Source organism: Microtus pennsylvanicus, chromosome 20 (genome assembly GCF_037038515.1).
Source record: "Microtus pennsylvanicus isolate mMicPen1 chromosome 20, mMicPen1.hap1, whole genome shotgun sequence".
NCBI classification, from domain to species: domain Eukaryota; kingdom Metazoa; phylum Chordata; class Mammalia; order Rodentia; family Cricetidae; genus Microtus; species Microtus pennsylvanicus.
Genome location: NC_134598.1, coordinates 2,868,512 through 2,940,600, shown reverse-complemented (window position 1 = coordinate 2,940,600; position 72,089 = coordinate 2,868,512). Strand labels below are relative to the sequence as shown.

The 72,089-nt window shown below is 44.5% G+C and overlaps 1 protein-coding gene across 3 annotated transcripts; it reads right to left on the bottom strand.

Moving 5' to 3' along the window:
• Positions 1 to 11,763: 11,763 nt before the first annotated feature.
• On the bottom strand, positions 11,764 to 25,328 carry Dyrk2 (dual specificity tyrosine phosphorylation regulated kinase 2). Of its 3 annotated transcripts, none has more exons than XM_075954759.1 (3): positions 24,852 to 25,324; positions 24,277 to 24,425; positions 11,764 to 17,452 (listed from the first exon to the last, which is right to left on the bottom strand). In XM_075954759.1, exons 1-3 carry the CDS (start codon positions 24,898 to 24,900, stop codon positions 15,845 to 15,847), a joined length of 1,806 nt encoding a protein of 601 aa, XP_075810874.1. In that variant the 5' UTR covers positions 24,901 to 25,324; the 3' UTR covers positions 11,764 to 15,844. The 3 variants fall into 3 exon arrangements, with proteins under 3 accessions (XP_075810874.1, XP_075810876.1, XP_075810875.1); XM_075954761.1 differs by lacking the exon at positions 24,852 to 25,324 and adding an exon at positions 21,282 to 21,367 and having other exon boundaries at positions 24,277 to 24,396; XM_075954760.1 differs by lacking the exon at positions 24,277 to 24,425 and having other exon boundaries at positions 24,852 to 25,328.
• Positions 25,329 to 72,089: the final 46,761 nt, after the last annotated feature.

Below are 72,089 nucleotides of genomic sequence, written 5' to 3'. Positions count from 1 at the left end.
AACGGTGAGAAAAGAGACAGGGCAGTGCTGGGATCTAGCCTGACTGGTGGTTCAGTTTCGCACGTTTGCTGGGCCTTTGTGTTCGCCTATCTGTAAAGGACAGAGGGTGGCCTTGAAAGAGTACTCCGAGCATAAACAACAACTGGAACTGAAGCTCCCTTAGCAGAGAGGTTAGCAGGACGACAGCCCTTGGGGAGTTCTGTTTCCCACCCTTCTGCTTTTTCGCCACCGTTTTGAATGACGTGAACTTGACAACTCACAGGTAGACTGACCATAGTCCACACACTATGCAAAGCATTTGGATAACAATCCTACAATGTTTCTAATTAATCCTGTGATGTTTTCTAATTATGTAAATAGTTTTTATTCATAAAGATTCTTCCTGTAGGATCTAAAACAGAGTGCTCTATTATCTGAAGTGTGTGTAAATGATACATCAAGAGGTCCTGATCAAAAGACCACACTTGTGTTGCAACCTATACATTTGAAACAGAGTTAATGTTGTGTCCTTAGCAATTAAAACTACTCTTGCACCCTCCTTGCAAACCTCTCACATAGGCCAAGAAAACACAGTTCATGGACAGCAAGCATTTAATGAGTTTTGAATGTCACAAGAATTTGCTCTTTCCTGTCAACATTTTGCAAATATTCATCACCATCAGAGGCTCCTCCTTTAGGTCACATGCTTCGCTTTCTAGGACCACATGCAAGAGTCTTTCTCATGACAACAAAACCATGCTGCGGGGCTGGGTGCTTTGTTCTAGCTGGTTGGTTATGAATGGGCGGCTAAGGAATGCGGGGTACTGCTACCCAGGCTAGAAGTTTTCATGTCTTTCCAAGTAATTTTTATTCCCCACGAGCTACATTTCTCTGAGTTTTCCCTCTGCTTTGAGAAGTTAGGAAATTGCCAATGACTTGCTCAGTTCCTCAGTCACTGAGTATTTACAAACACAGCGATGAGAAAGCCCAGAATCTGGAGTGGAGCCTGGGTGCCAGCTCCTTCTCTTCTGCTTGCGAGTTCCACAGCCTTGAGTGAGTGACTGACATCCTCTGTCGATAGCCTGCATGTAGGTCTTCCCCTGCCTGCCGCTCCCCATATCAGAGTTTCCACACCCTGTGATGAGATCAGCACTGAGCATCTCTGGTAGAAAAGAGGATTTAGACACTACCAGGCTTCCCTTGGTCATCACCCACCCCCTACCATCACCCGTTTTCACTGTCTTTCCCTCTCTTGTTTTCCCAAAGAACTCCCTCCCTTTTTTTCCTGTGTGAAGACACAAGGAGAAGGTGGGCTGCATGAGAACAAGAATGAAGTGTTCACTGGGAACGCAGCCAGTCAACTCCAAACCTCTGACAAAAACATCCCACCCATTCTGTCCCTGGCAAAAGCTCTAGCCAGTGAGGAAATCTATGGGTCAGCTTTCTTGTCTGTAAAACAGTGGTAAGGGTAGTGGGAGCAACGGGAGGCCCCTGGCAGCGGAGCCCATCACCGAATTAGTATTTCTAATTGCTAGGAACCAGTGCTGTTCATTCTTATCCCTAAGAGGCAGTGGAGGAACAAAGGCTCTCAACAAATATTTAGTAGATGAATAATGCAGAGCCATAATAGAAAGAGGCCATAAATATGGATTTTGGAACCCAGGTGGTTTCTATGAATGACTGATGTCAGAGGCCAAAAATTTAAACATTCGTATGATTAAGCCCCAACAACATATTCATTTGCCCAAAGGCAGAAATCAAAAGAAATAATGAACTCATCTGCCTACCGTCAAAGAAGTGTTCAGTAAAAAGAAGCCAAGGAGTTCTTCGCCCAAGTATTCCTTTTGCAGCCTGGCTGCAGTTGCAACTCCTTTTATTTTCTAAATAAGCTTATAGACCTTGTTTAATTATTATCCAAGCTCACGAACCGCCAGGGAAATCACATTCGGAAATATACATATCTACATTTAAATGACTCCAAACCGTAAGACAATCATAATGCAGCTTATCCAAATTTGTGCTCAAAGTCGAATTCATGTGATGTAGAAACGGTGGGGGCAGGGGAAAGGCATCTGGGTTGGTTCCTTCTTTGATTGGACACTTGTAGATAGCACGTGTAGAGCAAAGGCACTGGGGATGCTGCCCTTAAAGATGCGGCAGAGTCAGGAACATCTAACTCCTGGGGAAAGTAGGAACAGTATACAACAAACAAACAAAACTTAAGAACGTAATCGTAATACTGACATCTGATTGGAAGCACACGGACATCATTTGCTATGTGTGTTTGTTTGTCTGTTTGCATGTGACAAGAGATCGCTCTGTAGCCCAGGCAGGTCTCGAACTCATAGCAATCTCCTTGCTTTAGCTGCTTGAATGCTTGGATACGACCGTGCATCCCTTGAGAACATCATTTTCTAGAAACCCAGTTTTAAGTGCAGATGTTTTAAGTTTGTTTAAAAGTGTGATCCATGAAAGAGGCCTTTAAAAATACCTGCAAGAAATTGGCCTGGATCAAAAGTAGCAGAGAGGGTTGACAACCGGAAGAGGGCCTGGTGCTGATGCCAATGCTAGGAAGCCTGAGTTCTAAGAAAGCTGACCGGTATAAAGAAAAGCCTTCCCTGAGAGGACCACAGATAGTACTGCCTTCCACAGTGAAGGCAGGTGGGGTTTTGTGCCTTTCTTTAGAAGCAGACTTTGAGAAGAGAGGCTGAGAAGTCCAGGGAGAAGGGCCAGGCCAAGTCACCAAAACACGTAAGTGAACCTGGACTTGGCGGCAGATGCTTGTAGTCCTGGCGCTTGGGAGGCGGAGGCAGGAGGGCTGTTTGGAGTGTCAGGTACTGTTTGTACAGCCAGTAGCTTCAGGCAGCCCGAGGTACAGAATGAGCTCCTGTCACAAAGAGCAGAGGGAGCTGCCGTCAGGTGTGCGGAGTTTGGGGACACAGCTCCCATTCTCTCACCTTAGATCAAGTGAGCCCCCTCCTTCAGTGAACGCTTCTGTACACGATGTATGCATGTACAAGCGACACACACACACATGCTCAGTATACTACTACACAATGCACCAACACTCTGATTTGTCTCTCAGATGTTGCGGCTGCTGTTGGAGACTCGGTGTTTACAAACTTGATAATTCTTTTGTGGGAGGTTTCTGTTATCTTGATTCTTATTCTATTCAAATGGACAGATAAGTCAATACTCAGTATAAAGCTCCATTTTGACAATGAAAGTAAAATAAAATGAAACAGCCACCTTCCGTGCTCCTTGGCTCCGTTTCCCATGTGTGGTCTTGGGCAGCAGCCCACGTGGATGACAGACAGTGTTCAGACCTGGCACCTCAATGCTCTCCGCATTAGCTGTTGCCTTTGTCTTTCGTAGGGAGCAAATGAATTCCCACTGCACGCATATGCCCTAGATGTCCCTTTCAAGTGCTAATACAGATATGATGGCCTAAAATCTATTTTCTATCGATGGGTCAAATTACCCCAACTTTCGAACCTTTGAAAACAACACACATGTATTATCTGATAGTTGTATAGGTTAGAGGTTTGACACGGCTTTCCCCCGGGGTTTGACGGTTAATCCCCCGTGACTGGACTGAGAGACGCCTGCAAAACGAGCGCAGCACACTTCCAAGTGTGTTTGTGGGGACGAACCATTGAGAAGGCTCTCCCTGATAGGCTCGGCGTGGTCTGATAGGCTAGGGAAAATAGAAGCGGGGGAAGGGAAACGCTCCTAAACTGGGTGTGTCCTCTGATGCTGCCAGCTCCTGGGGCACCCATCACATTCCACACTCATCCGCCTTTGATGTGAACTTATACCAACGGCTCTGTGTGAAGCTTCTAGGCTCTCTGCTCATCTGGGTCTTAGTCATTACTTCCTGATGTTTGGAGGCTGCCATTTTCTTAGGCTGAGTAGCTCTTGGCTCTTCTGCTCTGCAGCCTCACCCAGCCACCATAGACTATGTAGCCGCCGACCCTGCAAGTCAACTTAAGGACTGCCTAATCAGATACGCATTCTGTTGGGTCTGTTCCTCTAGATGTGTTCCATGTACGCAACCAGACTGGGACTAAGGAGTCAGTAGGCGTGCATCCCTTCTATCACCTTCTACTTTTATGGACCCTTAGGCCCACCTGTCTGGAAAATCCAGAATTTCCCCATTCCATCTGATTTCCAGCCCTTGTCCCATGTGCCACTACAATCCTCCGTTGTGGGTTTTAGTTTCAGCTTTGGCCGCCATAATAGAATGCCATTGGTTGTTCAAACAGAGAAGTTGCTTCATCATGGTTCTGCAGCTGGTTTTTGTGGAGTTTTCCTCCTCCATTTGCAGAGAGCAGCCACTGCAGTATCCTCATGGGGACTTCCTGAGTGTCTAGTGAAGACACCACTCAAAGCCTGTTAGCATGTCACCCCTTTCAACAGAGGGCCTGTCTCCAAATATGGCCATGAGGACGTCAACACAGGAAGTTGATGAGATATGGCTCAGTCTGTACAACGCATAACTTAATAATATCCACGGGTTCTGGAGGCTAAGAAGGACTTAATAATAGGGTGTCTTTAGTAGAACCCCAGGAATAATAATGCCACTGGGGTCAAATGAGGAAACGATGCTGAGACTGACCTTGGTGAGGTGACTGGGAAGAGGAAAGATGTTGTCTAGGACAGCTGCTCTCTGTCTCCCTCCAAGTGGTGGTAATGGAAGCTTGAACCACTTCCGAGAAGAGAGCAAACCCTCTCTGGCTTATGCACAGGGGACGATCAATAGCAGCACTTACTCAGAGTACATGGTGGAAGTGGCCACAGTGCCAAGCCCTCCAGACCACAGTCTGTGAGAGTTGCACTTCTGGAGTGAGTCACGGATGCCCAGGGATTAATCTGAGTGCTAATAAATGGTGTATGCTGAGTAGATTCAAGGCAGTATGAAGGGGATAAGAAACAAGCCCAGGGTGCTGTCTGAGACAGAAGAATACGCCCAGGGAAATTCTAGAGAGGGGGTGACTTCAAGAGCAAGGGAAGCTCTTGTCTTTATTTTTACTTCTGATCATTGGTGAAGATCATGGGGTTAATCGGCTCATTATTCGCCAGTTGCAATGGGTCACAAGGGATGTGACCACGTTGGTTTAAAGGCCTTACTGTTTTCAAGAGGAAATAAATAACTCAGGGAGTGGGAGATGCAGATGCCCAGGCTGAAAAAGGAGCGAGCAAGAATCTGAAACATGAGAACAACTCAGCTGCAACCTCCGTCCCCTGTGCTCCCTGAGCGGCTTCCCCATTGCTAAGTGATCGTCTGCTGCTACTTTGGTGCCTTCTACTCATTTTTTCTTTGAAATAATGCAATGTTTTTTAAATATAATTAAAATGTGAATGGTTATTGTGGAAAAGATACAAGAAAATTAAAATGAAAAACAGATACTGTATTAGTTACTTCCACTGCTCTGGTCAAATGCCTATCGACGAGTATTTGAGGGAGGAAGGATTTACTTTGGGTCACAGTTTAATGGTGCAGTCCCTCATGGCAGGGAGGACACGGGGTCGGGACCTTGAAATGGCGGACCACACGAAAGGAGCAGAAATGACGGCTACACTCAGCTTGCCTATTCATATTTAGCCCTTGGAATGGTGCCAGCCACAGTTTAAAGGGTCTTCCCATAAGATTCACCCAATCTAGAAACTCCTCTACAGACATGCTCAGAGATGTGTTTCCACTGTGACATTAATCCCCAGGGAGTTGACGATCTAGGTTAACTATCAGGACTACTCTTTACAGTGATAAACTTCTTTCAGATCTTTGTACTGATGGCAATTCTCTGCCGCTACCTTTTGGCAAGTGGAACAGTCAGTCTTGTGTCTTATTTTAGGTGGAAAGCGTGTTGTTATTTTGAGTGATTTTTTTAATTTGTTTGATGTTAATTACATAAAACTATAACTGAAGTGTAATTTATTAAGCAATCCTCCTCCACTGATGCACACTGGTGTCTTCCAGGCTTGTGTAACTCGATGTGATTATTCTTGTAGACAAATGTGTCAGCGTCTTGGATCTCCTCTGATGACATGTTCTAGAGGTCAACTGGCAGGCAAGTGCAACTGTAAGGTTTTAAAGCTCTAGGGAAAACTGTCAAGGTGCCTTCCAGAAGGTTCTGTTCATTAGACCTCTTGCAGCATCTAAGGAGTGCATTGTGCCATGCGGTATTTTGGAAACATTGATCATGGCTGTTTTTATTGGTTATTGATTAAAAACAAACCCTTTGCTTTAATTTACATTGCTTTGATTTTACAACAGAACTTTTTGATTGATTTGTTTCTCAGGCATCTTTTAAGTTGCTTTTGTCTACTTTTTAACTTCTTACTGCTTTTCTTATTGACTCAAAATGTCCTTTCTAGCTTTAATGACATCTGCGGAACTTGAAGTTTTACAGGCTTCTCAAATTCTTAAGGTAAGATCTTCTTAAGGCCTTCTAGGGTCTTGTGTGCTGACTTGATCTCTCCTCCACCTTCCCTCACTTCAAAAGGAAAACCCGTGATCTAGAAACAGTTTTATTTCTATCTAACAAGTTCCTCCTCAAAGCCAGGAATAAAGGGCCCTCTGTCTTCATGAAGTGTCAGAACTCACGCTCAAGGTTCCGTGTGAGGTTTCACAAGAAGCCAGAATGGCTGCTTGCACAGCTAATGACATGTTAATCATTCCAATGGCTTTCTGGTATAAACACAGCAAACTCTGGGGCCTCACCATGGTCTGGGGCGCCTCATTCAGTCTGACCTTGCTTGCCCACCCCCTTTTCCATATTGTACTGTCTGGGCACAAGAAGTATATCAGGTCCTAGAGACGACTACTAGAGAGCCCCCTCCAGTCCGAGCATTCATATCCTGCAAAACCTCGTCTCCTAGACGTCTACCTTCAAGACTAGAACGTTATCTCCAGATAACACTTGTGTTCTGTGCCAGAGTGTGCCCAGGAGGAGTGATGGAAGGAAGTGACGGAGGATGATATGGCCTCTCCCATCTCACTTCTACTGACTGTGCAGTGAATTCTTCCTGGGTGGAAGATGTCAGTGTTGGCTTTGGTGGTACTCCATTGCCCAGCGTCATGCCTTCCAGACAGATAGCAGTCTGGAAGTGCCTGGGACACTGCACATTTGAGGAAGTATCAATGCTCACCTTTTCAAGAGCTTTGCTTCACCCCCTTACTGTCTATGTTAGGCCCCAAATATCAATGTAGCTTCATAGATGTTGCATGATGAATAGACAACTTCTATGAGAACAATTCTCTTTCTCTCAAATAGTCCTTAGCTCTGTACCCACCTGAATTCCATTGAGACATGGCTAGAAACCCCCTTTTGTGAAGCATTTTGCCCAGCAGCAACACAAATGGCCTTCCAAAAAGGCCCCATCAAATCCTCAAGGCCAGAAACCTACTTATTTCTTTTGTTATTATTGTTTTGGTAAACCAAACACACCATGTAAAACTATCGTGTTCCATCCTTAAAGTTTCTTTATCAAACCTTATTTGAGGTTTCTCTTTTCCATGGTTAGTTACTTGATGTCAATTACAGGCTGGGAATATTAAATGGAAAATTTCAGAAATAATTAATACATTTCAGGCTGTACATCCCTCTGAGTAGTAGGAGACCTCATACTGTCTCACCTAGGACATGCTACATCTGTTATGCCCAAGGCATACATGCTCCACACATCAAATGTACTGCACATGTAGCCCCCTTGGTTGTCAAATTAGTTCTCACAGACTCACAAAGCTGGTGTTCAAGTAACCTTTATTTTTTGTAATCATGGCCTCAAATGACAAAAGGGCAGATCCTGATCATTTTATCATTGCATACCGTTCTAATTCAGCATTGACTATTAGTTATCTCTTTCCAAACCTAATTTATAAATTAAACTTTATTGCAGGTCCGTAAAGCAATCTGTATGTACAGGTTGCAGTATTACCAACAGCTTCAGATATCCAGGGAGCAGAGATTCTGAACGGAAGGGACGGCTATTAAATGCCCCCCCCTAGAATACTTAACTTCTGTGCAAGAGAGGAGGAGTGCAAGAGGTGACCTAACCAGGGGGATTATGTTTGCTTGTTGGAGCCTTTACATCTTCGCCCTCCGCCTGTGTGTGTGTGTGTGTGTGTGTGTGTGTGTGTGTGTGTGTGTCTGTTAAAGAATCTCTTAAATCCAAAAGTTCCTCAATTTTTTTTTCAATGTATCAGTAAGTGGAATTTTACTCCAAGGCTTCAAGTCTTTAGCAAACTATAGTTCACCCGCACTTCACAGTTTAACCAAACACATTAATCTCCAATTCTCTCTGAACAAATACAGTATTCCATTTCCCTTTGATTCAATGAAGCAAACCCGAAACAGCGACAGCTACTGTCCACACACCAATACCTGCTATTTCTATTTTCATAGTCCTCATGCCCACCGTCTCTTCAAATATCCCGACCCCTGGCATTCCTTATCAGTCCTTTCAAGGCCTTTACTTCCTCCACTCTTCCCTCTTTCCGTCTCCACAGCCCAGGAGAGCCAATTTGCTTGAGGCCATCTTTTATTTTTTTCTCTCTTTTAAAAAAAAAAAATCCCTTGGTCACTTCCTTGTGCCCAAGATAAAGGATGCTTGCCCTGGTCTGACACAAGCACTCCAGCTTCTCTTCACAAGTTTCTCGTTCTCTGGGCTCCCTCCACAGGGACTCTGTTCCTCCAGCTGTTCCTCCAGCTGTTCCTCCATCTAATAACCCTGTTCTTGCTTCCCCTGAGAGAAGCCACACTCATGACCTACACAACACAACACAACCATTCTGCCATCGGACACACTCACTGCCACACAGGTTCTCTTCTCCTTTCAATAAATTTGTAGTTCTTAGCCGGGTGGTGGTAATGTCCCCCACTCCGGAAGCAGAGTTAGGCGGATCTCTGTGAATTCGAGGCCAGTCTGGTCTACAGAGCAAGTACCAGGACGGGCTCCAAAGCTACAGAGAAACCCTATCTCGAGAAACAAACAAACAAACCAACAAACAAACAGTAACTCTTTGTTCGTGCTATTATTTATATCAGGCTTGCCTTGGCAACGGTCTAAGACAGGGCCCGTGTCTATTTTGTTCGATACTTTACATTTCTAGTGCCTGTGACCCAGCTTCACATGTAGACACTTAGGAAGTGCTTGGCAAATGAATGCAGTCTGCAACAGATGTTAAAACAATTCTATGGAGTCAATGTCTTTCTTTTTAGATATAAGCATACTCGGGCCAATAGTCTGATGATTTTAATTCTAGGGAAAGGAGAAAATAAGTAGGGCCCTGCCTTTCAGAGAAAAGAATGACAAGTTAGTCCCAATTTATTCATATGCTTCTTTACTACATGCAGATTAATCGGACTGTAATCAGACACATACTGTTCCCCCTAAACAACTAAGAACTCAGAATGTTTATTAAATGATCTTTTCACGAGCCTCGGTTTTATAAAGAATACTTCATTTTAACCAAGAAAGAAATGGACTCGATATTTAAAACTTCTAAATGTAGGCAGTAAATACCTGTTATAGAACGCAAGGAAAGACACAATTTTTTAGTTTGTAAAAATTGATTTATTTCCAATTTGGTATTTTAAAATTGTATCTGAGATGTCTATGTTTATATATTTCCCTGGAAAGCATTCTAGATTTGCTTAAATATGGAGGCAAAGGGTCAAGAACCTGAGTAAATCTGAATTTAAGAGATTTATCTGCTGCTACAGTCAGTGAAATTTTTTAATTCCCTGAGAATTGATGTCAAAAATATTTTCATACACTCAAATTTAAGAGAAAACCATTTTTAAGAACACAGGAAATAAAGAACAGAGCTACAATTCCTTCCCACAAGGCCACGTGCCACTCTTCCGCAAACTATGAGTGTGTGTGGTTGAATTTACATGTGCGCCTAAAGAGACTAAAATGTTCTAGTCTTTTTTTTTTTTTTTGTGGTTTCTCAATTGAAAAGATATTCTTGGAAACTGATAGCACGTAAAAATCACTTTCTTCTTTCTAAGGTTCTTCGCATTAAACGATTTCTGTTTTTACACAGTCTCTTTGGCATCAGCCACTTCATTCAGAATTGGGGATAATTATAGCTCAAAGGAATGTATAAGGATGAAGGATGCCCATTTGACACTGGGATCTGAGAGAGCATTTTCTCTCCTTTGGAGGGAACAATGCCCCTATGCTCTGCCAAACCAAATGCAATTACAATACATCTCTTCATGTCCTTATTATAGTCAGTTAACACTCTAGAGAGTCACCATTCACTCTTGAAGTACTTCCTACACTTCCTTGAGATGCAAGAAAACGGCAATTCCTGTCTCCCTCACAGTTCCTAAAGAGATCACAACCAATAAGTTAAGTCAAAGTGAAACCACATAAACTAACCACTTTGCATGAAGATACAATTTTCTCATATACACCCGACACAGTAGTCAAATTTTCTTTTGGGAGGGACTTATCTACCACCAGGGAGAAGTGTTTATTTGCATAAAGTCTGAAGAAAAAGCAGTCTAATTAAATCTTAAAACAAACAAGCAAAATGAAATAAAGCCATAAAAACCCATGCTTTGGGGTCCCTTCTAAAGCCCTTTTCAAAACATAAAGGTAATCAAAGTCTCCCACTTCTTGAAAAGACCCAAACTTATGCTAAAGGGAGTTTTCTCGAGGGCTGTTTGGAAAGTAGTGTTGAAGGCCTTCATTTCTGAATACTTCTTTTTATAGTTACTGATTCCAAAAGGGAAGAAATTTTAGGGACTCATACAGAATATTGCATTAATCAACTTAAGAATTTAGAAAGATTTGATGACACCGATCTTTCCCGGGTCAGACACGGGCACCATGGAGCTGCCTCAGCTTTCATAGACATCCGGCTCATCGCTTAGACATTTACGTTCTGTTTTGCTCTTGGAGGGTCAGTTATTCTTCTGTTTGCTGTGTGTGCACTGGATGGGAACTCTGCACAAATATGAAAACCTCCTCACTGTGTATGAAGACAAAAGCTGGGCTTAGGAATCTCATGTGCCCTTCTTTCAGCAACTCCCACTTACTATGGGTAAGATATAGGAAACCTCCTTCAGCAGGAGGGGCGTAAACAGAATGTGAGATAACCCTTGCCATGAGGGAAACTTCTGCATATGATGTCCCAGCGATAACATTACAGCAATGTCTAACATAGTGTTTGCTGCCTTCGGTAAGTAAGCTCTGATCTTGACTTGTCTAGAGTTAGTTGCTGTAGAAGAGCCTTGTTTCCTGACCCAGTCATGGCAGGAGCCACCAACACTCCAAAATGTAAAAATCCAAAGAGAATACCACAGATAAAAACAGCAAAAGCATGCACACCGGAAGGCCCGGGGTAGACCCAAGAGCATCTTGGGATAACAGACCAGAAGTGTACACTGGACAAAATGATGACTTCTGGGGAAGAGCTGACAGCAAGCTCGAAGGAGAAAAAGACTTGAGGCTCTGGCAAGTATAGAATGTGACAGATACCACATAAAGAAAAACAAACACAAAATTACGGCAGATAAGCAGAATGTCTTGAGAGCTCAGATTTAGTAGAAGTTTTTTCCCTAAAACCTCATTTAAAAAAAAACTCAGAATTTGCATATTTATAAAGAAGAAATAAGTCACGGTTGGCGAACGAAGGAGCAGAATGGACCGTTTCACCATCTCGAGCCACTGACAGTCCAAGGTCTCTCCAGGTTTAACAAACCAGGGGCGACCATACCAGAAATAGATGAGAAGTTAAATTAGTTAGAAAAGGGGAGAAAAAAGTTAAGGTAGGACATTAAAATTTTATTCTGAAATTATCTCTGGCCACAACAATAAAATTTAACAAATTTCACTAAACAGTCTTACCCCGTCATCAGCTGTACAATACATACAGTATCATAGAACTGGCCACTAGGATTCCAACCCACTAGAACACTTTCATGTCAAGTGGCGACAGCAGCATCTCACAGAAGTTTGTACATACATATATACACAGTCCACATTCAACCATTTTCACATATGTTCAGTACACACAGTTGCAGCATGATGACAGTCACGTGTCTAAGGTGTTGCTCGATAAAAACCCAAGCCACGGCCTAGACATAACTGTACCAGTTGAGCTGGGTATAATTACAATGGATTATATGTGTCCATATCAGAGATGCACAGCCCCTAAAAACAGAGTCCACAAATACTTTTGCTTCTAAACGCTACCACAGCATTGTGTTGGGCAATATTAAAACCTTCACCAGCCAAATCAGTTGGTTTGTATTTTAAAAATCTTCTGCTTACCAGAAATAGTCTTGATGAAAAAAATTACAAAAATGAATGTTCTCTTTAAAATAATTCATGCTTTTTAAGATTCCAATATGGCCCAATGCTACCGATGCCTAAAGTGTTTTTAACATTCTGATGGGGCCACTTGACATGACTCCACACCACCCAGTAAGTTTAAAAGTGGCTTAAGTGCCTTGCACCCAAATTGTAAAAATCCCTGGCCATCCTCACTAGAGCCAGGCACATAAAAAAAGGAATGCACTTTGGTTCATACCAAATGCCCTGGGATTAATCACACTATAAAATAAAAGGTTTGAGGTAAATTTTTACAAATACAGTTGATTTTTGTCTAGTGTTAGCATAACAAAAAAATATCATTTAAAAAATCAGTCTGATGTTCAGATACAACAAAGACCATCTTTAACCCTTTAAACACAGGGATTCCTGATGTAACTAACCGATGGTTATCTTGCTCAGCGCCCAAGGACGATTCACGCCTTATGGTTTCTATTAAGGCCTATAAATCTAGATATTTAAGACAGATGTTATCTTTGCAGAGGTGGCTTCCATCATTACTACCTCTAGTTCAAAGAGTTAAAGAGGCCAAAAGATGCATGCCCTACAACATGGCATTCAGAACAAAAGGCACATCGTTAACACTAAGGGCACAATTTCTCCTGTAAGATGTTAATCTACACTGCCTTGCATCACTCAGTGTTCCACTGTTGTGCTAAGAACTCTGGTTGTGCAAGAGACGGAGCCAAATGAGACTGCAACCGAAGACAAGACGACACTGTGCTATTCCTAAACCTGAAAACAGCTCAGACCTCCCTAGACAATGGTAACCTGTGAGCCCAAGGACCGCTTCCAAGCCAACTCCTAGAAGCCTATCAGAGCCCTTTATTTAGGTTTTAAGATCCCCAAGAGGCAACAGTTTCGTTTTAGACACAATAATTAAATAGGATTTTCTCAAAGCAGCTGTATCAGTAAATGTTGAAACATGGTGGCTTTCGTGAATAAAAGAAATTTCATGTGGTTGGGGGAAGAAAAAAGAGAGAAAAGAAGAAAGGAAGGAAGGAAGGAAGGAAGGAAGGAAGGAAGGAAGGAAGGAAGGAAGGAAGGAAAAGCCCCATAGCACATCATAGTTTGGCTTCAAAGTTTCCGGTTGCATTTGTGGATAAAGCTCATCACAAATGTTCTGCTGGCATCAGAAGAACCAGTTTTGTGTGGTGGGGGAAACAGACAAGCAATTTTAATCCACGTCTAAACTGCTGCGAGTATAGCTGTGTTATCGGGGAGTTGGTAGCAGCAGGCTCAGGCTCAAACTAGGTGGGAGTGGGAGCAAAGCAGGAGCCTTGGGAAGGGAGAGCAGCTTTTGTAGATTTTAAATTGATTTTAGTCACCTGAAGACACTGATCATCACTAAGAGACTCATTGTTTTCCAAAAGTCCCCAGACCAAATCCTGTATTTCTCATGCCTTTCAGCCAATGTTTTAAAAATAAATACACAAAATTTTAAGTCCTATAAGCCACTGATTGGGGGTCCTGTCACATGAGCATCATCTAAAATGTAACTTACTGACGTAGTATTGCACTTCACAGATTACACAGAAATGTGTAGAATATGCTAAAGAATCCAACTAGGGAAACAAGCTATCATTGCTAAGTACAGAAGGGACAAATTAATCTATCAATGGCATCCTTAAATAGTAAAGCAAACAGCGATATCGCTAACTTATTAATAGCTAATCTTATTACTGATTTTTGGCAAATACTTGAAATAATTCCTGAGCATAGTTTTCCACCATCAACTGGCAAAGCCTCAAGATAAGAAAAACGTTTTATTCAAAATGACTTTCTGTTTGTTTGTGGGGTTTTTTTTTTTTGGTTTTTTGTTTTGTTTTGTTTTTTGTTTTTGCTTTTGATTTTTTTTTAAATAAGAGAAAACATAGAATTAAAAAAACAAACAAACAAAAAACAAAACTTAACCGGAAACTTTCTTGGCCTCACTGGGGACCATGCTTTAAGTACTTGTAAATCGATTTACAGGCAATACAATAATATCTGTGCATATAAAAGATTATTTATCCTAATTTTTACTATCCAAAACCTACTGTCCAAACAGGCAGAAATCTTTCTCTATTAAATTGCACATACTAAAAAAATTCTTTTCACGTGCCTTGAAATTGATATATATCACTGTTCATCATTTAGTGATAAAATACTGAAATTTTCACTGTGAAAATAATTATTATTCAGAGAAGAAAATATTCTTTTACCTCACTCTCAGTTACTCTTCCAGGTAAAGTGTCATCCCCGCAAAAACACTCAGTGCAATCCAAAAAGAAAGTAAGTAAACAGAGGGATGCAGTTTCCATGGCTCTTCTAACAAATCAAAGAATAAGTCAAACCATTTAACTCAAGATTGAATTTCTCCTCCCTTCAATGTGTTGTTAAAACTGGCCCAACTGAATGGCCACAGTGACTTCTCTTTGCCAAGAGGATTTTCAACCCTTTTGCTTTCTAAGGAGAGTTGACTGATGTTTTCCCAGGCTGAGGGAACCTCAGCGACGCCTACAAGTGTGAACTCAGTCCAGCCGGCTAAACCTTCTTTGGAACTATGGAAATCCCCCTTAGGTAGCTAGGCCGATGTTCTTTTGGAAACTGAGGCATGAAACTCGGGACATAATAGCAGCTGAAATGGCTCTCTGCGTTAACAGTCCGGGATAGACAGCTGGAGGGAAAGGATGCACTAAATGCAAGCGACAGATGTGTGAAAAAAGAGGACGGAGACAAGAGAAAGGGAAACAGGGAACAGTGGGGAAATGTCCTAAAATTAGGTGAAAAACCAATTCCAAAACCAGGCGGCTTCCTGATTATGACAGCTTGCCATCTTCCCAGAGCCTTGGGAGGAATTCGCACATCTCAATTTCTACTTAGCTACTAAACATTGCCTGGTGGCTGCAGAACGTCAGAATGTTAAGTGGGCAGTTGAAACCTGGGCAATCTAGCTTGTAATTGTCTGAATACACCATAAGAAAAAAAGACAATCTCTAAAGTGCAGCTTTTCCTAGAGATTTTCACACTGACCCTTCTTCCACTTCCGCTCTGACCCAGGTTAATTTACAGAATTTGGAAGCAGGGTGTGCAGCTCCTGTGTGAACCCGGAGCACGAAGAGAGAAGGAGGGTCCCTGGGGGCCACCTCCCTGGGGAGCATAGAGGACGAACCATGAAAACATCGTGAATGTGTTTGACCAATCTGTAAATGTGTGGCAGTCATGAAAAAAACCAATGGCCTGCCACTGATATGATGATCACTCAGCCACACGAAATACAGTAAGGCTCATCTTACTTTTAGAACACAAGGAAGGGGGAAAAAAACAGTTTGAGAAAGTATAAAAACTTAAAGCATTGTCCCCATGTATTTTATAAAAACAAAACAAACTGTCTTACATCAAGTGCTGAAAAGATACAAATGAGTCGAGTTTTTTGAGCAAATAAAAACAGGTCTGAGCTACACTTTTCAACCCAATAAGGCTCAGCTATAACGCATTTTTCAGCTTGCCAGCATTAGGGGACTGGAGCTCAGCTAACGAGTTTTGGCAACACTGTCCTCTGCTGAATATTCCCATTGGCATCTGTCATCTGTGCCAAATTAGTCCTCAGCTTGGAAGCTGAGCTGGAAGGTGGAGGTAACTTGGAAATCGACGTGATAGCACCAGTGCTGTCCGTGACCCTCTTCACCGCAGTCTTCTCCCCTGTCGGAGGCTTTGGCAAGCGCCTCCTGAGCCACGGGTGCCGCAGAGCCTGGCCCGGGGTCATGCGGACTGCGGGATCCCACTCCAAACACTGTTTTAAGAAGTCAAGGAAAAGAGGATCATCGCATCCCTTCAGTGCGTTCCCCCACTCTCTGCTCTCTGGCGGACCCCTCAGTTTCCCTCTCCGGGATCGGCCTCCATTGAGGACCACGGAGCCATCTGAAAGAGTCGTGATGGTGCAGTAGCGGGGGTAACCCTTGGAGCTCACGAAATTCTTGGCTCGTTTGGAAGCATCCAGGAGTTTCTGGGAGGGCATGCCCAAAAGTTCAATCATACAAGCTAGCTGGTCCCCTTCATCCTCCCCAGGCAAGAGGGGGTAACCCGTCAGGAGTTCCGCAAGGATGCAACCCAGGCTCCACATATCAATGGGCATGCCATACCTGGCTCCAAGGATCACTTCCGGAGCCCGGTAAAAGCGCGACTGGATGTACGTGTAAACACGCTGGTGCTCATAACAACTGGAGCCGAAGTCAATCACCTTAATACTGCTTCTACCCTGCTGCTTTAACAAAATGTTCTCGGGCTTAAGGTCACAGTGGATTATTCTGTTTTTGTGCAGCGCATCCAAGCATTGCAGAATCGAGTGAGCAAACTTGCGCACCAGAGGCAGGCTGAAGCCCTGGAACTTATTCTTCTTGATGAGCTCGTAGAGGTTCATGCTCAGCAACTCAAACGTCATGCAGATGTGGTTGCGGAAAGTAAAATTCTCCAGCATGTGGATGACGTTCATGGTGTTGTCCTTATCCTGTTTCCGTAGGTGCTCCAGGATGCGGATCTCCTCCGCCGCCTGCCGGTGGAAGCGCTTCTCGTTGCGCACCATCTTCAGGGCCACATGCTGGTGGACTTTGTGGTCATAGGCCTTGACCACCTGCCCAAAGCTTCCCTTCCCAATGACCTTGAGGACCTCGTACCTGTAAGCCACATGATCATGGGGCACCTGCACATATGATCCCTGGTCATCATCATAACCACCGTTGTTAGGTCCACCTGTCATGCCTTGGCGCTTCTTAGCATTTGGACCCAAGAAATATATTTCAGGGTAGCTAAAGATCTCATGGTGTTCAAAGGCCGTGAGTTTTTGCATGTATTGCTTCATCGCTTGTTCGGGCGTCATGGGGGTGGCTTTCACTTTGCCCATGCTTTCCATGGACTTGAGAGAGGTGGAACTCCCCTGCCGTCTGTGAACGCCGTCCAGCTGCCGCTCTGGCACCACAGGTAAGCCTGTCTTGCCCACTGTCGTAAGCCCATTTGGCTGCGTGGTAAGCACTGCCCTCTTGTTACTGTTATCCTCAAACAGCTGCTGAACCTGCATCTGCCCGTGGCTGTGGCTGCTGATGTGGAGGTGGTCATTCATGGTGTGCCTCCCGCCGCCAATCTGGAATTCAGACGAGAAGCATCAACATACAAGGAAGGGGCCCTTCTCTCCAAACGGAATCTTTGAAATCTGTCCTCATTACCGGACTCCCAGTTGGGTATGAACCCACAGCCACAATCGGTTTTACTACTACATGGGAAGTGCTGTGAACCCAAGATGTTCCCGTGCACACACCAGCAGAGGGAATGAACGGGATGCTTACAGGCGAGACAGTGAAGAAGAAGGAGGACCACAGGATGGGCAGGGTTAGGAAACACAGGACAGACAGCTCCAGAAATGCAGCAGGCGCACAGCCTGGCGGCAGGGATCAGGCCTCCCTATTACCATTCTGCACCTAGCGTTAAACAGGCGGCCTGGCACGTGGCAGGTGTTTTAAGCCATATCTGATCTGGAAATGAGGCAGGTGAGGCACAAACAAGTGTCACCCGTACTGCAGCCCACACCCGGGTCACGGGACCTCCCTCGTTTCACGAGGCACTCTTTATTTATATGAAGATGGGGAAGCACCTTTGTCCAGCACTCCCTCGCGTATGGAGACCTCCTCCAGAAACTCTGTGTATTTCCTTATTCCCTGGAAGGTCTAATTAACCTGGGAACGCACACGGTAACCAACAAAATATGCTTCTACACAGAGTCTCACGTGGACATGTGTGCCTAGTTCCCATGCAAGCCTCAAGTTTCTGGGTGTCACTGACTTTAATCAGTTAAGGTCATTCTGCCCAACAAGTTGAGCAACTTCCATTCAGTTTGGGCCTCTGGTCCATGACTCAGTATCCACGCATGTATTTCTATCTCTACAGGCTGCTGAGACACTCAGCCTCTCAATAAGGGATAACATGATGCTAATTCTGCACCTCGACAGGATCCAGATGCCACAGGAGGCACACCACTGAGCACGGCCCCTAGAGTTTCTAGCCTGGGGAAGCTGGGGTGGGAAGATCCAGCCTGTATTTGGTGGGCTGGGATCCCAGGCTGAAGAAAAAAGTGAGCCAAGCCCCAGCGCTCCCCTCCCTGGGCTTCCTCCCTGCAGAGGCAATGTAATCCCTAATCTACCCTGCTCACTGCCATGACAGAGTAGCCCTTCTTAAATTGTCAGCCAAAATACACTCTTCCTCCTTTAAGTTGGCTCACGACAAGTATTTGCTCAGAGCAAGGGAAACAGTAACCAATACAAATACAAACTGGCAATTTCTATTTCTGGCACACATGCCATCCCAGAATAGTCCTGTCTAAACAAAACTGACAGGGCAAAGGCAGAGCCCCCATTCTCCCACCCTGCATCGGCTTGGGATTTCCTTCAAGCAGTCTTCTGGGGAAATTTTTCCTTGAGGTCTCAAAGAAACGGCTTGTCATCATAATCCACCTCAATCCTTCAACCAGTATTAATGAGGGAGTAACTCCAAAGTGGCCGAACTCTGCCCACTGGGATCGACAGTAAGACGAGTCCTCTGCATCCCTGTTAAGTCCCCTCTTTGGGGGATTCGCACTCCTGAAAGGAAGAAGCACTGGAGAGCAGCGTAGCGAGTCAAGAAATGCTTTGGGAACACCTGGATTATAAAATGAGATTTCAAACCTTCCTTTCTAGCAGACGATGATGTTCACCTTTTTTTTTTTTAACTGAAAAGCAGCAAGCATTATGGCCATTTATGGAGGAGGCTCTGCTCACTTCTAAAACAGAAAGAGGCCAGAATGGGCCTGACTATGATATCGCAAGATCAAAAATTTTATTTTCAGAGAGACTTGTAGCAGATTTCTCTTACTGAATGCAAAGATGATACGTCCATGTAAGATGACTTCATATTCCACTAAGGTTGGCATCTTTTTCTACTTCAGAAGCAAGGCAGTCCATCAAAACCATTAGGAAAGCCTTGAGCTTACATAAAAGTGACACCAACTTGCTTATTCCTCTTTCCCTCTCTCCTTCCTCCCCTTTTCTCTGTCCTTTCCTTCGCTTTCCCATATTTTTAAGATGCCAGTTAGGCAAGAACTTGCTAGCAAAAGCTATCTCTGGGAAAAGAAAAAAAATCAATGTAAACACACACACACACACACACACACACACACGCACGCACGCACGCACGCACGCGCACCGCCCACCTCTCAAGAGCTATGCGGTTAAGCGCTCCACTGGGCCCTCATCTATCCACTGTTTTTCTTTCAAAGCCTCATGCACTCCATGCCTGCTTTTCCTCTGTCACCTTTCACACACTAGCAATGAAAGGACTCCAGATTTGAACTCTCTCTTCAGGGTAAGATCGGGGGGAGGGGGATATGGTATTTCAGAAGAGTAAAGGTTACCCACATCTACACAACTCATGAAGCACACTTAGGACAAAAATCAACCTTGGGATTCCTAAAATGTTAGCACAATAAAACTTTCTGGGGGAGGGGGAGGGGGAGGGAAATGGGAGGAGGAGAGGAGGTGGAAATTTTTAAGTAAAAATAAATAAAAATAAATAAGAAAAAACATTCTGAGCATCGAGAATTTAGGATATTGCAATCCATTTTTGTATAAAGCACAGTATTGTGTCAAATATTTTAGTGACTAGAACGACAGACTTGCCCACCACCTCACTTCCAACTGTCTTCCCTTGGTCTCCTGCGGCAGTGGCAGCTATAACGGCTGGCTGATAGGTGGGCCCACAGCCAGTGTGGTGGAGCACCCACTATTGGCTGCTGTCCCTCCTGTGTCCTCTTGCAGACTTGCCCGTCCATGCCTCCTGGACTCAAGCCCCATTGCCCAAATGCCAATGAGTTTCCACTCCCACAGGCCACTCGAACAAACAAACTCAAAGCTTTTCTTTATGAAGGCAAATGTTTTCTTGCTATCATAATCCTCAACTTAAAAAAAAAAAGGAAAGAAAAAAAAAGAAAACCTCCTCTTTGCAAATAATTGCTCTGGCTGAATATCAGTGTATATACCTGGAGAACACTCAGCACCTGCCCCCTTCCCACACTATCATGAAGTCTTCTGTGCCCATTCACTTCTGCCCTTTCTATCGCTTACATTTCACTGTATACTGCTGTTTGTCCCTGTGACAACTGAGGCAGATATGCAGACCGACTCAGACACAGACACACGCGCACACGCGCGCGCACACACACACACACAGTAGCCTAAACGCCTCAAATCTTTCTCTACAGCGCTTTCCTGAGTCAGCGCTGCCCATCTGAGACTGCTCTTGCTTGTGGCCCACAGCTACAGCCCACTACCCCTGATAATCCTGCTACTACGATGTAATGAGACCACATCTCACCATATGTAGGAGAGCATTCCCCTAAGAGGAACAGGGCCAAACCCCCAGGACCCAGGGATATTTGCCTGTTCACACTCCTCTTGTGGGTGAAATCAGTTTTATAAGAGCCCAGATATTTTTCACACGGGAAACAAATCAGGCTCAGCCAGTCACTGTGTGACCTTGGGTAATTTACCTTATCTCTCTGAACTGCAGCGTCCCTGTGTGCCTTGCCCCAGAAAGGTTCTGTGCTACCTCTCTAGGGCTACCAGGGAGAGTAGAGATGGTGTGTGTGTGCATGTGTGCTTGTGTGCGTGTGTGCGTGTGTGTGTGTGTGTGTGTGTGAAGTCTGGGGCACAGTACTTAGCAAGTGGCAGCTCCTACTACTACCCTTCTCTGATGCTGCTTCCGAGCCCCTTCCTTCCACTGTTCAGATGACAAGCTCCTACTCACACTCTCAATGCCCAGAATCTACTAAGCCCCCTCGCCACCTACAGTAACCCGTTTCATCATTAATGCGCTACAAAAAATTATGGGGTGGGGAGGGTGGTCACTTTTTTTAAGTCCCCATTAACATAAACTCAGGTACATACACAGTAAGTACTGGCTATCTCTTGAATAGGTGCACGCACGCCAAGAAATGGCTCTTGAAGTCATTCTTCAGCCATAGTGTTTGCATCTTCAAAAGAAAACATGAAGTCAACACTGAGGGAGTTGGGAAATATCCCAAGAGACTCAAGTCACAAGATCCTGCCGGGCCTCCAAAGCAAAGGATCGCTGGTTCAAAAGTACCCATAGAAGATATTTTGCAACACCCAAGAGTCTTACACATTCCAGGAGTTAAAAGATATTTACTTGCAGTTCCAGTTAAAAAAAGGATTGAGGGTCCCCAACTGTGCAGGACTCTGAAGTCACAAGCACAAAACCGATACATACTGGGAGGAGTACCCAGAAAAGCCAGATCTGCTAGGACCATATCAGAGCCTCAAGGACACTGCAAACCCTTCCCTCCCACTTCAGCCTTTTGAGGTCAGAAACCCTGCACCGGGCCTATTTGCTAACGTAGTATATAACATGTCACAAAAACAAAGAAGAATACAAGCAGAAATGCGGGCACTGGTTTAAATACTCACAACTGGATGTGTTAAAGTGGAGAGACCTCCAAACTACTCTTCTAATCATGAGATATTTTAGTACTGAAAATTCTGTATGAACAGAAGTCTAAGAAGTCTGTAGAGCCTTTTCTCTTGCAATACCAAAACGACAAGAAACACATGCTTCCGTGGATGGTGACTTCTGGGTGGGTATTTTAAGACCTCCCAAAGTCATCTTAGAAATATTGGGGGTTGTTATGGAAATAATGTTGAGGAGTTTAAAAAGAATCATTGATGAGTGATTTAAAGAATCAAAGTTATAAAAATATAGACCAGTACTTAGGAATTTATAGAAATGAAAAGATTTAAAATTATTTTGTTTTCTCCCACATACTGTTATTTAAAAAAAAAATTAACGAGAAGGATACTTATTGGTTTTACTTTTAGGACAAATTGACCTAAACGAAATTACCACAGTATAAAAGTCACTCAAAAAGTAGAAAACAAACGAACATGGAAAATTCCAAAGCTCCTGACTCTGTCATGTGTTTGGGGGCAAAATGAGGAAAACTCCTGGAAAAGGCCATTTTTCAGTGAGTACCCTTTCTCTCCTCATTCCACAGCAGTTCTTTCCAATGCACATGTAAACATGTAAACACTCCTGAGAATGTGGACCGCATGGGAATAGAAGTCTGCAAAGGCTCTAGGATTTAAGACAAAGCTCATACTGGTTTCCAGAACTAGCCCCAAGGAGCGCATTACAGCTCAGTTAACCTGTGGAGTCTGTAGCCTCCTGACTGGCCTTGATCTGGGGAACCCGTATTGTTACACAAACCAACTCAAAACTAACAACATTGGAAACACAAAGCCTCACTTTCAGAACCAAGCACAGTCAGATCAACTGAAATGTACCCTTCAGTTAAGAACAGCCCAACACACACACACACACACACACACACACACACACACACACACAGGCCCCAGCAAAACACCAGCATCTCTCCAGGGAAATACCTTCCCATCTTCTCCTTTCTGGTGCTCCACAGCCTTCTGTGTTCCTGGCAATTTTTTCTTCTCCCATTTTAATACATATTTCAATTGCAAGGAAGTTCTGACCAGGTAAAGGTCACCCTTAAACAAAACTGGGAATCAGATGAAAACCAAGTCATCTTTTCCAGTTCACATCCATGTCACATGATCACATCAACATGCTGGGGGAGAAAAATGGATGTTGTATTTCCCAAACTGTCAGATGATTCTAAACCAGTCAAAACAACAGAAAAGCTAAACCTCTAAAACCAATGGTGGTGGGTTCCTGACTAGGAGCCCCTATCACAATAACATCCTTCCTACCTGTGTGTAATGAATCCCCAGCCCCTAGGATAGACACACTGAGACAAACCAAATGAGAACAGCAAAACGTCTTCTGTAAAATTGGTCTACTGCTCTTCCATGGCTCCAATGACAACTGAAGTCTTTCCTTTCTTCAAGTCTTCCATAACAAACAAGTTTCAGTCACACACATGACCCCCAGAGATACTCCCAGCAGGTCACAAATGGTGCTTTCAAGCAACTTTCACTTAGCAACAAAATCGTATGCCCTGCATGCAACCTCACACAGAACCATCCTAGGGTGCTCGCACTCCCTAAGAGTCTTTGGGAAAGAGATCTTTGAAACCGTCACCTTCTCCAAGCGCACACCTCCTCTAGACTTGAGGTCACCATCCAAAGGCCATCGCTGGGCACTGAGAAAAGGTACATGCTGAAGTCGAATCCAGCTTGCCAGTCTCTGCAGCCACCGATCTCAGACTCGGCTCTCCTTCCCCACAGGGCCTCAGGGACCACAGCCCTTGTCAGGTGCCCTTCCCTTGCCACCTACAAGGCAAAGCTGACCTTTTCCTTTTGAGTAATATCCATATAGAGAATACTGCAGAGGTGGGTTGTTTTGTTTTGACTACTACTGTGGTTCTTATTTTTGTTAATGTTAATTACAATTTCTGCTGTGCTCAAACCTGTAGCTCTCATAAAACATGCTTACACACGCGGGGGACAATTGGCGGGTGCTCCCTGCTGGCTGGAGCCAGGCCTCGGAGGCTCTTTGGGGGATCGATTTTCCGGGCAGGGTGGCCTAGCTGTCCCCTAACACATATGTTTCTATAAATATCCACTACCCCTGGGGTTGGGAGGAGATGTTTACCGGGTCGGGGGAAGGGAGCTCTGGGAAGCAGAGATGAAAAAAAGAGGGGGGGAGGAAAGCCGCAAGGAGGAAGTTCCCAGGAAAAGGAGCTCTGGGGTGGGCGGGCTCCAGAGGGAAGCGAGGGGCCCAAGCCACGAATCTCCTTTGTGGCATCAGCACCGGGCTCGCCCAAGTTCCATAGGGCGGCGTCGAAGACAGGCGCCTGCCAGGGGCGTGGAGCACTCGGCCCTCTCTTCCCACAGTTAGGACCCCACAAGCCCAGGGTCTGCCTGCTGCCCTCCCGGAGCGGGATCTCACCGTGTGGGCTGCGGTGGCAGCGTTGCTGGCCCGGAGAGGCGGCAGGGCGATGGGAGAGGGTGGGCCGGTCCCCACTCCGCTTCGGGGAGCCCCGGCGCCGATCCCCGGGGAAGCCTGAAGCTGGCGAACGGCGGTGTCCCCTCCTCGGCCTGGGAGCCACGCGCGGGAGGAGACAAAAGAGGGTCAGGGTGGGGAGAAGAGAGCCACCCAGACCCCCGCCCCCGCCCCGGTGGCCAGCGAGCACCCTCTTCCCAGGAAAAGATGGCAGGAGACACCCGGCCCGGGAAATGCCGGCGGCGTGCGGGAAACGAGGGGGGTCGGGACGCTGCTCCCCCGCGCGCAGCCGCCAGCTGCAAAGTTAAGTTCGCGACCCGGCTGGGAGCAGCGCTGAGCCAGAGATCCGTGGCCCACGTCGCCGGGCCGGGGGAGAAAAGGGTGGGCCACCGAAAGGGCGCAGCGACCGACCGGGCCGCGCTCCGGACGCCCCTTGCCCAACCTGCCGGATCCTGGGATCCCTGGAAACCCACGCGCACCGCCCGTGCCCAGCGTCGCTGACAAGGTCCGGGAGCTCTTACCGGTCGGGTAGGCGGCAGGAGCGGCGGCTGAAGGTTTCCTGGTTAACATGGCCGCGGGAAAGGAACGTGCATGGCAGGGCTGCCCTCGCCGCCGGTCCCGCCGCTACTCGTCGCCGCCGCCGCCGCCGCCGCCTCCTGGTCGCCCCTCACGCGGGTCCCCCGCGCCTTGTTTCCTCCTCGCGCCCGCTACAGCCAGACACACACAGTCCGTTGCATCCCCTCGGCCAGGGCCCGCCGCCGCGAGCCCCCCGCTCTCCTCCTCGCCGCCGCCGTCCCCCTCGTCCTCGGGCGGCTGCTGTACCCCCCGGCCCATGCACATGCCTCGCCCTCCCCTGCCGCACCGCTGGCCTCCCCGATTCCCTCACATCGGGGCCGCGGGGAGCAGGCTGCGGCCGCCGGGACCCACTCACTCGGGAGCCTCCTCCCGGGCCCGCGCGCGTCCGCGCACACTCGCACACACGCTCGCACCCGCGGCTCGCTCCCGAGAAGGCCAGCCCCGCCCCCGACGAGGCCCCGCCCCGGACTCCCCCGGCCCCAGCCACACAGGCTCGCTGCCACCCCACCCCCACCCGCCACCCCGGGAGTCCCTCCCCCTCCGATCTTCCGCAGAGCCGCCCTCCGCTCCCGGGAAAACTGCGGCTCCGGCTCGCCCTCCGCCTCCCCTGCGGCCATCTGCCCGCTCCCCGGGTCCCCCGTGTCCCTGCGACGCCCCTCCCCGCACTGCCGCGCAACCTACCGCGGCCAGCCTCCTCCCGAAATTGCTGCAGAGATCCCTCCTTCTCCCATCACGCCCCTAAACACCGCTCCTAAAGGCTGCTCCCAGACAATACTGTGCCCCCACCCCGCGGCCCCCGTCCCGGCGCCTCCGTTATCCCCTCTCCCCCATTTAATCATGGAGAGAACTTAGTTGTATAAGGGTCACCTCGGAAAGTCAGGCCCTGAGGAGGGACTGCGGCTGAGCCTGGTGACCCAAGCATGGACGAAGGAAGGGGCTGCCCTGCCACCTCCCGCTGGGCCACACACGCCCTCCCTGATTTACTGACACCAAGTGACCGCTGCCCTCCAGTTGCTAGGACAAGGGGAGTCAGACGGGCGCCTGTGGACCGCAGCTGGGGTAGCAGTTGGCGATGGGTTGCTAGGCAAAAATAAACAGCAGAGACACCTCCCATTTCTTTACAACTCCTAGCCTTTACCCAGCACCGCCACTGGGAGAGACACGACACACCTTCTTTTCAGCAGCTTTCGGCGGTCCACAAGGGTAGGACACCTTTGGTTTCTCTTCTCCTTGGAGGAAAAGATCTTTTTCTTTTTACCTTCCTAGACATGTGGAGATTTTCCCCGTCCTTTTCGTGTGTGGTCTACAGCCTCTGTTTCCCAAGAAAAACAAAAATTTGCTTCCGTGTCTCACACCTGTGCTTTGTTGTGCATGGCACACCTGTGCACCTTTGTCCACTTCAACAGTCAGGTCTGGGGTAAAGTTCAAGGAATCCTAGCAGACAGGAAGGAAAGTTAAACCACCGTGCCTGCACTTCCTTTCTGGGAGGTGCCTAGTTTCTGAAGAGCTCCTGCAATCTCCCTCCATTCTTTGCTGTCCTGCTCCTTGTGTCTCCAGTTGCCTGGATGATTTAGGAGTGCAGGCCCGGACTAGTGCAGACTTCAGTCTAGAGGGAGCTACCTCCTGCAGAGTTCCATGGGCTCTGTTGTTTGCACATTGTCATAGCAACCTCCCACAAAGATCACCTCAGCTTTATACAAATGCCAAAAGAACCATTCCCCAGTACAGTGTGACCCTCTCAGGCTCTGGGCTCTTACAGAGCAATACCGGGAGGGCTCGCCGATGTGGAAATCCTTGGTAAAAGGAATTCCACTTTCGGAGAGAATGAGAGATAGACAGACAGACACAAAGAGAGGCAAGCAGACAGAGACTAACTTCCTCAATTTCCTTCCTTCCTTCTTCTCTCCCTTCCTCCTTCCCTCCCTACCACCCTCCCTTCCTTCTTTTTCCTTCCTTCCTCTTTTGGGGTCCTTTCCCAAGAAAGTAGAGTCACGGTAGTGTATTAATAACCAGTTCATGCTCACGACACCTTTAAATGAATTGTGACCTAAATTTCCCCAAGCAAGAAATCCCTCCCTGGGCTTATCACAAGTGTCTATCTACATTCAAACCCATAGGGAGAGCTTGTGTAGAGTTCAGAATTAACTAACGGAAAAGGGCTACTGAGTAGCAGAAACAAGGCTACAATGTATTTGAGACTCTCAGTGTGGTTTCACTTTTGTTCCCCTAGCAGGCACTTTTTTCTATGTATGTGATTTTTTGAGACAGGGTTTTGCTGTAGATTTGGAGCCCATCCCAGATCTAGCTCTTGTAGACCAGGCTGGCCTCGAACTCACAGAGATCTGCCTGCCTCTGCCTCCTGAGTCCTGGGATTAAAGGCCCGAGCCACTACCTCTAGGCTACCCTGAGCACTTTCAAGATAGCTCACATAGCTTTTCCCCTTCCTCTTTCTAAACAATTATTTTCTTGCCCTCTCCCTTGTTGGGTATTCTATACTACTGATGTTTAAATCATGGCTTTAAAAAAATCAATTTCAGTATCAAATTATCCATACAATATTTCAAACACCATTGCTTTTACATAAATAAGATATATACTAAAGTAAGTAGGCTAGTTTGAATTCCAAATTAATAGTATTCATGGATTAAAAATAAGGGGAAAGGAACAAAATTTTTACAAAGAAACAAAATGATTGGCTTTAAAGGAAAGGATATACAACATGTTTGGTGAAATAGACTATCTTTTGTTTTTTGACAATATCACAATGGAAATGGTATTGATTATATCCACCCCAACTTTCCCCATCCTATACCCAGGATCCAAGCTGTCTCCACCAACTCCTAACAAGTGCTGCTCCCTCTTGACCTCTCCTTTTGTGCTTTTGTTTCCTGTAAGCCAGTGAATCCAGCTAGCCCTGTCTGATAAACCATGAACTGCTCTTGTCTGGGGTGGTTGTGCAGGTAACATTGCTCCTGGGGTAATGACCACACCATGTCCAGCATAAAGCATTTCACAGCTTTCTTCCCAACCCTCTAACTCTTCCAGTCTTTCTGCCCCATCTTCCAAGATGTCCTCCGAGCCTTGGAGGCCAGGGCTGGAAGGATTCCCCATTTATAGCTAAGTGACACTTATTCTCAGTGCTCAGTTGCTGGATTAACTGCCGATCACAGATGTGAAACTTGATTCAGGGCAAGGACTTAACCACACTACTCTATGTATAAAAATGTAACTATTGAGAAGCAGTTTGACAAGTGTCAATTTAGCGAGACCATTAGTGGTAGGGTTCTCCCTAGGAAGTAGGTTTCCCCAAGACACATTGTTCCTGGCAGATTAATATTGTAGCATGCAGGGTTCATTGTTATGTAATATCACTGATGGCACTTCTTCTCCAGTGGTCTGTACAACCTTCTAGCACTACAAAAGCTAGCCAGCAGGGGAAATATTTTCAGGTCAGTTCCACCGTGACTGAATCCTACAATCAAAGCGTCTGTGTCTTCAGCAGTAAGCTCTTACTCCAGAGTTCTGATGGGCAATCATGAGCAATGCCAATGACCTATGTTGTTTTGGGTGCCTCTGGGGTCTCCTGACCAATAAATCAAAAGGAACAGAGATAGATGGTAAGTAGGGAAGTAGGTAGGTAGGTAGATAGGTAGATGATATATTTAAAGATGATATATTTAAAGTTTTTGCAGTTCTGGTGGCTGAGCCTAGGGCCTGATATTGGGCATACACCCCTACAACTGATCTATACCCTGACCTGGGTTGTTGCTTTTTTTTTGTCTGTTAATCTGTTGTTTTTCTTTTTTAAGTTTTTATTTTGAGACAGTCTCGCTAAGTTGCAGAGGCTGGCCTTGAACTTACTCTGTAGTCATGAGGACCTTAAGCTTGTGGTCCTCCTCCAGAGTAAGTGGAATTACTGCTCTACACCAAATAGGCCAAGTTTAAGATATTATTTTATGGCAGAACAAATGTGATTTCAATGGAGTGTGTGTGTGTGTGTGTGTGTGTGTGTGTGTGTGTGTGTGCATGCTTTGGGGAAATTCGCAGCCAACCTAATTTTTAGCTATTTTGATTATAAATGGCATACTTTTGAAAACCCTATTAATTCTTACTGAGTTCTAAAATAGCTGTGCTTGTAATAGGAAGGCCACTTGTTTTTCCCAGCTGCCCAGAACTGAAATAACCACACAGAAACTATTAATTAAATCACTGCTTGGCCAATTAGCTCTACCTTCTCATTGGCTAAATCTTATATTAATTTAAGCCATTTCTATTAATCGGTATATCGCCATGTGGCAGTGGCTTACTGGGGAAAATTCTCAGCGTCTATCTCTAGCAGATCCATGGTGTTTCTCCAACCCTGCTTTCTTCCTCCCACAATTCAGTTCCATCTTCCCTGCCTACCCAAGTTCTGCTCTATCAACAGGTCAGGGCAGTTTCTTTATCCATTAACCAATGAAAGCAGCACATAGACAGAAGGACCTCCCACACCATTTGCATTCCCTTGTTCTGTTATGTGCTGGTGACCCAAGCCTTGATGACTGTCCAATAGAAATATAGGCTTTAGGGAAACTCAAATATTCTGGGAGATACTGTCCCTGAACTGTATCAGTAGTAATTATACTATATAATCATATGATACTTGTATCTCTTCATTAAATGCTGTAACTAATATTTAATCTTCATAATCTGCAAGCAGACCAAAGTTGACTTGACTTTAGACAGCAGCCCTCTCAGGGGCTCCATCCAGTTAGCAACCCTGCTTTTTGACTTTTGCCCATTGTAGATCATGTATGTATTCTGGAATGTTTATGATCTCCAAAGCCAAAATTACAAGCAGGTGGGCAGATCTTAGCAAGGGGAGAAAGGGGAGCTCATGGGAATTTAGAACTGTAGCTGTAGAAAGATAGTGATTTTATACTGGGAAAAATACCTATCACAGGACACAAAATGTAAATGAACAAGAAAATGGCTTCCAAGCACCCACTCTCTTTCAATTTCTTTATTCCAGAAGCATTTTCAAAGAACTTAGTTATATGCTAGGCATCGAAGACAAAGGAATCATCAGACATAGCAGGCTAGATTTTAGTCTGATAATCTGTTAGGACATTTCTTTATTAATTTAAGCAAAAATGGTAATCAACTAGCATCCTTTGGACACCATTAGTGGTGGGATGCTAATGCCTGGATGCTTATGTCTCCCCAGAATGCATATATTCTGATCCTAGCCTCAGGAGGTGGGTCTTTAGTGGGTGATTTAATCCCAAGGGCATGCATTCACTTCCCTCAAGACTGAGAATAGCACCTTTATGCAAAAGACCCCAGAAATCTTGTAGCCTTTCCACTAGACGGGTCTATAGTGAGTGGTACCATCTGTGAATCAGAAAAAGAGCCCTTGCTAAACGCTGAATCTGCTTCCCCTTTCCTCTGGAGTGTCCAGAGTCTGGAAGTGGGAAAATGAATATTTGTGCTTGTTTAAGGCGATAGAGTTTCTGGTATTTTGTTATAGCATCTCAAATGCACTGGGACAGAAGGCCACACAGTTAGCAAGGAATCAGTGCCTGTGAGAACCCTGTTTAGAATCCAATGTCTGGCAGGAGAGAGAACACTATTGGGAGGTGGTGGGGCCTTTAAAACATGGACTGATGGAAGAAATTGGGTCCTTAGAGGCCTGTCCTGTGAGTGGATGCTGAGACTCCAGTCTTTTCTTGTTTCTGCCTGTTTCCCCAACTTAGAGGTGGGGAGTTTTGTTCTGCTCCATATTTATCACCATGGTGCCACCTTTCGCCATGGACCAAACAACCACGTGCTGAGCCCTCTGTAACACTGGGCTTAAATAATTTCTTTTTCCTTATAAGACATTTTCCTAAGGCAATTTGCCACCCCAACAGAATGCTAACTAACAACACAGGGGAGAGAGAAAGTCCTATCCTAGAAGTGGAGGTGCTTTAGTAGAAGTCATAGAGGACCAGGGAGATGGATCGTTGGGTGAAGAGCCTGCTAGTCAAGCATGAGAGCTTGTTCTTAGAATTCAGAATCCATACAAAGATGGGCACGTCGGCATGTCTGTAATCCCAGCGCTCATGTATGGACATGCAGGAGGTGGGCACAGCGGCATGTCTGTAATCCCGGCGCTCATGTATGGACATGCAGGAGGTGGGCACAGCGGCATGTCTGTAATCCCAGCGCTCATGTATGGACATGCAGGAGATAGGCATGATGAGATGTCTGTAATCCCAGCGCTCATGTATGGACATGCAGGAGATAGGCATGATGAGATGTCTGTAATCCCAGCGCTCATGTATGGACATGCAGGAGATAGGCATGATGAGATGTCTGTAATCCCAGCGCTCATGTATGGACATGCAGGAGATAGGCATGATGAGATGTCTGTAATCCCAGCGCTCATGTATGGACATGCAGGAGATAGGCATGATGAGATGTCTGTAATCCCAGCGCTCATGTATGGACATGCAGGAGATAGGCATGATGAGATGTCTGTAATCCCAGCGCTCATGTATGGACATGCAGGAGATAGGCATGATGAGATGTCTGTAATCCCAGCGCTCATGTATGGACATGCAGGAGATAGGCATGATGAGATGTCTGTAATCCCAGCGCTCATGTATGGACATGCAGGAGATAGGCATGATGAGATGTCTGTAATCCCAGCACTCTTACATGGATATGCAGGAGGTGGGCACAGCGGCATGTCTGTGATCCCAGCACTCTCTTACATGGACACGCAGAAGATGGAGTCAGAAGGATCCTGACAGAAGCTCGTGTCTAGCTAGTCTGGTTTATGCAGTGCCAACAGCAAAAAACCTTGGGACTGACATGAAGTTTCCCTTTGGCCTCCATATGTATGTTGGAGCAAGCTCATGCCTGTACTAATTCATATATGAGAACATATACACATTTAGGAGTGCATACATACACATGCACATGCAGATTTTTATTTGAAAAAGTTCTTTTAGATAATTTTATTTTATGTGTGATGGTTTTGTCTATATGTATAAATATGTACCATGTGTATGCCTGGTGGCCAAGGAGATCAGAAAAAAATGTATTGGATCCACTGGAACTGGAATTATAGATGGTTGTAAGTCACCCCAGAGGGACTGCAAACCAAACCTAGCTACCCTAAAAGAGTATCAAATGCACTTGACTACAGAGCCATCTCTCCAGCCTCAGTAGAGATTTATAAAAAGGCTGAGAGCCGCAGCCCAGAGGGACCTCTACTTAAGCTCTCCCTTAACATCACCAAGATAACAGCTTTGAGTGATGTCCATGTGTCCCCGAGTTCCTGAGGAACAGTGGTGCCATGACTTCATAGGGCCCCCTGCTGGGCCCCTCACCTTCCTAGGGGCACAGCCACAACACTGACAATCAGAGAGCAGTGTCTGATGGGTCCAGTTTCCCACAGATAAGTCCATGGTTGCACGACATAACCAGCCTGGAACCACCAGAGAATTCTGCTGGTTGCTGGGCCTGGGAGAAGCTGAACCTGCAGGAAACCGTGAAAGTCAGTGTGGAGCTTGCTGTTGGGAACTAAAGGTTGCGTCACAGAGAAGAGAGAGGGGAAGGGTCCTGTGGCTCAGGTTCCCAGAGTGTTTAGTGTCATTGACCAAATTGATGACGTCCAGTAGTGAGGAGCAAGTGAGGAGGAAGGAATCTGTCTGGGAGCATTCTTACACCAGATGCTGCTGCTGGCTTGTCTTAACACAGACTAAATAAAATTCACTGAACGGAACTAGTTTATTTTAGCTAAAGGTGGACAAGGCTCAGCCAAGGGCAATCACCCAACATTGGGCTGTCAGGACTTTTGGTAAAAATGAAACAACTCTTTGGTTCTGGTGTGTGTGTGTGTGTGTGTGTGTGCATGCTTATGAATTATTCTGGATCACATACTGATTTGGCATTTGAAACAAACCAGACAAAGTCTTCCTTTACTCATCTTACAGTCTAGTGCCGTGGTTTTTAACCTGCGGGTTGCAACCCCTTTGAGGGGTCAAACAACCCTTTTCCACAGGAAGGACCATCAGAAAACCCAGATATTTACATTACAGTTCATAACAGTGGAAACATTACAGTTATGAAGTAACAAGGAAAATAATTGTATGGTGGGAATCACCTCACCATAAGGAACTGTATTAAAGGGTCGCAGCATTAGGAAGGTTGAGAACCACTGCTCTAGCGTGAGGAGAACCCGCGGCTCATGTATCACATGTCAGGCGGGTAACAGTGCCAGCTGGAAACTGAAGAGTGGATAAGGAGAGGGAAGACGGTTTCACTGATGCTGAGGCTCTCTGCTAGGGCATTTCTGTCAAGGCAACATTGCAGTAGATTTGAGAAAAGTGAGAAAAGTGAAAGTCTCTCATAAGAGAACCTACCAGACACAAAGGTGGTTAGTCAGAAGCACATTTGGGGGACACAAAAGGAAGTCAGGTGACTGAATCAACAAAGTGAAGTCAGCCTGAAAACCAGGTAGCAGGCCTCATTATGAGAGTGGACCTTCCACTGGACACGTGAGAATTCAAAAAATGGGTGTGGACGAGGCATTGAACCCAGGATGGAAGATGGAGGATCAACTCTCTGTCTGTCTGTCTCTCTCTCTCTCTCTCTCTTTCTCTCTCTCTCGATCTCTCTCTCTGCCCCCCCACACACACACACTGCAATTCTCGTTGAACTAAATGTTATCTAAACATTATGCAGTATTAGGAACCATGTAGGTGTAAGCCATGGTCTCAGCTCTCAAGGAACTTTCTAGAGCAGAATAGGAGAGAAGACACCTTTAGCAAACATACCAGTTACACACTAAAGACTTGCCCTTTCTCTCAAACTTGCTCTCACTCCCACCCACTTCCTGTCATGGAATTGCTGTTGGACAGCAGCTAGGGCTCTCTTTGACTCCCAGGCGATTGGACCAACAAGCTCTTAGCAGAAATCAAAGGGCCTGCGGACACTGAGGTCAACTATCTATCTCCCTGAATCCTCCTGTGTCAAGCCCACATGTTCCGTTTTATTTGTTCTGTATGCTAGGCATGGAGCCCTGTGCCTTGTGATACCCAGCTAGAATTCTACCACTAATCTACATTCCAGCCCTGGGTACACCCTTCACGGAAGCTCTCAGCTCCTGTTGTGAAGCCTCTTGCACAGCTCTCCATTCTCTCTCAGAGTTTTGGAATCCATCCCATCCCCCTCCCCCTTCAAGCCTAGAGGTAGCAAGGCTTGCTCTCACTGACTCCAGGGTTCGTGGTTCCCTTTATCTGCGTCCCTCTGCCCTACACTCTGTGCAGAATCCTCCAGCTAAGCAGACACGGTGTCATGTTTTGTTACACCATGTTCCGGTTGATAAAGATGGTGACTCATACAGTTCCTAGTTTGGGACTTTTGACTTTATGAGGGTGCAAAAGTGATATGAATCCAGTAGAAACTGAACTTTGAACTCTTGGGTTTTGTATCTTTCCTCAGGATGGTAGTGATACATGCAGTAATTTTCTCAGCGGAATGTGCCACAGCGGTGAGCCACAGTTCCCAGGGCAGGCGTGGCATCTCAAGGGTAAGACACTGGTATTCTTCAAGGCGCGGTTTGACTAAGCTACGGGGGTTTGCTAGATTAGGTAGACTTAATGTGTTTCTTGACTTACGATATTTTCAGTTTAAAATGGGGCTTATCTGACTTTACCCTGATAGCCAATCAAAAAGAGCCTCTCGAAACACAGTGCCTTGCAGATTACAGAGGCTAAAGACCAGATAAACACAAAAGACTAGCGAATATGGGTTCTTTGGAGTTGGTCTGAGCAGATTCCTGCAAGAGGGAGAACTGCAACTTAGCTTAAAAAAATGGACAGACTGCTCGTAGGCAAGAGAACGGGTGTTCCACATCAAAGGAAAACATAGTAAATGGAGAAGAGCCCAAGGAAGGATTACAGACAGAGATGCTTGCTTGGGAGTCAGCTTCACCACTGGCGGAATCCACAGGATAGCTGTCTCATAAGGGCCAATGGTTGTTTTGTTCAGTTTGGGACATTTTAATCCCCAATCAATGCCCCTATTACTTTTGGGCCTGTGATGAGGACAGCATCGGGGTAACACTGTACGGTAGAGCAAGAGGCCCCTATCATCAGCGAGAAGTGAAGGGACACACGAGGAAGGAGCTGATGTCACAAGTTTTCTTCAAGGGAGTTCAGCAGTGACATCAGGCCCTCCCACAAGATGCAGCCCCATAAAGCTTCCATCATTTTCTAACAGTTTTGGATAGTGCCATGCAGGAGACAAAGCCTGCAACACAGGTCCCAAATTTTATACAGCCAATGCTACATAATAATTCTGTTTCAATAACCAAAACAAAACAAACAACACACACACCCCATACAATCACATAACATACAAACTGTAGCACTAACTAACTAACATGGAAAATGACATACGGAAGGAGACACTGGGAAGCCGGGTGCATGGCAAGGTGAAGGCTGGAGAGAGGAGTTGACGCAGGGTGTAGACGGAGGTCACAGGCCATGAGTCGACTAAGTGAAAATGTAGAGCCCAGACCGTGCGTCAGTTTGATCTCAGTGTTAAGCAGACTGGAGCCAAAGCACCAGTTTGGGCCATTTCTAGAAAGAACTGAGGGTGCTACCCAAATCAGTGACACCTCTGGGGTCTAGGAGTCCTGCCTACATTTTGAAGCCAGGAGAGGCCTAAAGAAGCCGGGTGGTTTCTATTTTATTCTGTTTGTTTGTTTGTTTGTTTATTGGTACCATGTGCTGTAAGAACTGACATACTTCTTCAGCCTGCTTATCTGGGGGTTTTATCATAAAGCTCACTCCACAGTGACATGAAATATAATTGCAAGACAGCCAGCAAATGATCTTGGACTGTGGCTGTGGCTCCGAGGCAGAGAGCCTGGGCTTGGCAGCCAAGAAAGAGAAGAAAAGAAGAAAAGCTGAAGAATTCAGGGGCCCTGTTAGTTACAGACTTTCCTAGTAGCCTGGGCACAGAACAGGAGGAAAATGAGCCATAACAAAGGAGGGAGAAGCAGTGTATGTGCCCTGGAGCCCTTCTGTGTTCTTAGTTCATGCAGAGAAAGGATTGGTGTCCTAGCTTCCTGCTGACATTGTATCTAGAATGTTTAATTTTAAAGTAGAGTTAATGCAATTAAAAGAATACACAAAAATCTGAAGACCCACCCCCCCCACTTCCATCTTGTTTTTAAAAGAACCAAAGGGAAGGTGGGATGGAGAAGATGCAGGGAGAGTAACATACTTAGGACAACCTTGATCCCCTGGAAGCCCTGGCCCTAGAGTTCTCTAGGGTCCACTGCTCGTGGATATGATACCTCCTGATTTATGATTAAGTCCTCCAGTTCCAGGACTTTTGTAGGCTTCACCTACGAAAATAGCTTTGCACAACTAAGAACTGGAACAAATTTGACTTTGTCTTCAAATACAGGAAAGTCCCGGTCATCACACCCTACACCTATCCCAAGATCCTTGAAATATCCCCAGGTCTAAGGGCTCCTTAGCCTGGCTAACATGGGAAAGAGACGCTACAAGACCTAAGTATAAGGACCCTTCGGGCATGCTCTCACAACGGTACACAATATTTTTAATTCTATGACACTTGGCAATGATAGCTATGGTGTCACTATGACAAAATACTTGACAGAAACAACTTAAGGGAGAACAATATTGTTTGGCTGATGGATTCAGAGGGCTGCAGCCTAAGACGCGATGGAGTAACTCTGGTCATGGTGGCAGATGTCTGTGCTGGAGGACACCCACATCATGATGGACCAGGAAATACAGAGCAAGGCAGAAGCCAGGGGCTGCCTGTAATACATACATACATACATACATACATACATACATACATACATGTGTGTGTGTGTGTGTGTGTGTGTGTGTAAAGGCCTACTTTAATGACTGACCCAGATAGACTTCACCTACAAAAATAGCATCAATAGATAGGTCCAGGTGTTAAAAACATGAACCTGGGGGCGGGGCAGGTAATAATAGTTTCCTTCAAGATCAAAACAATTCTATCCTGCCGGAAGGCTGGCACTCAAAATAGCTTCAGGAAGTCCCTGAAACTGGCCAGATTCACCTGGCCCCTCCTTGCCACAGTGAGTAATAAAAGCCGAGAGTGCCCCAGATCTAGGAGAGCCATACTGTGAAGAAGACCGAGACCGGACCAGGTGCCTGGAAAAAGCCAAAACCAACCCAACCACCTGGAAGAGGTTTAGACCGACTGAGCCACTGAGGAAAGACACTTTCCACTCTGTTGAGCTGCCTTGTAGGCTGTGCACTGTGCTCCAGGTTCCTAGCTTTGGTGATGCAGCTGTCTGAGTCACTTCTGCTCCTGTAAGTAACCCCAATACAAAGCAGTGGTTCACCAAGCTGGCTTTTGGCGGTGCCTGTACTCTGGTCTGCCATGGGTTCCCTATCTTGGCTGAGGAGATATGTGCTGTGTATCTCCAGGAAAGGGTTTTGCACAACACGGATGCATTTCAGAGCCAAAGCACAGCACGCTTACTGTGCTATCATCTTAGGTCTCTGCCTATATCGACCATCTTACGGAAGGGTACTATTACATACTATTAGTCCTTAAAGATAAGGCTGTCAGAGCAGAGAAGGGTTAGCTGCCTTACCCAGACCCACAGCAAGAGTCTGCTGTTTTCACATCGGTCGTCCATCTCCTTATCACCGAGTAACGTTTTGGCACAGATGAACCTTCCGTGCAGCGCCTCATGTCTGTGTGGCCACCTTTTTACCCCATTGCCCATAGCGAGCTTGCCTCACAGGTGTTCAGTGAGGCACAAAGCAGGAAGCTGCATGCTTATGTCATAGATGTAAGAGAGGAGGCATTGGGTCAGACTTCATATTTTTTGGTGGCTAATAAATCAAATTTAAATTTTTATTACATTATTTATTTAGTGAGTGTGTGTGTGCATGTGTGTGCGCATGCATGTGTGCACATTGCCATGGCTCTGCATAGAGGACAAACTGTAGTGATTGGTTCTCTCCTTCCATCATGTGGGTCCTAGGAATTGAACTCAAATTGTCACATTTTGCTACAAGTACCTTTTCTCGCTCAGCCATTTTGCTGGTCTCTAAATTTTTATATAATTTTCCAAGGATTCTTATAATCACATGCCATAGGCTGGTAAAGTTTGTGATGATGTTTTGACTTAGGGTGTATGGGGGGGGTTCCTACGATTCCCCCAAATTAGTCTGATCTTTATAAAAAATCTGCCAGATTCATACTCACACTAAACATATGACTAAGCATGAGTTCATTGTTTCCTTTGACCTTATCATGGGGAATCTTTCCCCTGGTCTCCACAGCACCAGAAATGGGTGTTTTCTACCAACATGGCCTTGCACACAATAATCTAGACTTAGAGGATTGCTTTTAATGAAAGCATACACTTATCCATACCTATGTTCTCCTTCAAGCTAAAGACTAGATTGACAGTGTGTTGGCTTACTTGTAATCAGCAGCCAAAATCAATGACTACCACCTTCCCCCAAGAAAGAAAAAAACTTACCCAACAACAACAAGAAGAAGAAAAAAATTGGGGCTTAATTATTTGATCAGGAGCAAGAGAAATTGTCTGTAATGATTGAATAATCTCAGTAATGACTGTTTATAGCCCTACATAAGTTTTAAAACTTTCCCAGTATTTCTTTGATCAATTAAAATCCACTTCAAATATTATTACAATGTATCTAATGCTTGCCAGTCATCTTTCCGGAGTTGATATTTCAGAAGCCCATTGTTCATGAGCACCATTTTCTGGGGAAAGTCGGAAACACAGATACTCTAAAGCAAACACTTGCCTTCAGCACACATGGAGATCGTCATCTCCAACCGGCACAAATAATAGAAATTAGCCAAGAAATAATGAACCGCCGGTAGCCAGAAAATAACTGAAATGAAAAAGAGATTAAGAGGGAGTTTGCTAAGTGAGCGTTGCTTTGGGGAAGAAGAAATGGGCAGCTTTCTTACGACTTAGAGGAGGCAAGAGACAAAGAAACTGGTGGGCTCTATAGACCAACGCTGTAAGAGAACATAAGAGTAAAGAAGGAATTAGTGGGTACTTGACAAAAGGAAGAAGAAGAAAATGGAGTATGTGGGGAAGAAGGGGAGCAGGCGAGAGAAGGGGAGGAGTTTTATAGACGGTTTTTATCAGAATGATGAAGCACATGATGAAGGGTCGGGTGACGTCACGTGTGAGAAAGCAGAACATAGAAATGTGATTCAATTTTGGTATTGAGCTTCTCTCTTGTCATTTGTGAAGCCTGGACTAGTCTTCCTCAAGGGTTTTTGGTTGGGTTTTTATTTTCTTTTTGCTTTTGTCGCCTGTCCTGGCTGGCAATGTGTCTGCTCTCTCACTAAGGAGGCTGCTCTCTGTCTTCCCTCCTCTATTCCCCTCATACTTAACTGAACTTTCTTCCTTTCCTAATTAATCCACAGTGAGCAATGAACCCACCCACCCCATTGTTTAATGCATACTAAAAGGAAGAATTCCTTACTAGCTTTATTCTGAACTTACTTGCCTGGCTCTGGGTGAAGTGTTTTGCCTGAGCCGCCCCCCCCCCCCGCCCCCATATTCTCACAATCAGTCAGTGAAGCAGACCTATCATTATCCTGACTTTAGAGACAAGGACTCCCAGATTGAATGGCTAGGTGGCTTGCTTGCCAGTTGCAAGTGCATTTGAACTTGGGGCAATCTAATGAAGCTCATGCCTCCCTACCCAGCACAGGTTGCTAGCTGTTCCCGTGTTGTGGGGCTTGAAGACAGGCAGATCCCTGTCTTCTGCTCTCTGCCTACAAATTTTCTTCTGACTTAGCAGTGCCAAAAAGTGCCACCTTCGTCTTTCCCCAGTGGCTAAGACACAGGAAGTTAAAGTTCCTATAAAGAAATTCCTGTGTCAGCATGCCCAGCCTGAGTGCGTCAGGATCAAATCCTTTCTGCGCGCCTGCTTCCATGGTTCTGTTTTCTAGTCTGTTCTCAATTTGCCTTCACTAACATGCTTACCTCTTGGCCAGCATCCCTCCCTCCATCACATGGTCTATTGTACCAGGCAGGGTTCTCTGACGGGACTGGGAACTGATAGAATAGTTTTATATACACTCAGCAGGGTTTATTGGAGTGACTTACAGGCTCAGGTCTGAGTAGTCCAATAATGGCTGTCTCCTGACAGAAAGACCAACACCCCAATAGTTGTTCAGTCCATGAGACAGCAGTTCCTTTCTTGTGCAGGAAAGTCCCAGAGAGCTGTGTGCTTCTAGTCTATGTTAGAACCCTAAAGACCTGGGTTCTAACACTAAAGAATGGTTGTCTTGGTAACAAGCCAGATGAACTTGCCGGTCAGAGTGAAGAACTAGCAGGTAAAATGAAAACTCTTCCTTTTTCCATGTTCTTTTATGTGGGCTGCCACCTGACGGTGTAGCCCAAATATAGTGTGGGTGTTCTCCTGACCTCAGATTATCTGGATTTAGTGTGGGTCTTCCAATTCAAATAATACAACCAAGACAAATCTCTCAAACGCGTGCCAAACTGTTTGGATTTTAGTTAACCCAAATGTGGTCAAGTAGACTCCCAAGATTAGTTAGCATAATTATTAAGACAGTATATGAAAGAATGAGGACCCAGGGGCTCCATGAAGTAGTCAACCCAATATGAGAGTTGGCCTGGAGTTGTTCATTTTCGAGACAGGTAACTTAAACATCTTCAAATTGGAACGCTGGTGAAGAACGGAACTTGCTAGCAAAATAATTATAATAATAAAAAAATTAATGGCCAAGAATATGGTTTGTCTCAAGTATTTAAAATAAAGCATGTGTCCACATATTGTCAAGCGAGTTCCATCTCCTTTAAAGAAAAACGGTCGACATAAACGTGTGATGAAATCAACCCTAGAGGGAAAGCTGTTATGGATTGAGAACATAGATCCCATTAGACGAGTAAACAGCTAAAATCTGGTTATTTCACACACACACCAAAATGGCCCTCCAAGACGAAGTATTCTCTACTACTTGGAAAAACAGCAGAAAAGAAAAAGGCATTGGTTTGGTTTTTTTTTTCCTTAAAAAAAATAATAGATGGAGTTCTCCATTTAGTTCATTGGCAACAAAAATTGTCTTAAACTCTGCAGGGACACTAAAGGGACTGTCTGCAAATAGTGAGCTGAGGGCCACTAATATCCTGAAACCAAGAACATGCCGAAGACATCCATAGACATCCATGGGGCTGCATACGTTGGTGGCAACTTCACCATCTTTCCAATGACAGCATCAAGTCTCCAGGACACAGTGGAATAAAAGAAGGAATTTTATAAACCTAGGTGAATACAGGTGGTGCTGTGATCTCAGCATTTTACTAAGGAAAGACTTGCTCATCTCTTCACTGTAAAACGTAGCACAAGGGTCACATGGTCTAAGGACCGTGTGACTCAGCTATGCGCTAATAGTGTGCCCGCTGGCCTGTTTCTCAACAGCTCTGCCTTAGTTCCTAACTCCTAAAATACCATCTTCATCATAGCCTTCCTAGAGGCTTCAATAAAACAATCTCTTTCTGATGTACATGACAGAATCTAGTACATAGAAAGGGCACAAGACATTCGACTTAGTATCATTTGATAACCCTGCGGGTAAACATAGAAGTTTCTGGATTACCGCCTACCACAATTAGCAAATCAAGAGGGGTACGAAGGTGTCAGTAAAATATACACCAATAGTCACATTAAGGAAAGTAAATTATTTTTAAAAACCTGAGAAGCACATGAAGGCCTTGTGACCTTCAATATTCTAGAATTTGAGATGTCAAATGACGCATTCATTTAAACTGATATTTATCATCAAAGATGGCACCTCATGCTGTAACAGGCATAACAAAAGAGCACAAAGTGTGTTTAAAACAATCCCCTCTCCTTCCTAAGCCTGTCAGCCCATTCAGGCAATGGATGTGGAACCCCCACTTTGCACTGTCCCCTTGCAACCTCCGCCACATGTTCATCACCCAGAGTGGAGGCTCTGGGTGAGGAAGATAGTTGATATCCTGACACTTCCATTTTGTCCCCTGACTGTGACAGCTTCTGCCATTACATATAACCTTACTTTTTTAAAAAAAATATTTATTTATTTACTATGTATACAATAGTCTGTCTACATGTATGCCTTCAGGCCAGAAGAGGGCATATAACCTTACTTTTTAAAAAATATTTATTTATTTACTATGTATACAATCGTCTGTCTACATGTATGCCTTCAGGCCAGAAGAGGGCATATAACCTTACTTTTAATTGGAGAGAAAAAGAAGTCGTTTGACCACCTAAGTGGTCAGCTTTTAGAAAGGTAAGAACTAACTCCACATGGACATTTATTCTCTCAATGACTGCAAGGCAGAAACATGAAGAATGAAGAACCTGCCTTCCAAACGTATAGGTAAGTCTGGAAAAGAAGCCATCCCAAGACAAAGGGCCTCCAAGAGTTCCCTGGCAGATGGAATTCTTCCAGATCCCTGTCTGTGTTTGTTTTGTTTCCTGTTGTGATAAGTATTCTGACAAACGCAATTTAAGGGTAAGGAATTTATTTGGCTCACAATCCCAGTCTGTAATCTACTATTGTAGGGAAGTCAATAGAGCAGAGACTTCAAAAGTTACCCACATTACTCCCCTCGTTAAGAACACAGAACAATGCAATTAGAAGTCATGATTAGTGCTCAGCCCTCTTTCTCCATTCTTAGAGAGCCTAGCAAACCCTGCACAGAGGATGGTGCCGCCCACTGTAGGCGGGTCTTTGGATTATACTCAGAATAGTCCCTCACAGATAGGCCCACAATCTAACCTATTCTAAACAACCCCTCATTAGTACTTCTTCCTTAGTTAAGTCTAGATTGTATCAAGTTGACAATTAACACTAGTTACCACAGGGTCCCTGAACCAGGACCAAGACACCTACAGGAATGTATAAAGGTGAAATATCCCACAAAGTCTATTCAATCCCTGCAGATTTCCTCTGTTGAGTGAAGGTTTCCAAAGAGAATAATGGAGAAAATGATTTGCTAGGAAAACTGTGAGAAAGACCCAGGACTGTGTGTTGAACCTAGGCAGAGCCAGACCTTTTGCTTCTACCTCTGTGATTTCTGAAATATCCTTTGAAGAACTATTTCATGACAGTCTTTCAAAATGTCAGTCTATTTTGGAGTCAGCAAGCATGCATCTGCCTTGTTCTGGGTTGCAAAGAACTATAATTTGAGAAGTTTTACACACAAAAAATATTAAGAAAGCTGGTGACTTTCATTTTAAGAAATTCTGAAAAGGTAAGAAATGATGTATATTTTATTATTATTATGCTCTTACTACTGTATATGTGAATACAATACTTCACATGGAAGTAAAACTTCACATATGTAAAATGAGTAGGTTCTCCCGTGCAGGGAAGACAATTCTCAAAACCATGTAAGGATTTAATAAATGGGTTCTGTCGATAATTAAAACCATTTGCATGTAAGCGACAAATTTAGAAAGTGAAAGGTAGAAGCTAAAATCAATAGGATTTCTGCCTATATCTTGTTTGGGTTTTACGTGGGGCTTTTTTGATGATACGAGCTCAAGGGCAGCATTTTAAAATTAGATTTTATCGAAACACCCATATTTTTGTTTTTTTTTCTAGAAACAACTCAAAATTCCAACCCCATTAGTCTCCCTTCCATCTTTTACAACTATGACATACGTGGGACATACGTGTGAGCCTCCCTAGCCCCACCTCCACCCTGTGCCCTGCACGACACGACAGTCCCTACCACTTCCTGTTTATTGTATATGCTAGTGTCTTCCTTTCGGTGCTGCCTGCTTCTCCACCATTTCTCTAACCTCTCACTTGAGTTTTGTCATTGATGAAATTACCTCACCATCCTTGTCCCACAGATGTAAATATATCCCTACCTCCACTCTTTCCTCTGCTGATCTAAGTATTTACACTGAGTGTTCAATCCAGTTTTGTTTATAAATACATATCGGTGACAAGAAACATTGCTTTGCTTTGTAGTTAGGTGTGGGGACTCTAACCTTGCTGCCTGTTTGAGATCTACCTGTGCAGCTACTGGAGACAGCTCTATGGGACTCGTCCCACACCGTAGAAGCATACCTTGCTTCCTTACTCTTAACACTTTGTCTGGGAGTGGCTAAGGTCCTGAAATTCACAAGCATGCTTTGAATAGGGCAGAAATTCCCATGTGTCTCACTAGGATAGAAGAGCTCAGGCAAAGAATACCTTTAGGACAGGAGTGAACCTTCAGGACAGGAGTGAACCGTGAAACAGCGACTTACCCAACAGTGCTTCCTAGGTATTTGATATGCATCTGAACATACCTTAGCCAGCGTTACATGAGGAACTTCGACCCTTTCAAAGGGTTTTCCCCAGTGTGTTTCCCATCTCAGCACAGGGAAGTTCCAGTGCTCTAGACATTCAGGCCGCGTGCTGTGAAGTCATTTGTGCTAGTTTGTTTTGCCAGCTTGATACAACCGAGAGTCACCTTGAAAGAAGGAACCTCAGCTGAGGAATTCCCAGATGACAGTCATCTGTGCCAGTGTCTGAGAGGGACTGTCTTGGTTGATAATGTCAGATGAGGGAGGGCCCAGCCTACCCTGGGCCTAGGCTACACAGGAAAGCCTGCCGAGCATGAGTCACCACTGATAGCAACTGTTTCTAGGAGATTGTGTTCTCACTTCCTTCACGAATGAACTGTGACCCGGAAGTGCAAGCCAAATAAACCCTTTCATCCCCAGGTTATTTTTGGTCAGAGAATTTCATCAGAGCCACAGAAAAGCGAGTAGTACATGGTTCTTATTTTTATTAATATGTTTTATTATGATTTTATATATCATATAAACCCCATACATTTGCTTCTAAAAACTAAAAATGCAATATTACAGTAGAACATCATTCTTTATTCCCCATGTGCTCTTCTTCTTCCATCCTAGCCATCTATAAAACCTATCAGTTTTATACACAAAAATTCTACATTTGGCTCACTTCTCATTGTTGCTGATATCATCATAATCAAAGGCCACATTGCTGCTCAACTGCATTATGAGAAACATCCTACCCGGTCAGTGGTGCTCCTTTACTCTCAGCACAGCACCACGGGATCTCTTTCCGATGATCCCTTCATGTCCCCTTCAGATGACTCTGTCACGCTGCTTCTCAGAGCCCCCCCCCCCCCGACACATTTCCATTGGCCAGAGTAAAAGTCAAAGTTCTTGGTGTTGCTAAAGGCTCCTAAGTGATGCTCACCCTCCATTTTCACCTTCGGATGTGAAGCACCATTCAGGCATCCCACTTCAGAGGCACAGGCCTTTGTGATTGCCGCTCAAAAATACTACACTCATGCCCCAAACATGAAGGTGTGAGTTCGAATCCCTGGCACTCACACAATAGCTAGTGTTGCGGCCTCTGCTTCTAACTCCAGCTCTGGGGAGGAAGGGGAGCAAAGGAGATCCTTGAGACTCCCTGGCCAGTCAGCTCTAGCCGAAGAGGCAAATGCCAGGTTCAGTGGAAGAAAGACATATGTCAACATTTAACTTGGAGAGCCACAGAGGAAGACTGTCAAAGTCAATCTCTAGCTTCCACATGCTCGGAAATGGGAGAAAAAACATGTGCACATACGTGCATGTATGTAACACACACGCCGCATTCACTCCCACACCCAGGGCCTTGTTTGTATTAGCTCCTTGCCTTGACTGCTTCCTCTAAAAGCCCTTGCCTCTTCCAGTTCTTTGCTACATGGTGCCCGTTTGCTGGAGTCATCCCTAGTTACCCATTGAGGAGAGAAGAGCACACATGTTCACACACACACACATACATTCACACACACACACCATTTTTAGGCTCTCACCATCTGGCATGTCCTGTGTCTTTGCTCACTTGTTTTCACTTTGCTGTCGTCTTGTAGAATGCAGGCTTCTGGGAACAGGGCTTTTCATTGTACTTCCCCCCCACCTGCTGTTTTTTAGTACCCGGAATACTTCATGGCAATGAGAGTTTCCTAATAAATATTCAGTGAATAAATTAGGTAGAAATGCCATTATTTAAATTCTTTTCTTTCCCGAGTTAAAATCTGTAAGGCAAAATGTATGCATTCAATCATGCGCGTGTTTATACAACCTTCAGAAGTATAGCAGCCAAAATAAAAATGTTTATTTCTTACATTCTTTGGACATGACCCGCAATTTCTAGTTTATCAAAACTACGGCCCTCCACTCAGTTCCAAGCATGTGCAAAGTCTATAGATGAATAAAGAAAAGTTCGCCCTTTGAATTGTGCCATAAGGGGCTCACGGTATTTCAGAGGCTGCTCACTTGAGTCAGCTGCACACGGGATTCTCATGCATTTTAAAAAGGTCCTTCATAGGCCACTGTGGAGTTGGGCGTGGCTCTTGGCCTGTCTTTACTCTGTGGATTCAGTGGGATCACTCACATTTGCTTCTAACATTTTCCCATAAGACGCTGCAACTCTTGGGCCTATATCATTTAAATGCATCTTACATCTTCTGAAGCAGAAATAAACAAAATGGTGCGAAAAATAATATAAAACAGGGGAAAAGCATACTGCCTTAGCCTGGATGATTATTAAATAAGACCAAAGATGGACAACATATTCAAGTTTCTAATAGGTGTGGATTTGATTGTGGGTAAAACACTCTGGTGCAATCCACTGTTCTGACAAAACGCCATCAAAGAAGCAGCATGCGGTCAAGAAATGACCAGCTGTCAAACCGGGTCCTCACTTGTAGAGCTGGCGTTTGGCCATCTGATCAAATTTGCTTTTCATACTGACTTTTCTTTAAAACTCTGATGCCCAATTTGTCTTGTGCTCTTGCTGTTCAGTTCCCGTGGCTGCTCCTACTGTCCCTGATCCCAGGGCCGGCAGTGGAGGATTTGAACTCCCCGTTAACCATTGAGAAAACCAAGGCAGACAGGTAACAAACTTAGTCGCAGGACCTAGTTTTGACCTGAGTAACTCAGCTCTGGAGTTCAAGTTTTTAATGATCACAGTATGGAGGGAAGGATAAGAGAAGAGGATGATACTAGGCAAACTGAACTAAATAATTAAGGTATTCCTAAAATTCTACTTAAAGGTAGAGCATTTCTCTTTTCCTACTGTCCCAGAGGCAGTTAGCTTATCATGTAATAATAGAAAAAAATGGCAGAAGGGCGTGGCAGGTCCTGTGTGCTAGAATGTGTCTTTTTACGTCCAATGCCCTGGACACAGAAACGGGTGGACATGGCTGTGTCCAAACACCTGCCACACACTGATGGCCGAGGGCCGCAGAACAGCTGCTGTCTAGGCAGGAAAGGCACAAGGCTCACAAGGAACATGGCCTCACCTGTTCTTGGGTTCTAGTCACACATGTCAAGCTGCCTCTGCCACAAATCTGTCAAACAGTGACACAGTCTCCCCACTTGTCAGGTTATAAATGTGGGTTTCGGTTTGTTTCGGTTTTGCTTTCTCGCTGGTCTTTTGAATATGTTTTCTAAGTGTCCCATAGAAATGTATCGCCATTAAACTGGAGAAACAAACTCCCTGAAGCCCTTCTGCTCATGCTTAAAGCATGACTTAGCAAGAAAGTTTTGGAAATTCATTCCCTTCTGTTCTGTTTTCCTTCAAAGCATGAAGGGGCAGAATTGTGATGACATTCAAGGTTCACTCTGTATTATTGAAGTTGAAAACTTGGGAAGCAGGGGAAATTGTGCTCTAATATGCAAATCTGGCCCTGTTACTCTTGTATTTCAATGTTTCCATGGCTCCATACTGCTCTCAGGATAAAGTCCAAATTTCTTAGCATAGGTTAGCAGTAGAGAAGTGCCCCATTGTAACAGATCTTGAAGTGTCCTGGTCCTTCTCTGGATGCTGTCCGTGTGCAAGTCCCATGCTTTCTTCTGGCCTCTTTCCTTCCCTTCAGGTCTCTCAGTTTTTCCTTAGCACTTCTTGCTAAGATCATCATATGCTGACATGTCATCAAATGATGACAGCATTTTCCAGAGACCCAGAATCCATAGGGCATTTGTTTAGCCATAGAAAAGGAGACTTACTGTGGAAGACTTTCTCATGTGGCTATGAAACCAAGAAGCCTGAGGACTTGTCATCTGTAAGTGAGGTGGAGAATGATGGTACCGTTCCTATGACATGAAAGAGGCCTGAGAACTAGGGGACAGGAGGGAGGCCGGTAGTGTCATTCCTTGTCCTGGTTCAGAGACCTGGATCCAAAAGAACCAATGTGTGTAATCCAGAGATGATGGATGTCATGGCTCAACAGAAAACAAAACAAAATAAAGCAAAAACAACAACAACAACAAAAAAAAAAACTTTCTCTGAGCCTTTTTCTTACTCTTGTCCTTTGAAGGAAGAATTGTGCCCATGGCCTAAAACCCATGCAAAGTGGTGAGAGCCATTTCCCTCAGTCAGCTGATCAAATACATTCCCAGAAGTACACCCTCCCTTATACATCCTGGAGTGATGTTTCACCGACTAGCCAGGCATCCTTCAACCCAGTCAAGTAAATTAAAAAATGAATTCTGTCAATTCATCCCTTGCCAATTTGGCACCATGTTTATGTACTTAATCACACTTCAACTTTACGTAAAGACAACAAGATCACAGTGTTATCTGCCATGAGAGTTTACTTCATGCAACCAAAAGTTCATTAACCCCTTCCCTAGGAAAGAAAAGGAAAGTGTTAGAGGCATCGATGCCTCTCAGAGAACCAAGAACAAAACACTCCTGATCTAAGTGAGCAATATTCAAATATTTATATAGGGTCAAGGCATCTGAAGTCAAACATAAGGGACTCTGAGGAAGAAGGAAGCTAAGTTATTTGTTACGGATCCATCCTGACAAACATACTCAAAATAAAAAAAAGGAGGAAATACGCATGACAATTATAGTGCTTGTTTTGTAGCGGGTTACATGATAATTAGCTGGTCTTTATAGTCATCTTTTACTGCACATTCTGCATTCCATTGCCTTCAGAAGGACTTCAGCTGGAAGTCATTGTTTATCTGGTGAGTATTCCTGAAGGTCTGGGCCACTCCACTCGTAGGTCTACGTCCATTGAATTACAATTTTCTAATGGCCTCACAGTGGGCAGTGCTAGGAAGAGGTCCCCGAAGGTGTTGCCTGTGTTCCAAACATAAGTTTACTGTGGGCTACTAGTCAGGTCACACAGGACCATCATAACCCCTTCTTGGCCTGTTGACTCAGGGAATGAAGAGTTCAAAGTGGCTGGGTGACAGCCATACCTCCAGATCAGTGGAATCATTGGCATGCCTCCTACACAGGGAGCCATTCCTGCCTCATGAGTGTAAACAGGAACAGGAAACAGTATTTTTGTTAGTCAGTTAATGGGAGTAATAAGTAGTCACGTTGTCATTGGCTAGCCTTAACCCCTGACCTGTGAGTCTTGCTGATCAGAGATACTGCTGTGTACCTTGGATACTGGTCCAGGACGTAGTCTAGAGAAGCTTACCCCTGCCCAGGAAGAAATTAGAAACTGAGTCTGAGTCTTTAGCATTCTGTCGGGTTAGTTGCTCTTTTGAGTACCACCAGTGAATTCCATGAGCATGAGTCCTTCGCCTTGGAATAAGCTCTAGAAGTCATGTGACTTGGAACACTCTGCTGCTGTATAAAGTATTCCGTCAGTCTACTGTAAGCAGATGTTTCCAAAGCATCACTAATAGAGAAGATAAATTTATATGTAGAATGTATATACCATGGGCAGGATGGGAGGGAGAAGGGCGGGGTTAAATGTCATAGAGACCAGGCTCCTTTATGCAATTCACTTGCGTCTTCAAGAGTTGCTCAGCCCTAATAACATACACAGCATTTTGGGGGGGATAATGGATTACTGCTCTATGTCTAATTTTAAGGTTGGATGGCTTAGATGATACCAAATTCCTCGTAGGCAGCTTAAGCAACACATTGACCTAGTAGCCCATGGTCATGATCAGGCTCTGCTAAAGATCACAGTAGGATTTTCCAGAAGTTCTGAATAGCGTTCTTATCTGCCACTGACCCTTCAAACACCACTGTATCTGCTGTAATGGCCAAATGGCAATAACCACCAAATGGCAATAACCGCCAAATGGCAAAGCAGCAGTAGCCAAGACCTATTGTGGACGTGGGATTCCCCTCTGTACGCTGTGAATACAATTGGTTAATAAAGAAAGCTGGCTTGAGCCTATGGCAGGGCAGAGCAGAGGTAGTCGGGAAAGACCGAACTGAATGCTGGGAGAAAGAAGGGAGAAGTAGGGAGAAGCCATGTAGCCCCTGCCAGAGACAGATTCTGGACAGAACTTTGCTGGTAAGCCACTGCCACGTGGGCCATACACAGATTAATGGGGATGGGTTAGATTAGTATGTAAGAGTTAGCCAATAAGAAGCTAGAGATGGGCTGGAGAGATGGCTCAGAGGTTAGGAGCACTGGCTGCTCTTACAGAGGTCCTGAGTTCAATTCCCAGCAATGACACGGTGGCTCACAATTACCTGTAATGAAATCTGGCACCCTCTTCTGGTGGGTGTGAGAAGGCATGCAGGCTAAATAAATAAATAAGTTAAAAAAATAAATAAAACCAGTATTTTTAAGTACAAAGCTGGTTTAAAAAAAGAAGCTAGAGCTAATGGGCCAAGCAGTGATTTAAATAACATGGTTTCTGTGTGATTATTTTGGGGCTCTGAGCAGCCAGGGACCAACAAGCAGCCCCTCCTACTACATTATTGCAGAACATTCTTGTATTTTTGGCTCAAATCAAACCAGTAGTAAATGAGCCAAAGTGACCCATGCCAATGAGGAATACATTGTTTCAAAAATTTAAACATGTCTGCTTGACATTGTAGTATTTCAAGCTGTAGGAGAGACCATTACAACAAATTAACCTCCTTCTTAAAAGAGATCTGTCCATACCCCATGAGAAATTTCATTCAAGAAAATGTTGCTATATTTTAACTGTCACTGGGGTTAAGGGGACCGCTTACACTGGGTAGAGAAGATTCATCAGAATTAAGAGTTTCAATGTGCCCAGTTCTATCAAGTGCCTTCCCCAAAACTACCTTCCTCATATGATCATTGCCCATTTGATGGTAGGTAGTCTGTAAGGCTGGGAGCTCGATTTCTGTTGCATTTCATCCAGTTGCCCAATGAGGTTCTACATCTGATTTTCAGAAATGTCATCCCTTCAAATGCAGAAGGTGAGGGACTTATATGGGTACATACAGACTCTCTTAGGTCATTCACGGATCCCAAGAGTAGGAATTTGAATCCTGGGCATTATCCTATTTGTTTCTTTGTCCCCTCCCCCCCCCTGCCAACTTTGACTATCAATGCCAAACATTGTTGCAGCCAATGCCACTATACTTCTTGATTTTCCAAGTCATGTTTGAAAGTATCATGCTCAGAACCACCTAACTTTTTACCCCTGTAAGGATTGATGAAGAATAGCCAGTACAAATATTTTGTGTCTTTCTCTAAATAGTCTTGCTGTGAGGATGAATGTTCTCTGTACTACTGAAGAAGGCCTTTGGAGTCTTCAGCTGTAATGTAAGTTCTAGAAGTCATGAAATAAATTCAGAAAACTCCTCCTGAAAATTATGTTCCACTACTGTTCACAAATCTGTATTAGTTACTATTTATTAATTCATATTTTCCAGAATAGAAGATTAGATAAACAATTGATTCATAGATGATGAAGATAGATAGATAAATAGATAGATGATAGATAGATAGATAGATAGATAGATAGATAGATAGATAGATAGGATAGATAGGATAGATAGATACACAGATACACAGATATATAGACAGACATTGTTGGATTAATAATCTATGGTGGCTCCATAAAGATTTCTGAATTGCAAAGTTCAGGGTAGTTATGGGCTGCTGAACACATGGAAGTGTTAAGAATGTGGCCTGCATAGAGAAGGCAAAAATCTCCATAACGTGTACTGTAGACATCTTCATTTGGCTGTTTCCCTGAGTCCTTTGCAATAGATAAACTTAAGTAAAATGTTTCTCTGAGTTTGTGACCCTTCCCAGAAAATTACTGAAAAAGTGGTCAAGATCATGAAGACTTCTGAAACATGAATAGCTAGCCAGAAGTACAGGTCACAACCTTGAACTTATGATTGGCATTTGAAATAAAAGGAAGTCCCATGGGACTGAATTAGAAACCCACAGGGTCTACAGTTTTCAGTTAGTGTCAGCATTGAGCCAAGTTATAGGACCCCCTGTTGGTGTCCACTGAAAAATCTCTGTTGTAGGGAAAAGTCAGTCACATTTCACTGAGCAGAGTGATCTTCATGGAGAACCCAGGAGAAAGCAATGCTCAAGCTTCTGTTTGTTTTCTTGTTGCAATTGCTACTCTCATTTTAACTTGGGTAGTCAGGTGGGCCTCACTGATTGGGTGGCATTTGAATACTTGGCCCCATGTGTCTTTTAAGAGAAGAAGACCCAGGCAAAGAGAACAACTAAAGCAAAGGCCAAATCTTTCTTAACTTTCCAGGTATAGCCAGAGACTCCGTGGCTGGAGCCAGAGAATCAGAAGGACTGAGGAAGGGAACACAGGGAGGCCACAGAGCTGGGTGTGCTTGAGAAGGTGGAAGGGACCCACCTAATGTTTGAACAGATCACCATTACCTGGAAAACAAACTCTACCTTAATAAATAAGAATATTATCTTTCTGAATTGACAGTTTCCTTTCTTATATCCCTTATACATTGGGGTGTATATGTGTGTGTGTACATGCATATGTACGTGTGTTTGTATGTGTGTGTGTGTGAATTCTGCACTGAATGAAGCCCATCTTATATGTCTGAAATTTATCTAGCATTTCTTAACCAAGAAGTCTTGGCACATAGGAATGTGCTGACCCCTGATTAGGATTTTCTGAAAATATTTGACCAATTTAATTTTAGAAGACTGTCCTAAGATAAGGAAAAGTAAAATAATTTATTTTTTTATTTAAAATACTATTTTAAAGTAAGTTTTCATAATAAGGTACAAAAGACTCAAGGTGTGCTACAAAATATGTTGTTACTGCTACATGACAAGCCTGATAAATATTGTGCGCCTTCAGTCAGATGCTGCGTGGGCTCTGGGATGGTGTCAGCATGGAGGAAATCTGCCCTCCTCTCAACTCAACTGTGAGGTGCTGCAAAATTAATCTCCAGGAAGAGACACAGAGATGGTCTCAAAGTCACTGGCCACAAGAGCAGGGAATCTCCCATGGTGCTGCTGGGTGGAGAGGATGAGCAGAGTGAGGTAATGGGGACTGTAACCTAAAACTGGATCCTATGCCCTAGCCTTGTAGTTTTATACCTAGGGATTCTATTTTGGAAATAAGGAAGACAGAAGTGTAATTATAGCATTAGTTAATTAACTAACTAGAGTCAGGACATTGTGAAACTGGTCTCCAACTCCTAGTTCAAGTAAGACTCCTGCCTCAGTCTCCCAAATAGCTAGGATTCCAGGCATAGAATCCTGGACCTGACTGTAACTGTTGTTGTTCTAGACATGGTCTCTCTGTAGTCTGGGCCTTCCTGGAACTCACTCTGTAGACCAGGCTGGCCCTGAACTCACAGAGATCTGCCAGCTCTGCCTCAAGTGCTGGGATCAAAGGCATGCACCTCCAAACCTGGCTTGCTATTATTTTAAATAAAGAAAAATCTTTATCTTCCAACAGGAAAAAAATTGAATATTTTAAATCTATATAAATAGTTATGATACAATACTAATATTCTACAAAAATGAGAACATGGGAAAATACTGACACTATAAAGATACATTTGATGCAGAATAAAACAAAGTCCAGGTGACTGAGCTTACGGGACACAAGTACACCCGTGTGACAGAAGTAAAACCAGGTGGAAAGACAGTCAGGTCATAATGATTAACTTCCCATGGCAAGGACACAGGGATTTTTCTTGGGTTTCATATATAGCATTCATTAACAAATAACCATTCGTAGTTCAACGTTAGCATAAATTCCTCACTGAATATTTGTTTTTTTTCCTATTGTCTGTATGCAAGTTTTAAAAATTGTTATTGTTTACATTAATTTATTAGGGGTAGTTGGGGGCTGTGGAGCTCAGAGCTGACCTCTCATTCACCCTGTGGCTCAAGAATTCAGCGAAGGCCATCGGCTTGGCAGTATGTGCTCTTCCTCGCTGAACCTCTTCTACCCTACCACACCCGCCCCATTATTTTAAAATGGAACAAAACTAAACTTATACCACACTTAAGCACTGAAATCTTTTGATGTCACCAATGGTATGGAAAGGATACAGGGGTTCTGAGGAGATGGCTCCGTTGGTACAGTCCTTCTGTGCAAGCATGCCAGCCTGTGTTTGGATCTCCGGAGTGCAAGCGTGAAGTCTGACATGGCAGCACACACCTTTCATCCCCGTGCAGGAGCTGAGAGTGGAGATGGGTGGATCCCCAAACTGCTCACTGCCCAGTCAGCCAACACTGATCAATAAACTTCAGCTCCACTGCGAGATCCAGTCTCAAAAGCATGGGAGTGAGCAAGGAAAGACAACTGATACCAAGCTCTGCATACATGTGCGTGTGCACTCACCTTAGCAAGTATGTATACCATACACAGTGAAGGATAATGCCCATGTATTAAAAAACAAAGCATGATAGGGATATGGTATGTTGACAGAGGTTTCTGTCCCACCCAGTCCCACAGTCGTTTAGTCCCAAGGAAACACACAGACGTCTATGTTAATTATAAACTGGTTGGCCTATTAGCTCAGACTTTCTTATTAACTAACTCTTACATCATACATTAACCCATTATTCTTTTGTGTGTTAACCACGTGGCTTGGTACCTTTCATCAGCGAGGCGGTCTCAGTCCTGTTTCATTTGCTTCTGGATGATGACTGCAGACTGAGCCTTTCCTCTTCCCAGAATTCTCCTGTTCTGGTCACTCTGCCTATACTTCCTGCCTGGCTACTGGCCAACCAGCATTTTATTAAACAAGTACGAGACAAATCTTTACAGGGTACAAGACCATTGTCCCACAGCAATGGTATAAATGACCTCAAGTGAAAATAACTCTTAGTATCCTAGATATCAAGCTAGCCTGTTAGTCCTCTGGGTAAAATGGTCAGTGGTGGGCTCTCTGGTACTGGCTGTCAGATATTCTAACCTTTACCAAGCTATTGACCAAACTAACTTAACAGAGGCCTTGAAGGTGGGTCAAGCCTTAAAAGTGATGGATTGAGAAATATAAATGTTAATCTTTCAATACAATAGGTCAACAAGGAAAGATAACATATGTTTAGGAATCTGACGTGAATTGCCAGGAAACAATCTTGTTAGGAGGCGTGGAAGACCACAGTGGTAATTTGTAACCCTCCATGGAATTGCTCGAATATTACACACTGGAAACAAAGGAAGAACATAGCCCCTCCCCAGTTTTATATTAAACAAAAAAATAGTACACACTTTTTTCCCCTTAAGTAAGTTTTTAATCTTCCCAAGGCAAGCACTTTAACTTCACTATGAGGGGGAAATGTTATTGGTTACTTTAATAATGCGGGTGCTTTCTTTCTTTCTCTTCTTTTTTTCCCTGTTTCTTTTAATTAAGTCTTAGTTCTTAAAATTTTGGAAAAACAGCTTTTTCAGAGTTTCATTCCATCCTGAGGCGATCGTGTTCAATGAGTTCTGCATGGCCCCAGTGGGTGTTCCTGCCTTCTGGGAGTCCTCATTCCACAGCTGGCTTAGTATAAAACTAAAGCGCCAAATCGCCCAAAGCATCCCTTCAAAACCAACAATGTGTCAATTCAAAACTGTTCAGATAGAGGCGCACATGTCAAGTCTCCAGCTCAGGACACTGACCCATGCGTGGGATCCTGAAGGAAACTGCATCCACATCTCAGGGACCCACACTTCCTTCTCTGGAAGGAAACTGTCCTAGAAGTATTTGCTTAGTGAACGGAGGTGAGCAGTTCTTTCCTCCACAGATTCGTTCTCATTCTGGTCCACTCCATGCTGCTCTTAAACGTCTTGTTGTAACAGACTCTTCTCCCAGGAATCAGAGCCTGGCACACGACAGTGACTCTATTTCAGTCTTTGCTTTCTTGAGACGGACATGAGGTTTTCTTCTTCCTTTCTTCCTTGAAATAAAAGCTATCGGATGAACCCCTAAAATCTCTCACAAGTCACCTCACTGCTTGGTGCCCTCTAAACCAAGAGAAAACAAAACTGGAGTATGTAATCCACAGAAGAGAGAAGAAACCGCAGAGCAATCTTTCCAGCTAAACTCAGGTCTTGACTGGGGAGTCACTCTCCTTCCTTCTGCCTTTGAAGACTCTGAGTCAGCCATAGTCGATTGGGAGTCTGAGCCACTTGCTCCATGAGCACCTGTGAAAACAGAGCCATCTGGATTAAGCCTTGGTTGGCTGCAGCTCCAGCAGGCATGACGATGGCTGCTGACTTACATCCTCACATCCTAACCCAGCATTGTGAATAGCCAAGTCTGAATTCACAGGGTCAACTTTCTATCAGAGCAGCCCCACCAGGCTCCTATAGGCAGCTCCAAGCTGGGTGAAATCATTAAGGAAACATTCAAGAAACACTTGGCTCAGGGGCCGACATGAAAGAGGAGATTCTTAGCTTTAAGTTTCTACCGCCAGGACCGGAGGAGCTAGCATCAATATCACCTATCAGTTTTGTCAAATATGGGTGCTGCTCTGGTCCAGGAAAATGTCCCTTCTCGAATGTTCTTGCAGCATGCTGCTTTAGGTGATCTCTTCTGCTTTTGCTCATTTTTCTTTGAGTTTGGTGAGGAATTAACATGCAAGGCCTGATCCAGCTAGTGTTGCTAAATGAATGCTTTCCTTGGCCATCCACAGCTGTTTTGTTCGTGTTCACCTGATGTGCCCTCTAGTCGATATTAATCCACTATGGCACATGCACCTTAAAGATCTTTATATCAAGGACCACTTTGAAAAAATGCTGGTGCGATTTATGGCAGTTTCCTGGAAGTCCAACAGAGTTAGATAAAGAAGTATAATAGTTATACTAAGAGAGTTTAAAAATAAAAGAAAGTAAGAAGGAGTTGCCCTAGAACAAAAGGGTTTCATCTGGGACTCAAGTTGCCAACTTCATTATCTGCCTCTCTCTTTCCCAGCCTTGGTACCTTGGGTACCTACAGTGAATCGCTATGGCAAACCAGCCAGGCTAACCAGCATATGTAAAAACTCTTGAAGTTAAGTAGCTTACATTATTAGTGATCTTTTTTCGTAGAAGAGGAAAATGAAGCTAAAAAATTAAGCTATCTCATGTCAAATGGCCCCTGTACTGGCGCTCACAGACATGGGTTGTGTTGCTTTCAACCTTGGCTGGCGAATCTTTTTATAATAGGCAGTGGTTCTCGCAGAGATTCCCATAGAGTGGGAGGCTCTAAACGAGATGTTTACAGCATGTGTGTGCACACAGACAACTCAGCGAGCGGCGCAGATGAGGGGACAGAATATAAGAGCCCGGGCACGGGAGGAGTGCTGGAAAATGCCGTCTTCTGGGCAGAACATGGCTATTGCACTCAAACTCACAAAAATTGTAGTCACAAGCTGAGCAGGATCTGTTCGAGATCAAGCTCACCAACATTTCAGCATAGGTGGTTGAGGGGCTCATGAGGAAGGCCCCTATGCTTTCCCGAAGAGCTTTGGCAGTTAAAGGCTGCTGGGGAGAAGCCGTTTTCTTCAGTGGAGTCGCTAGTTAGCCCATGGTCAATTAAATAACCCTCCACATATGCTCACATAAGCAGCAGCCCTAACTAAATCCAGTGGGTCGGAAATGAAAGGCATGAAAGTAGAAGCTGGGGCTTGTTGGGAAGGAAAAGGGCTGGGGGTGGATGAGAGAGGGTAATGGGGGTGAATGTGATCAAAATATGAACATATGCACAGGCTATTATCAGAGAGTTAATACGACACTTTTACATTAAGCTTCTAGCTTTGAGTGTATGAATTAGGGACTAACACAGGGTTTTCTCCTTTTACGTTCAGCACGTCTTCCTAGGATAGTGACCCCTAACCTAACACTGCTCTCACTTTTGTCTGTAAAATGGTCTCTACTAAATAAACAATTGGCCTTTACATCTCTTTCAAAGCATAGATATTGATGGCTGTTTTTAATGAGATCCACGTGGATGGGCTGCGATCAGCAAGTCAGGCAGGCGTGAGGATCCCTTTATGGTGAGACCTCCAGAGTTCCCAGTGTATCTGGGCCACCCTGTGCTCCATTTCTGGGGTTCCTTCCCTTCTGAGCTTACCGCTGTGAGTTTCCAGGCCACTCACTCCCTGGAATTTCAGCACAAAATTTCTTTAGTGTTGTTTCTACCTAAAGTGAGACAAACTAAGGGTTCCTCCCCAATAAAAGCGTGAATGCCTTTGACAGTGAATAATTTGTGCCCTAAAGTTGAAACTAGTTTGTTATTTGCTTCCTTGGTTAGTGATTTCCCAGATGCCTTTTGCAGTCTGTTTCCACAGGTTGTAACCCACACAGTGTGTCTTTCTTTTCTGAGCACTTGGGACTAAACCAATTTTTGCTGTGAAGGAAAAGGTAAATGATCAATTATTGGCACTATGGTCTTAGTGATCAATAATAAACTTCTTTGAGATTATTTTCCTTCTTTTATGAGGAGCTAAGTCAAAAATATTTGACTCAAAGAGCCGAGGATGCTGTGGACAATGGGTAGTCTAACACAGCACTGTGGATGGTGGGCAGTCTAATACAGCCCTGAGGATGGTGTGGACAGTGGGAAGTCTAACACGGCACTGTGGACGGTGGGCAGTCTGACACAGCCCTGAGGATGCTGTGGACAGTGGGAAGTCTAACACGGCACTGAAGACGCTGTGTTTGGTGCTAAGTGTCTAACGCAGCACTTTCAAAGATTCTGGGGGGAAAAAAGAGACAAAGATATAATATCCCTTAAATTACCCAAGAGGGGCTCTTAACTTTGAGCATGAAATCCCTTTGTAATAATAACAAGCACTGGAGAATGGGGCAGTGGGGAATACAACATGTTCTCCTCTGCTTACACAGCTGAAGTCAAGTCTGAATGTCAAACTGAGACAGCATCAGGATATGAAGGAGGCTGAAATCACGGCGTTAGATAGACAAGATTCAAGTCATTGGCTGTCGCATGAATTCTTGTTGGTCAGATATTGGGGGTGAAAGCTGAAGGACCCGAGAAGCAGGGCAGTCAGCCGCTAGTTCTTACTGCTGCTCAGCCCTCAGACCGAGGACAAGGTCCTAGTTCTTCTCCTTAGAGTGAATACACTATCCTGTCTCTACAAGTCCTCAGACTGACTGGCCTAGCTCCTGTCTCCTCCGCCTTCCGTCCTCTCTGCCCAGCCATATCCCTCCCCGTCTTCACCATTCTAATGCTGGGATTAAAGGCGTGTGACTCCCAAGCACTGGATTAAAGGTGTGAGCCACCACCGCCTGGCCTCTACCGCTAACTAGTGGCTAGCTCCGCACTCGGACCTCTGGACAAGCTTTATTTGTTAGAGCACACACAAACTCTCACCACAACTAGTTCTACAATAGTTTGTACCATTAGGCACATACGCCCGTGCTTTCCCCTGAAAATGGAGGGGGCTCCCAGGCAGGGTGAAGGCAAGGTCACAGGCCAGGTCAAGTAGAGCATCACCCACAAAACCCGCCATACTGTGACTTCGATGCTGAGTGCTTGCTCAGCACACGTGACCTTGCTTTTTCCCCAGCTGATAAAGCTCTGCTGTCCTGACTTTATTTCTTAAAACAAACAAAAACAATATGTCTAGGAATTGGCAGCCGTTAGGATCACATGGAATGTTTTAAACTCCCATGAGAATTCAGGGAAGGCAGCTCCTAAGCAGAGATTTTTCTATAGATTTGTTTATTTATAAAACATTATTTGCAAAGGACTCAAGTTGTGTGTGCATGTGTCTGTGTGTGTGTAGGGGGGGTGTGTGGCAAGAGAGAGAGAGAGAGAGAGAGAGAGAGAGAGATTAGAGTAAAATGGCTTCTCTTCCCCCTTCCATGATTTAAGGTGAGTCTACTGCAGTGCACCTGTGTGCTCCACAGTGCACCAGCATTGGAACCTTACAGCCTTCCGACTCTGCGTTTCAGGGAGTTAGATTTTCAGATCTAATTTTAGAATGAGAAGTAGCCTATGCACCTAGAGTCCCAGTGGTCCTGGCTCCTAAGGCAATGTTATTTCAGCACTCCCTCACGAAATCCTAAATATGCAATCTTTTATTTCTATTTTTTGAAAAACCATTCATGTAAATTCTGTGAGAATCAACATTAAGATCTTGTACAGAACCCTCATTTAATCCTCTAAGAATGCCAAATCTGCCATAGTTTCTCTAGAAGATCACCAATGATTTTTAGAAGGAACAAGATAAATCAGAGATTCTTATTGCAGATAAGCACAGTGCTACTTTCAACTGATCTCAAATAAAAAGGGTTTGTCTGAACCCTTCTTGGCACCTGTGCTAATATTCTTCAGGCTGGCCACTGCCTGAACGGCCTTTCACGGATGCCTCAGTGTTCACCCTTGCCAGTTTCCCAGGCTTGGCAGACAGACAGCATCCAGGCCAGTACTGAGGCTAGCTCAGATTATCAGCATCCAGGCCAACACCAAGGCTAAACTCAGACTATTAGCATGCAGGCCAGCACTGAGCCTAGCTCAGACTACACAGCGTCCATGCCAACACTGAGGCTAGCTCAGACTACTGAGAGTCCAGGCCAACACTGAGGCTAGCTCAGACTACTGAGCGTCCAGGCCAACACTGAGGCTAGCTCAGACTATCAGCATGCAGGCCAGCACTGAGGCTAGCTCAGACTACTCAGTGTCCAGGCCAACACCAAGGCTAGATCACCAAGGCTCATCTTCCCATTGTTTTGAGGTCAAGAACGAAATCTTTAACCACGTGTAGTGTAATTACAGCACTAGGGGAGGTAGAGGCAGGGGTTCAAGAGTTCAAGGCTGGCTTCAGCTGCATGCCAAGTTTGAGTATCATCTAGCCTTTTATTTTGAAATTAAAAGGAAATACTGGTTGATGAGAAAGACACCACACTCATCTCAAAACTGGTTAAAGAACAAAACAAACAAAATTTAGGTTTTGTTGGCAGAAGTCCTCACTAGGTACCACAATGGAAAGAGGGCTATTGTCTTTGAACTGCCACACTGATAGAACATTTGGGTTTGTAAGCATTTGTAAGATGCTTTCTCTAGACTTCTAAAGGTTATATTTTGCACCACAGATTTAACTTCTCCAGAAGTTTTTCAGTGTTACTCATTCCCCCAAGGAGTCCTCTTTCCTATGGAAGGAAGCTTAGTTCCACCATGAACTAGAATAGCCTGAAATCTAACACTATGTCTAACACTAAAGTTAGTGATCAATAACCCACCAATAAGTTCTAGATGAATGAAAACTAGTCCCTGTCACTTGGAGATGTTTCAGCAATTACCCATTATGATAAAGCATTGTTTTTTAAAGAGAGCCTGTGTGTGTGTGTGTGTGTGTGTGTGTTACCAGACCAATGTGGCAGTTCAAAGACAACAGCCCTCTTTCCATTGTGGCACCCTATCATCAGTTTGAGTAGCAAGGGTGCTTGGCCACTGAGCCATCTCACTAGCCTAACAGATTACTTGTTAGAATGGTGTGCCAGTATTGATCCAACGTGCTTCACTCCTAACCTGTAGAGTTTGCACAACAGCTCACTCTTTGTGCTGTTTGTTTGATGAGTTTTAACCAATGAAGAATGGCAGGCCCCCACCATTGCCACATCCTAAGGAATAGCTTGACCAAGTCATCCTTAACACAGTTGTGTGTTATCTACTGATGGGGATATTCTGAGAAGTGGGTTCACAGTCTCCCCTATCATTGCGATGACATCATGGAGCATAGTCACCCAAACCTCAATGGCGAAGGTCAGTCAGTCACTTAGCGTGACCTTTAATGCAATCCAGAGATATGGCACACTTGAGATGCATGAAGCTGCTGTAGGCATAGCTAGCTTGCAGCTGCCCAGTGTGCTTTTTTAGCAAATAGAAGAGCTCTCAAAAGCAACAGCAAAAACCATGGTCTAATAAACACACAAACGCATAACTGACTTTACTACCTCGTATTGTGCCGTGATGGCTATTCTTGGTTGTCAGCTTGACTACATCTGGAATGAACTACAATCCAGAAATGGAGGACACACCTGTGAGAGATTTTCTGTTTGGTTTGAAGTGGGTGAATTCATTTCTAGTTCAGACCTTTGAGGAAAGGAAACACTCACCTTTGGTGTGGATCTTGAGATAGGAAGACACATCTTTAATCTGGGCCAGCCCTTCTTCTGGAAGTCTTTATAGTTACATAGAAAAAGGAAGCCTTTGCTCTTTGCTTGCTTGCTTGCTTGCCCTTGCCTTGCTAGCACATCTATCCCTTCATTGGCTTTAGAGTCTGCCTCTTCGGGATTCCAGCAGACCAGCTGAGACCCCCCAGCTTGTGGACTGAACAACGACTGGATTCTTGGACTTCCTTCCTGTTGGTAGGTAGTCGTTGGATTTTTGAACTGCAGCTCGTAAGTCATTCCAATAAATCCCCTTTTTATTCATGTAGAGAGGTGAAGGCGTAAGTCAAAAACAATTCCACACCAGTTTGGAATTATGATTAATAGGGTGGTATTTGTTTAAAGGGGAAAAAACTTACAGATCACAGTCCCAGACAACAGCCCTCTGTGCAATCAGGAAGGAGTCTAGTCGCAGGAAATGGAGCAGGAAGCAAAGAGAGAGAGGAGGGAAGTGGCCACTTTTTTAAAGAGAGAGACCACGCCCCAATGGGCTGGTATCTCAGTGGCTATTGGCTGGAGGAGCGGAAGGACCGCCCGCAACAGAGAGGTTCGTTCTGTTACTCTAGAGAACCCTGACTAACACACTAATGCACTGTGTACAATGTCCATCCTTCACACCAGCACCACCACAAACGTGTGTGTAAGTCATCGGGCTGTAAGGCAATGGGAAGTTTTTCAGCTCTATTGTGATCATGTCTGACTGCTGCCACGTATGTGTTTCAACAGTAACTGAGAGGTTGTTACGTTATGTGTGGCTATATCAAGAAAATAGCAGCACCTAATACTGTCTACCTCGGGGAGAAGCCTAGCTACACTACAAAAGTTACAAGAGCTTCTATTCACATATTTCACTTGTTTATTCTTTTGTGTGCGCATTTTAATGTCATTCTCACGGTCATTTGCGTGCCCAGTTTCTAAGATCTTGAGGTTCAGAAAGGATAACGAACCTGCTCAAAGGTTCGAATAGCCAGGAAAGGGCAGAACAAGGCCTCCGACTCAGATTAAATGGGACTAGCTCATGCTGCTAAACTGTGAGTTGTTTAATGACAGAAATGCTAAAATTAGTTCCTTCCGCCATTTGTGAAGCAATTAAGAATGCAGTTGAGAGTGGAGGCAGATGGCCTCGCCTTCCCGGGAGCGTGTGTTCTTGTGCTCTGTGGTAAAGGAGGATTGAACTCCAAGTGGGGCTGGGGTGGTCATGCTTGGTGCCCTAATCCAGCTCCCCAAGGTCAGCAGCCACAAGGAAAGCCCTCCGTGCAGGCAGAGCACAGGAGCTGGATTCGGGTAGCATTGCGCATGTGCCATGGTCCAGCAGTTCAATGTTGTTCAGAGGAAGTCTGAAGAGTGGAGGGAGTGTACAGGAGGAAGAGGAGGCACAAAACAAGTTAGGGGTGAGCATACAGGCCAAAAAGGCAACATCCCTGCTAGTCATTAAGGGAGAAAAAGAAAGAAAACCATGGTGGACTTTTCTGAGTATTCAGAGAACAGCCCCGCGGTCCGCAACAGGGGTCAGGGCAGTCAAGCATGGGCAGTAAAGATACACGTCCCCTCCAGGGATTGCCTGCCTTTGGGAAGCTCTGAGTGACCGAATTCTTCCTATTGGGTTAAAATCCTCAAATGCCTCTCAGAGTCAGGACACACATTGTTCCTCTTCTTTGGGCCGTTCCCTCAAGTATCACACACAGGCTTATTTTACACGTGTGACTGTCACACCCTGAGTCCTCAGACACTGAATACCAATGCAGAAGCGTGAGGTCTCAGTTCTCAGTTAAGAAATCGGCCTCTTAACATCCATTTACAGAACTATTCACTGGGCATCGGCCTGATGCTAATTATGAAGACTGATTAATCTTCATTCGATTGATCAATCCTCTCCCATAATCCCAAGTATGGGGAGAGATTTTTCTTTCTATCAGCTACTAAAACAGGAACTCAGAGAAAAACATGATTTTCTTTAATCCAGCTTCAGGCTTGTCCTGCCAACAGCTCTCAGAGGGCGACCTGTGGACAACAACCCGCCCAGGGCAGCTATCAAACAACAGAAATGCAAACAGGACATCTCATTTGGAGGCTGAGGGAAAATTTAAAACCATTGGAGACCATTTCCAAACCCACACCGCACAGGTAGGTGGCTGCCCTAGAGCACCAACGTCAGCTTCACTATGACAAGGTGACGATCTCAGGTACAGGGAGAGTCATCGGCCACTAAAACAGAAAACCTTAGCTCTCAGTGACTTAGCATGCAAGTGCCTGGGACAGACTCTGACACAGGTCCCCCTCTTTGATAGGTAACCTTCACTGTAGCCTGTCACATCGGGGTCCTAAGGCTCAGTACCTCAAAACACAAGCTATTGGGAAACAGGATTGCTATTTAGTTAATGCAAGGTCAGTTAGAGCAGGGGAGACCTCGAATCCTATTAGATTTTTTTCCCTGTAAAACTTCACAAGCGCAGTGCAATCATGAGAAGACCACACAAGCTAACACAGATGCCTGGAAATCTGAAACAAATCCTTCCCTCACTGTCCCCAGGAACCAACCCATCCACACCCTCGGTTAGACTTCCAGCCTCAAGAGCCTTGTGATGCAATAACTTCTGTGGCCTAAGCTACCCAGTTCACAGCACTTTGATATGACCGGTCTATGGATTAATAAGTGGATAACTAGGGTCGTCTTTCCGTGATGTGGCTTAGCCATTGTCAAGGGCTTCTTAGGGCGTTAATGGTGCCACTGTGTCTACATAGTAGGTGAAGGGCATTAGGAAGAAAGTGACATGGAATTCTTTGGGGCAGATGGGAAGGGCCGTGCCTGTCTGCTACATATATTACATTGTCAAGAATTCAGTCACATAGCCAAACCTAGCTACAAGGGGAGCTGAGAACTGTAGGCTTGCAGTGTGTCAGTCAACACAGCTACCTTTGCCTAAGTCACAGTGGAGAGATCCTGGAGGGAAGAGGCTCACTATTTTATCTACTCACCAAGCATGGACAGTGCCTGTATTTGCCAGCATCTAGCTGGGTATTAGGAACACAGCAGGAAATAAAAGGGGATAACTGTCCTTCTTTCAAGGAACTCACACTATGGGAAACTGTCAAAGATATGCAGATATGCAAAGAATTCCTAGGTAATCTAGAGTTGGTAGCCGGGGAAGGTTTCTCATTGGAGGGGGTGTAGCAGGAGAGTAAGCAGGGGTTGCTTGTCTTCAGCCCCTTCTCTACAATTCCCACACCCAGCAAACTCTGGAGCTCAGAGGGATTTTTGAGAGAGAGGACTAAATTCCTGACTGCATGTGACATCTTTGGTAACAAAGTCAAACGTTTGTTATAAGATCGCCACCATTCTCCATCAACTGGACTTGGCATTTATACTCACAGACCTTGTCAAGATGGTGTTGATACATTTTAGATCAAAATAGATGATGGAAAAATATTGCTAAGTTGTGAGTTACCAGAGGATTGAAGCAAATGGTGAAATTTAATGAGAACCAGGGGAAAATCTTCTATTCACTCAGGTGCGTGGATGACTTTAATATGATTTATTCCATTTGTTCTAATTGCAGGAAGTGTGTCACTATGGGGGGGGGGGCTTTGAGGTTTCCTATGTTCAGGATACCACCCAGTGTCTCTGTTGACTTTCCTGTTGCCTAACTATCAAGATGTAAGAATTCTCAAATATAGTGCCATGTCTACCTGTACACCACCATGATTAAAATGGACAGAACCTCTGAAACTATAAGTGAGCCACCCCAATTAAATGTTTTTCTTATAAGAGTTGCCATGGTCACAATGTTTTAGCAATAAAAACCTTAACTAAGACAACTCATGGCCCCCAGTGCAACAGTCACAAATGTCTTATGATTGAGGCACCCCATCTACTGACACAGAGATATAGTAAGAGGAGAATACTACTTTTGATTATTTTTAAATGTTAATTAATTTAGTTGAAAAAATTGATAGCTACAGTGGTTTATTTTCATTCTCAGATATGGTGGCTAGAAACCTAAGATCATGGCTCTGGTATGTATGTACATGGCTTCTGGCGGTGGCATTTTCGGATATAACATCCTGAAAGTGAAGGACAAACTGTACAAGAGACAGAAATCTCAGGGTGCAGCCTCATAGTGTAAGAACTCACTCCTGAGGCCCTCGAGAGCAGCAATAATCCAACTGTGAAGGCCATGTCCCCATTACCTAGTCACTTCTTTGAGTCCCTGTTGTCTCTAATACTCACACCCAGGGGCTGGTTTGCCAACAGCATCTCAAGCGCACACATTCAGGCTTGACAAGCTCCTTGCTCTGCATTTTTGCTCTCAACAACTTATCCTTCCCATTTTTATTTTTCACTTTCCTTTCAGCCAAGTAGAGAAAGAGAAAGAAAGGGAAAAAAGGAAGAAAGAAAGAAAGAAAGAAAGAAAGAAAGAAAGAAAGAAAGAAAGAAAGGAAGGAAGGAAGGAAGGAAGGAAGGAGGGAGGGACAGAGGGAGGGAAGAAGGAAGAAAGGAAAGAGGGAGTGAGAGACAGAGAATCCTACAAAGCAAGATGTTAAGATCAGCATGCCCGCAGACTGTATTTGACATGCCTTTGGCTCACATGGTTGTCCCAAGTGACTGGGTAAGATGAGTTTGTTTCAAGAAGGGCTACTTCTTTTGGTGATCAGTGGGATGTTCTTTTCAAAGTCAAGGACATATTTAATTTTCCTTTATGTGACAGAGTGCCTGATACTGAGCAGACATTTGTTAAATGTGTGTTGGATCCCCTGCCTCATCACTGTCATCCAATGTTTGAACTTACTTGGCAAGTACTAAATACTTAACTTGGGTGTGGTGTCTCACACGCTTGATCCCAGTGCTCATACTTGGATAAAAACTTCCCCATACATAATCAAGATGAGGACTCTATGCAAAGCAAGAGAATTTCAGCCAGAGAAAATGGTATGATGTGATGGATAATGCTTCCAATATTAACTAAAGTAAGTAAAAAAAAAAATGCCAGAGATATATTTATTATCTCAGACAATAGAAAAAGTCATATGTGACCTTAGTCGGTACACAGTGTGTCACTTAGTAGGTCAGATAGTCAGGAGGGGGTGGAGTCAAATGCCTGCCTTCCATGCCTTTCCCTTTAGCAGCTTTCAGATGTTCAGACTAGCTCCTGGTGTGTAGACATATACCCAATCCTTTCCATTCTCTCTCTTTCTTGCCGTCTCCCTCGCTACCTAACTCCCTCCCTTCTCTCTCTCAATGAATTATAGCTAGGGTTTTAAGTTTACAATATAAACACTCTGCCATTGGCCTATATCCCAAGATTTTTATTATCTATTTTTATTTATTTACTAAAACGTTGAAACAGGGCCTCACTAATTTGCCCAGGCTGGCCTCGAACTCTTTCGGTAACTCAGGAAAGACTTGTGATCCTGCCACCTTAGCCTCTGGTTATTGGCCTAGACCACCCAGAAAGTTATTCGCTTGGTGATGTCATGATTCTTCCCCATTCTTGGGGTGTTCTGACAAGCACTTTGCTTGGGAATAGCTCCCCTAGGTAAACGTAATTCACAGTTGGTTGGCAAAATCAACCAGGTGAATTGGCTAACAAAGCCCTCTACTGCGTAGGAGAACGGAGAGCCTGGGGTCAATTGGCATTCTCGAACTAGGCTCAGCATCAAAGTGTTCAACTTCAGTGCTGCTTAGATTCTCACAGCTTATTCACATGAGGGAGGAGTTTTTCCATACAAATCTTTCAAGTGACTGCACAAAGCACAACCTTTTTCACTAATACCAATTTCTAATATTGTACGTGCATAGCCAACCCTCTGCATATGTATATTAATAGTAACATTTGGAGCATTTGCTATTGGCACGCAGGACCCTGTATTGGCAGACCTTTTCAGTTTTAACTAATTACCTCCTGATATGATTTCTGATCTGAGTACTTCAGATCTTGTTTAACCGGCTCAGGGACAGAAACAGAACACCCAGGTGGTTGTGGAGGTGTTTCCTGTCAATTACAGGCACTATGACAAAGTGACCAGAGGACCGCCACTGGTGTTGATCAAGGCCCTTGGAAGATCCATCCTAAAGGTTTGGGAAGGGGCACTCTGTTGTCCACCTGTCTTCTGAAGGCTGCCTCACCGTGATTCTTTCTCCCTTCCCTTCACCCCGTGCCATTCATGGGAAGTCCCATTCTAGTGAAAGCAAGAGCAAAGCCCCTAAAACCTGGCTGCCTGGTGTAACAGGGCCTGACTCTCAATTACAAGGTTACAGCCTGTGTTCTCTTTGTCTTTGTTTCCTCGCCTGAAAGAGAACAGTAAGATGCCCATCCTATTCCATTGCTCTGAAGCTAGAGATGAACTCAAGTAACAGCTTTGGCACTCCAAGTCACATGAAAAGCCAGATGCAGTCACACACTCTATGACCTCAGTGTCCTCCAGTGAGGCAGGAGGCAGAGAAAAGAGTCTGCAGAAGTTCAGGGGGTAGCTAGCCTCGTGTGTGTGGTAGCAAAGAACAAAGCAGACGGCAAGAATCAGCACTGGAACTTGTCCTCTCGTCACCACGCTGCACACACACAAAAGATGAACGGATGAATGACTATAGATAGCCAGGTTATTATTAACTGTGACACACAAAGTAAATTATATCTCAAAGATAACTTGGTAACTTTCAAACAACTAAGGAGCTGGAGAGCTGGCTCAGTGGTTAAGAGTACTGGATGCTTTTGTGTGGACCAGGCTTTAGTCCCTAACACCTGCATCAGTTGGCTCACAAGTTCCCAGAAACTGACGCCCTCTCTGGTCGTCACCTGCAGGCATGCAGTACATATACGCAGACACATACATTCATTCATAAAAGGTGTTTTTTAAAAACTTATATAGAGCACAAGGATATTTTAATTTAAATGTTCTTTACCAAAATTTTGCCTCTTTGAATGCTGAAAACATTTTTTCAGGGCTGTTTGCCAGCTAGAAATGAGACTGCTGTAAACAGGCCAACAATTAGCTGCGTGCATTGGCTTTCCAGCGCTCAGTAGGGTTCCTGAGCCCAAAGTTATGACTGCAAGACACTATACTGCCACAGACACAGAGCTGAATGATGTGATAAAGACAGAGATTTCTGAAGGAGTAGAAAGGTTTGTCTCTTTTGCAATCTGTTGCTTCTTCCTTATTTTAATCTCAGGCCTTTTAGCTGAGAGAGACAGTGCCGTTGTTTTCCATACCCATTGTAGATATAATGAACTAATATTTCAAAGTGCAAAAATGAGCTACTTCACTGGAGATGCAAAATGGCTAATTTAACAAATCAAAGAAATGAGCTAGAGTTTGTATTTGAAGAGAGGTGTGGTCAGGCTGAAGATTACTGTATTAGCCTGCTTATCAAAGCTGCCCTACACGTGAGCAAAACAAACAATAATATTTAAAAAGTCTTTTATCATGCTGAGCAGTGGCGGAGCAAGTCTTTAATTCCACCACTTGGGAGACAGAGACAGGTGGGTCTCCATGAGTTCAAGGCCAGCCCCGTCTACCAAGTGAGTTCCGGGACAGGTTCTAAGGCTACAGAGAAACTCTGTCTCGGAAAAATAAAAAAGTCTTTTATCAGAACAATTTATATGTATCTAGCACCTTATGTTTGTGCAACAAGATAGCTTGCTCCAATAATTCAGGATAGAAATAGATGAACATTTTCTGTGCACGTTCTTGCATCCAAAGTGCAGAAAATTGAATCAATAGCAATAACAAAAAACCAAGCTAAAGAGTAATAAAGAGGGCGAGGAAGACAGAAGTGCATTGTCTGGTGCGTGGCAACGTGAAGCCTCTTACTTTGTGCAAGCACAGGCACCCTTGTGAAGGATAAGTGGATGTCTACCACTTCAGTGACCTGTAGAGCAATCTTAATATAAGTAGGTTTTGTTTTGTTTGAAATAATACGTGTCCAGGGCTGTAGCACGAAGGTGGAGGAAATAGAAGAGTGTTAGGTTTTACAAGAGCACTCAGCGTAGTGCTTCAAATCCCTATATGGTTCTCTAATTGGCTCTTAAGAATATCATGAGATTGCTCAGAAATGCTGCATAACAAAACAAGTATGCGAATGCAGGTAGGTCATTCAATAAACTCTTAAGACGGCTTGCTGGGCGAGATTTGGGTGGGAGCAATACAAGGACCAAAGGGCCAAGAGACATTGCTATTAGAACCTCCAAAATTTTCATCTGAAATTATAGACTCCAGAATGACCGCTGTGTTCAAAAAGGTAAGGGGGAAACTCCAATCTAGTTCAAACCATTTAACGGCATAAAGCAATAGGTTTAACATCGGTTTTCATCTTAAAGAAATCTTAATTGAGAACATTAAAATGGCCCATTAGTACCTATATTTTATATCTGACTGTTCACCAGGATGTCATTTTGCCTAAGTTCTTTCTCAGCTAATTCATTTTCACAGAGATTCACAAATAATGAATAAAATTATGGTTCTACTCTTTTGAAAAATTAGTACTACACATTTTCCTCATTGGTTTCACTTGTGAGCGTAGCTTCAGAATGAAATTCAGAAGTTCTAAGTACATCAGACACGGAAGTGAGTTTGCCGTGTGTTCAGTCTCATTGAGTTTGATGGTCAACTGTGTGTTAACCATTTAAGATTGAAATCCGTCATCAATTCCTCTGAAAAAGAACACAGAGGCCCTGGCTCTTTTTCTAACACAGCATCCAAAGAGCACCTACAACCACTACCATGGCAACCAAGCACACTTGCCTATTGCATGCAGAGACATTTCGTTGTCTTCTTAAATTAAATGCAAACACCGGCTTCATCAAGAACTTCACATTGCCACTCTGCAGTATCTCACTAGTGCATCCCTTTCAATATCAATGATCCTAAGAACGTGCACAGTCTCATGTGGATTCAACCGACTTCTAGAGCCAATGACAGGTTAGGTATTGATTTGGTACAGCCTCTTCCCAGCAAATGGAACTGGATAAGATCTAACCGGGCAACGAGAAGTGTCTCTGGACCAGGCCCCTGGTGGTAGATAGAAGCTGGAGCTATGCCTTTGTAAGAGCTGATTCTAGTAGTTGATCTCTGAAGGACCCATTCTCTTCCTTAGTCAACAAAGTTCTCCTTACTACCGCCCCATGTTATGTTTCAGAAGGCCAATAGGCTCAGGTATTGAAGACCCATAGCTGAGGGCGCTGTTGGGCGGTGACTGATTTAGGAGGGCATTAACCTCGATAATGGATTACCATTCCGTCGATGGCTTCCACACTGAGTGTGGAATGTGAGGGTGGAGTGATGTCTCTCTGGAGCTTAGATCTTCCCTGGACCTTTCTTCTTCCACTCTCTGCTTCCTCACTACCACAAAGTGGAAGCGAGCAACTTTCATTTTCTTTCCCCTAAGCACGATGTTTAGTCACAGAGGGTCCTTACAACGATGCTGAGATTGACAGGAAGAATTTTCTATTGGGCAAACATTTCAGTTGCTTCAGAAGAGTTTATATGTTACAATTTACAAAAACAATTGTCACGGCTTAATCACCTCTGATATAGGAGAGGTGGTATCAAATAGCCAATGCTGTTTGCTGGATAGAGATGCCAGTCAAAATACTGGTTTGCTCCCAGTGCTCGGTAGGCAGAAACGGCAGATCTCTGAGTTCGAGGCCAGCCTGGCCTACAGAGTGAGATCTTTTCACTGGTGCTCTCTGTCCTGCATGCCAGTCTTGGCGACACTGAGGCAGAGGGAGCTGAATACTGCTTTTCTAACCCCAGCCTGGGGAACAGAGAGGGATGCAGCCATAGAATAGT

Excerpts from the sequence above, each read along its gene's own strand:
- Dyrk2 (XM_075954759.1), bottom strand. The coding sequence starts at position 24,900 with ATGTTAACCAGGAAACCTTCAGCCGCCGCTCCTGCCGCCTACCCGACC. Across the intron at positions 24,426-24,851 it reads TCCTGCCGCCTACCCGACCG|GCCGAGGAGGGGACACCGCC; the intron begins GTAAGAGCTCCC and ends CGTGGCTCCCAG. Across the intron at positions 17,453-24,276 it reads CTGCCACCGCAGCCCACACG|ATTGGCGGCGGGAGGCACAC; the intron begins GTGAGATCCCGC and ends TCTGAATTCCAG.